We start from the raw sequence: 72,089 nt of genomic DNA on the forward strand, positions 1-72,089 counted from the left end.
TGGATGTCTAAAAAAGAAATTAAAGGACCTTGACCTTCAGTCACACCATCTACAGAAGTTAACTGGATCATATAATTAAATATAGAAGCTAAAATCGTAAAACTTACAAAGCACAAGGGAAAAGTTTTGTGACCTTAGGGAAGGCTGTCTTAGATAAGACACAAGAACACAGCAATAATAAAACAAAAAAATAGGTTAACTGGACTTCATTGAAATTATAAACATAAAATCTTCAAGAATAGAAGATGAGGTTTCTGGAATGGTAGTATGAGTCACTGACAGAAATGAAAGGAGAGATAAATAATTCAACAATGTAATTGGACACCTTAATACCCTACTTGCAATAATGGATAGAAGAGCTAGGCATAAAATCAAGAAGGATAGGAAGACATGAAAACCTCGGAAAACTATAAATCAAAGACACCTAACAGATATCTATTCAATACTTTACCCAACAACAGCAGAATACCCATTCTTCTCAAGCACACACAGAACATTCTGTAGGACAGACCATAGGGTAGGCCACAAGGAAAGTTTCAATGAATTGAAAAGGATTTAAATAATATAAAGTATGTCTTCTGATCAGAAATAACAGAAGAAAATTTAGGAAATTCATAAATATATGGAAATTAAAGAACACATTTCTAAATAACTAATGGGTCAAATAATAAATCACAAGGGAAATTAGGAAATGTTTTGAAATGAATAAACACAAAATACAGAATACTAACATTTATACGATACAACCAAAGCAATGTTTAGAGGAAAATTTATAACTAAATGCCTATGTTTAAAAAGAAAAAAATACTATATCAATAACCTAATGTTATACCTTAGGAAATTAGAAAAAGAAACTAGACACAAAGCAAGAAGAAGGAGAGAAATAATAAAAGTTAGCATGAAAATAAATGGAATAGGGAACAGAAAAACCATAGAGAAAATCTACAAAACCAAAAGTTGGTTCTTGAATCAACAAAATTGACAAGGTTTTATCCAGATTGACCACCACCACCAACAACAAAGAGAAGACTCAAATGACCAAAACTCAAGAATAAAAGAGGGGTTATAACTACCAATATTATTAGTCATTGGAGAAATACAAAGTAAAACTACCATGAGATACTACTATACATCTATTAGAATGGCTAAAATCAAAATTTAAAAAACCTGACAATACAATGTTGATGAGGCTATAGAGCAACTGGTGGGAATGCAAAAAGCCAAAGCCAGTTTTCATGGCAGTTGGCAGTTTCTTAAAAAGTTAAACATACACTTACAGAAATTGACAAGTTGATCCTAAAATTCATATGGAAATGTAAAGAACCTCAAATATCTAAAACAATCCTGAAAAATAATCACACAACTCAGTAATCCTACTCACAGGTATTCTCTCAAGAAAAATAGAAACATAAGTTCTCAAGAAGACTGTACATGAATGTCCTAGCAGCTGCTATAGTCTGAATATTTGTATCCCTCCTCAGATTCATATGCTGAAACCTATTCCCCAATGCAATAGTATTAAGAAGGGTAGCTTTTAGGAGGTCATTAGGTCATGAGGGTGGAGCACTCATGAATGGGATCAGTGCCTTTATAAAAGAGGATGGAGGGAGGCTGTTCACCCGTTTGTCATGTGAGGACACAAGAAGGTGCCATCTATGAGGCAGACAAGGAGCCCCCACTAGATGTTGAATCTACTGGTGCTTTGATTTTGAACTTCACAGTCACCAGAACTCTGAGCAATAAGTTGCTGTTTATAAATTACACAGTCTAAGGTATTTTATTATAGCAGCCTGAAAGGACTAAGACAGCAATTTTATTCATAGTAGCCCAAGCTGGAAGAGGACAGAAGTGTTCATCAACAGGTGAATGGACAAATTGCTCTATACCCATTGAGTGGAATCCTATTCAACAATAAAAACAAATAAACTATGGATGTACACAAGATTCATTATGAAATTCATTGACAAATTTCAAATGATTTATGCTAAGCGAAAGAAGACAAACACAAAAGACTACATACTCTATGAATCCACTTATGTGAAAATCTAGAGAGAGCAAAACTACAATGAAGAAAACCAGATCAGTAGATGATAATAGTGTTCACTGCTACTACCTATGTGCAATTAGGATACAATTATATATATGAAGTATATAAAATATATGAAATATATGTAATAATTGCAGTGTGGCAGCAGACTATAATGGCAATGGGTCCTTTAGGAAATCTTAACTGATTTTCCATTTCAGCTTTTGAAAAATTATCAAAATTCTACGCAAAATACTATTCCTCTCAAATAACTATGAGTGATTTATTTGGGCAACTCCTACATTCAAGGTTGCTAGGAAGATTCAGTGAAATGGAAGGAAATGATGTGGTAACTCTTCCAAGCCTCTACTATCCATACAATTTATTCTTCCCTTTAAAAAAAATAGTCTAATATTCACAGAGGAAACTAAAATCACTCCCTCTATAACAAAAAAGACAAGGCCAGAAAATTTAAGATGCTCAAGTTAGGAACACACAATAGCCACAGGGCCTCACAAACACAATGCCAAAGGCCAGTCCTATGGTTATAAGCGATTAGAAACAAACATTTAGCAAGCACAATGGAAGGAAGAGGGCACTTCCAGGAACTCCCTTGTGAAGACTGCCCTTCAGGTGACTTTGGAAGAAGAGAATAACCAAGAACTCAGGACCATCTTGCAACTGGAATAAGCGCTGTACGACCCAAGCAGGCCTGTGCCAATGGGTGATAACGTGGCAGAACTTCCACCGCGCAGAGAGAAAATATAGAATGGATATAATTTCTTAGCCACCCTTGGCTAAGGGTGTCATAAGGATAAATTTAACTCTTGACATAATGACTCTATGTGTATCTTTTGTCATCAGTTTTATTAGTCATACTCATGTTTAATAAATATTGAACTTTATGGTACATGTGCCCAATGTGCAGGTAAGTTACATATGTATACATGTGCCATGCTGGTGCACTGCACCCACCAACTCGTCATCTAGCATTAGGTATATCTCCCAATGTTATCCCTCCCCCCTCCCCCCAACCCACAACAGTCCCTGAAGTGTGATGTTCCCCTTCCTGTGTCCATGTGTTCTCATTGTTCAATTCCCACCTATGAGTGAGAATATGCATGTGCCCATAAAACCTAAAGTACAATAATAATAATAATAATAATAATTACAATAAAAGAAAAAAAAAATCGTTAAAAAAAAATAAATAAATAAATATTGAACTTATTCCAGAATGGGAAGTTTGGTTATTCTCAATTAAACTTTTGTGGTTTTTGTTAAGACTCTTAAAACTTTTTTTTGATGTATCCTAATGTTTTTCTGCTGAGACTCTACTGTTAAACCATCTATTTAAAAATATTATCTATACAATATTTAATTAATTTTAATAACAAATGAGTGATATTGATGACAAATAACACAGCTGTAATCTGTGAACTTAACCTTTTCTTTCTTTTTTATTTGAAAATTACCTGCTTTTTGAAACAAACTAATGAAAATTAAAGATGTACAGTTTAATACCTTAGATTTTCTGTCCTTTAATCCATGAAGTAATTAATTAAAGGATTCTCTGGCCCTCACATTTTTTCTCTTAATGCATCAGTGCTTTCAGAATTCTTTTAAAGATTATTTTTTCGAAGGCAGTATTAGGAGAAGGACTGCAAGAGCTTAGCTAAGACATTTGCATTTCGTGATTGGAGACTGTTCTAAGTGAAAAAGTCATTGCCCTCAGCTAGAGAGGGGTCTGTAGAAGCATAGGTAGAGCCTCTCTCTTGTTCTCTGGACCTGTGTAGGGTGTTTCATCAAAGCATAAAAATGACAAGTTGTTAATATTTACATATATCAAAGAGCCACATGGTTATGGCTAGTTCTTATTGCCATGAATTTTGTTCCTAATTTAGATAATTTTAGTTATCAGATCAAAACCACTATACACTTTGTTTAAATCAGAACATGCTGAATTGGTTTTCTGTACCCCTTCAAAAAGCTCCCTCCTGTTAAGCATATTACTGATGGGCTTTTAAAAAATGACTTTTAGCTTTACAAAGACAGGTTAGTAAAAAAATAAAAAAGGACTCAACCCCAGGAATCTCCTGCCTCATTTATCTAATGAGCACATGGAGTGGATTTTAAAAGAGAGTTATTGTCCTAAAATATAGGAACAGAGATGTACTAGAATTTATCTCTTAAAGTAGCACTTGAGTGACATCCACTGGCCAGACAGCTTTATTGGCTGTGTGAGAGAGATGTTACCTCTGGTAAGTGTCAAATAAGAGAACATTTGAAGACAGATACTCTTAATAGTTGTACATATCTGTCCAAAAAGCAAATGATTTCTACCTTTAAAAATTTATATCCACTACTGTAGACAGATCTTCATGCTATTTCTGGAAATCTGTGCCACATATCTCAGTTTAAATGGCAAAAATTCAAAAGCTTAACAATACAATTTCTTGGTCAGACTGTGGGAAAATAGGGGTTTTTTTTTTTTTGGTTTTTTTTTTTTTTTTTTTTTTGGCAGGGTGTCACTTTGTCATCCAGGCTAGAGTGAAGTGGTATGATCATGGTTCACTGTAGCTCCAACCTCCCAGGCTCAAGTGATCCTCCTGCCTCAGCCTCCCAAGTAGTTGGGACTACAGGCTTGTACCACCATGCCTGGCTAATTTTAAAATTTCATGTAGAGAAGGGATCTCCCTATGTTGCTCAGGCTGGTCTCGAATCCTGGGTTCAAGTGATCCTTCAGCCTTGGCCTCCCAAAGTGCTAGGATTACAGGCATGCGCCACTGTGCCTGGCCAAAAATAGGTATTTTCATAATGTGAAATGCTACAACCCTTTAAAAGGAAATTTGGCAATACTTAACAAAACCATATATACATTTATCCTTTGGTTCAGCAGTTCCACTTTAGCCTGAAGACACACTTCCACCAACATAAAAATACATATTTACAAGACTGCTTATTGCAACATGATTTGCAATCACAAAATATTGGTAACCTACTAAATATGCAAATATAGAAGGGTGGTTGAAGAAACTATAATATTAATACATACACACAATGCAGTACCATGCAGGTATAAGAAAAAGAACAAGGAAACCTGTATGAACTGATACGGTGAAATTCTCAGGATGTATTGTTGGGCAGACAGAGAGATAACTTTTAACAACTGACATCCATATCAGTGCTGTTTTTTGACCTAATCCAGTCATCATTTAAGTTTTTAGTACTAGAAATTTCAGGTGAATCAGGAATGGTAGAGGTGGGTGGGGAAGGTATTTTGAGCCAGGTACAACATCTATCTTTGGCTTCCACATGCCAGCCGTTCCTGCATATTAATGTAGTCTATTTGGGGACTCGGGGGTCAGGTCACTTATCTGATGTGTATATAGATAGATGGATAGATAAGAGACCCAAAGCAGATAATAAATACATGTGTTCGGGTTTAAGGTATATGAATTGAACCAGACACGGACTCTGCCATCTTGCAGTATTCACAGACAAGTCATGCTTGAGTCTGGTAATTTCATTCACTCCAAGATTTCACACTGATCTGTTCACATGGGTGTGTGTTGATTTACATTTCTGCCTTATTTTCAGTAGTCCCTCATTGGCCTGAAAGGCTGAGTTGGTATCATGTGGGAAAACCCTACTACTTTCCAAATTGTAAAATTTGTCCTGCTTCTGTAGAGTAATGCTCATGTTTCCCTTACAATTGCTTTTATCCCAATGGGCTTATTTTTATTTTTTTTTCTTATCTTGTTCTCTTTCCTCTTCTCACTTTGAATTTCAAAGTTATCTTTGTTGCATTTGTTTACTCTATTAAGATGTGGGGCTCATAAAAATTTCCATTGGAAAAAACAAACAAAAAAAACACAGCAGGCTGGCACAGAAGCAGCCACGTGTGCTGCATAACTGGAGGAAAACCATTTGTTCCTGAGATGTCTCTCTGACGCCATCTACTGACACAGCTGAATAACATGCCAACTGGCAAAGGAAAAATATTTTAAACACTCAGTCTGTGAAAAGAATGAACTTGGATCTGAGACAGTAAATTCATAACCTGCAAGGGAAGTGCTCATATATACTTCACACAGCAATTCCTTCAGCAGGTTAGTTAATTTTTTTCATAAAATATGTTCTCATCTTTTGTCTGTCTCCTTCTCAATATGTAATTCACAAGTATGTGCACATTATTTTTTATTATTTATTTATTTATTTGAGATGGATTTTCACTCTTGTTGCCCAGGCTGGAGTGCAATGGTGCAATCTCAGCTCACTGCAACCTCTGCCTCCTGGGTTCAAGAGATTCTCCTACCTCAGCAACCCAAGTAGCTGGTATTACAGGCATGCACTACCACACCTGGCTAATTTTGTTTTTTTTTTTTAGTAGAAATGGGGTTTCACCGTGTTGGCCAGGCTAGTCTCAAACTCTTGACTTCAGGTGATCCACCTGCCTCAGCCTCCCAAAGTGCTGGGATTGCAGGCGTGAGGCACAGTGCTCAGCTGCACGTTATTTTTTATTGCTTAATTTCTATATATTTTTTCTTGTACGAAGCTGGAGGGATCTTTCAACATTTTTTTCAATTAGAAGAATATACTATCACCTGTTCTTTCCTGACTCCCTTCACTTCTTCTGAGGAAGGAAAAATATGGCGAATATGTTTTTACAATTGAAGATAGATAAATGTATAGATAGGTAGACGTATGGATGAATACATAGTTGGATACATACACAAAGAGAAAGAAAATAGAAACAGATTAAGGGAAGAATGCATGAACAAATAAAACATAGAGAAAGGCATAGATTTATCAAAAATTGAATACTGTAGGACATACATGTATTCATTGGCATTCAAAATTTGGGGCATTTTAGGATCACATTTCATCCAAGGCGTGGTACCTGTCTTTGTTCCCAACCCTTGAATCCCTCTCCTCTTGATCCTAACATACCAGTTTAGTATCTTTGGGGGTAGATCATTTATCTCTATTTAATTAGTTTTCAAAACAGATGGTAAGAATGTGCCTGTCTGGAGGTCTGTATAAAAGGAAACTTTTTTTACTGTCTAATCTTTGTTCAGTCATTAATTTGTATTGTAATTCCAGGGAATTATTTATTCTGTTCCTTCAGAACTCAAGTTTGCTATAAACAAATGAGGAAAACAGCAAATTATTTCTTTGGAACTGAATAAAAATAAATTTAAATGATTCCTATGTGTTTCGATGTACAAAAGTAGTCCTACCTTATCCATGGTTTTGGTTATCTGCAGTCAACCTCAGTTCAGAAGAATGAAATGGAAAATTCCAGAAGCAAATAATTCATATCTTTTAAATTACATGCCATACCGAGTATCATCATGAAATCCACCCCAGCATGAAATCATTCCTTTGCCCAGTGCATCCACTGTGTCCACACTCCCCACCAGTGAGTCATTTGGTAACTGTCTCAGTTATCAGATCAACTGTTGCAGCATCATAGTGCTTGTGTTCAAGTAATCCTTATTTTACTAAAAATGCCTCCAAAGTGCAAGAGTAGAGATGCTGGCAATTCAGATATGCGAAAGAGAAGCCATAAAGTGTTTCCTTTAAGTGAAAAGGTGAAAAGTCTTCGACTTAATAAGGAAATAAAAAAAAGTATGCTGGGGTTGCTAAGATCTATGATAAGAATGAATCTTCTATTTGTGAAATTGTGAAGAAGGAAAAAGAAATTCATGCTAGTTTTGCTGTTGCACCTCAAACTGCAAAAATTATGGCCATGCAGTGTGTGCTAAGTGCTTAGTTAAATGGAAAAGGTATTACATTTACTGGTGGAAGACATGAAGAGAAAATGTGTTCTGATTGATGGCAATATGTTAGGCCAAAAAGCATTCAGCTACATGAAGACTTCAGCAAGGGATCCCCTAAAACTAGTGACATCAAGCCATTTACTGCAAGTAAGGGATGGTTAAACAGATTCAGGAGTACAGAAGGTCAATGGTAGCTTATCGCTGTCACAATGACTACATCATTCACCTCACTTCATGTCATCATGTAGGCAGTGTATCATCTTGCATCAACATAAGAAAATGAGTATGTACAATACAATATTTGGGAGAGAGGCCACATTCACATAACTCTTATTACAGTGTATCATTACAGTTGTTCTATGTTATTATTAGTTATTATTGTTAATCTCCTATGCTTAATATATAATAAATTAAACTTTATTATAGGTATGTATATATAGGAAAAAAATCATAGTTTACATAGGAGTTCAGTACACTCCATGGTTTCAGGCATCTACCTGGGGAGTCTTGGAAAGTATTCCCCCAGAATAAGGTGGGGGCTAGTGTACAATAAAAAGCAGTATTTATTAAGCACATAAACATTCTTTCAGACCCATTATTCACTTATGTAAATTTGTAAATATTTATAGGGTACAAGTGCAATTCTCTTACATGCATAGATCATGCAGTGGTCAAGTCAGGGCTTTTAAGGGTATTCATCACCCAAATGATGTACATTGTACCCATTAGGTAATTTCTCAGTACAGAATTTCTCACATCCACCCTCCTAACCCTTCACACTTCTGAGTCTCTACCATCTATCATTCCACTCTATGGCCATGTGTTCACATTTTTTAGCAGTCACTTAGGAGTGAGACCATGAACTCCCTAGACCTCTCAGTGGATACTTTCCTACTATCTTGGCCACTAGTTTTGTCAGTTCAGCTCTAAAATATAAGGACAGCCTTAGACTCCTAGAGTACATATTTTTCTTTTAAAATTGGTACTTCATTTACATAATAATACAAAACCTTTTCATTCCTGTGATTACATAAATCAGTATAAACGATTTTTCATGAGTCAATATATGGAAGTAAACCAATGTCTAATCCCATGATTCAAATCAATGCAGTTATTTTCACCAGACTTCAAAGGCTTTCTTTGCACATCTTCTATGTAGAGTTGGATGAAGCTAATATAGAAGTTGAGAGAGTCAGAATCCCTTTCTAAGGCCTTTGTATATGATGTTGTTTTTGCCTGAAACGCCCTTACTCTGCCCCTCCAACCCCCACTCCCAATTTTCTTCATTCTTCAAGATCAAGCTCATTTTTCACTGCTTCTGGGCTCCCAAGCAGAACCAGACACGCCTTCTCTCTTGTCCCATACTAGAAACCTGCACTGCTGGTGGGGAGAGGTGGGGTTAGGGGTAGATCAGGGAGACAAAAGAAGGCATTGAAGGGGTTTACATCTTGGCTTCCAATATGAAGGATGAAGATAAAGAGAATGTTTTGGCTCACATAGCACTCAGGAGTGGTAGGAAGTAAATTCACATGAAGACTGAATCCAGAACTTGGATTTTTAGGAGTTACCCTATTCTCTTTTCTGTCTGTGTGGCTAACTTTGCTCCAGAGGCTGCAACTACCCCCACACCTGTGAAACCAGGCTGGTCAATCTAGTGACCTTGTGTCCAAGATGATAAAGCCTATACTTACACCCCAAATTGCTCTCACTTTCCTATCACTTGATAATTATAAAATAAGTGCAATTTGTTTGGCTAATAATAGGTCAACGCAGTTAGAATGAGCAAGTTCATTGTGGACAGGAACAGGTTTTTCCACAGCAGTAAGCTTCCTTTGTTACACCACTAGGTGGTGCAACGTGCTCCTGATTTAAGGGATTCACTTATTAAGCAGTTTTCAAGCTGGGCTCTGTTCTAGATGTTTGAGATACAAAGATACACAAGACTCTTAGGAGGTCAAAGTGTGGTGGATATAGTTTCAGATTTACAGACAAGTTGTAATGCTAGTAAAAAGAGTTCCCACATACCCTCTACCCAGATGTCTGAAATGGCAACATTTTACCACGTTTGTTTTATTCTCTCTCTCTCTCCATATACATATATATCTACTGTATGTACATGTCCTTTGACTTCTAAATATCTCAGTATGTGTTTTCTAAAAACAAGTTCCTCCTCCTCCTCTTCTTCTTCTTCTCCTTCTTCTTCTTCGTCTTCTTCGTCTTCGTCTTCTTCTTTTCTGAATTTTGCTCTTGTTGCCCAGGCTGGGGTGCAATGGCGTGATCTCAGCTCACTGCAACCTCCGCCTCCTGGGTTGAAGCGATTCTCCTGCCTCAGCCTCCTGAGTAGCTGGGATTACAGGTATGCGCCTCCACACCCGGCTAATTTTGTATTTTTAGTAGAGATGGGGTTTCTCCATGTTGGTCAGGCCGGTCTTGAACTGCTGACCTCAGGTGATCCGCCCTCCTCGGCCTCCCAAAGTGCTGGGATTACAGGAGTGAGCCACCGCGCCCGGCCACAGGTACCTTCTTTTATAACCACAGTCCAGTAGTCAAAATCAGGAAATTAATGCTGACAGAATACAAACTACTTCCAGAACTTAGATTTTGTCAACTGTCCCAATAATGTTCCCTATAGCCAAAGAAATTCTGGATCATGTGTTGCATTCAGCTGTTATGTCTCTGCAATCTTTAATCAGGGCAGTTCCTTAGTCTTTTATGACACTGAGAAATACAGGCCAGTTATTTTGTATAATATCCTTCAATTTGGGTTTATTTGATGTTTCCTTATGCTGAGATTTAGGTATGATGAGCTTTTGTTAGGTAAACCACAGAGTTTTGTGTTTTCAGTTTCAGTGCACATCGGGGGGCACATAATGTCGCTTTGTTCCAATACTGGTAATATTAACTATGATCACTTGGTTCACGTATGTGGGCCAGGCTTCTGCACTATTTTTTCCTTTGTCATTAATAAATCTCTGGTGAGGAGCTACTTTGAGATTATGCATATATCCTTTACACTTCAAACTTTTATCCACTAATTTTAGTAACTACTGATTCTTGCCTGGATCAGATGTTATGATGATGCCTAGCAAATAGTGGTTTTATATTTCCATCATTCCTTCTACATGTATTGATTGACTTTCTACTGCAAGGAAGAGCATTCCTTTCTCTTCTGTTTGTTTAATATTTATCCCAGGTCTAAGGGAAGAATGTACACTATCTTCACTGCTATTTAACATTGAACTGGAGATACTCACTACTGCAGTTGGAAAAGAGAAATCAATTGAAGGCAGGAGAACCAGAAAAGAGTGAGTAAAACTCTTTGTCTTTGCAGATGGTATGATAGTACACCTGGAATATCACAGAAAATTAACAACAAAACTAAGTCAAACAAGAGAAGAATTCAGTAAGTTGGCAGGACATAAACTTAACATACATAAATCAACAGCCTTCACATACATAATCAGTAACATGACATAAAGGTAGAGAAAACTACATTTACAAAAGCAACAAAGAATAATAAATTTAACAAGAAATTTGTAAAATATATATGAAGAAAACTTTAAAACACTCTCAAAAGACACAAAATAGTTTGAAAAACTGGAACACCCCTTTTTTTTTGTATGTGATTACTTAACATTAAAAACTGAAGTCTCCTTAAGTTAATTTTTAAAGTTCATTAAAAAAATACCAAGTTTTCTTATGGAGCTAGGCAAGCTGATACTAATTTCAGGTGGAAAAATATGGAAGAATATCCAGGAAAACAAAAATAAAAGCTATGAGAGGGGACTACCTCTACCAGTCACTAAAACATATTCTAAGGCCTCTAAAATAAAAACTGTGGTCCTGGTGCATGACAAGAAAGAGCAGTACAACCGAAAAGAAAGTCCAGAAGTAAACCCAAATACATATGGGAATTTAGTATGCAATAAAGGTGGCATCTCAAATCACTTGGACAAAGATGGACTTAACAATTGGTTAGCCATTTAGAAAAAGATAAAAAGTTTGACCCATACCTCATACTAGGCAAAAGAATAAACTCCAAATGGGTCAGGAATCTAAATCTAAATAATGAAACCATACAAGTACTAGAAAAAAAAAATGGGTGAATTCTTCTTTAACCTAGGTACAAGGAAAGGATTTCTAATTATGTTTCAACATCCAGATGCAATAAAAGAAAAAACTGATAAATTTGACTATATTCTAAAAAAAACCCTTTCATGACAAAACAAATAAGCCAAAAACTTCATAAAGACAAAAGACAACTGTGAAACTGGAAGAAAAAGGGTAATATCCCATTAATGTACTGTTAAAATTGAGATGAAAGACTTCTTTTGTGCTTAGGATATGAAAAGCTGCAATGAACATCTTTCCTTTCTCAATAATGAGAAAAACTCAGATGAACTACAAAGTCACAACCTTAACTGAAACCATCAGATGCAGCTGGGTTGCAAGGTAACCAGGTAGCCTGAACTCCTGAGAAGGGCAAGCCCCCAAGGAGAAGTTCTCAGGCATGCACAGGGGAGTTGGCACTGACTAAAAAGCTCTTTCCTGTGTCCTTCTCTGGGTGCTCAGTTTGGTGGGTACATTACGTTTTTACCTTTTTTTTTTCCTGTAGGTTTCACATTTCTATAATAATTTTTTGAAGCCCTGAGAAGCAAGTTTCCACACTCCTAGAACAAGTTTTAAACCCATTCAATTAATCAACTGCCTCAGTAAAACTTGTTTTGAAAAACCCTTCCTTTCTCAAAGTCAGCCAATGACAGATTAACTCCAATAAATTCAGTGGAGAATTAATAACAGTCTTACCAGAATATCTACTCTTCTACAGGTGATGACAAACCCTTTTGCCTCTGAAATGCACCTATTCCTCAACTCTGTATTCCCCAAAGCTCCATAGAGCATCAGCAGCCGGCTCTGCTTGGGGAGACTGTGCCTACCCAGCATAGCTTTTCTTTATTAGAGTACACAGTAAATCCAGTTTTGTTGCTTTTTATTTTTATTTTTATTTTTTTTGAGGCAGGGTCTTGCTGTGTCACACAGGCTGGAGTGCAGTGGTGCAATCACGGCTCTCTGCAGCTTCTATTTCCTGGGCTCAAGTGATCCTCCCACCTCAGCTGGGACTACAGGTGCATGTCACCACACCTGGCTAATTTTTGTATTTTTGGAGAGATGAGGTTTCGCCATGTTGCCCAGGCTGGTCTCCAATTCCTGAGTGTAAGCAATATCCCCACCTCAGCCTCCCAGAGTGTTGGGTTTCCAGGCGTGAACCATGGTGCCTGGCCCAGTTTTGTTTCTTTTAATTCAGATATTGATGGTTGACTCATAATTCCTTGACAAACCAAAGCTCCAAACTAACTAAAAAGATCATTTTGATTATTGTGCGGGCAACATATCATAGAAATGCAACAACGGAAGTAGAGAGACCAATTGAGGCTGTTGAAAATCTTGTGTGAGAAGCAAACCCCTGGAGTTATAAAATAAAAAAAGAGAGAGTTTGGCATTAGAAACTATATGGAAACATTACCATAAACAGAGTCAAAATAAATATATGCAGCTCCTATCAGCAACAAAGAGCCTATTTAATCAATAAGAAAAAGCCTCAATAATTCATTTGGAAAAATAAGCAAAGGATATGAAGATTATTCCTAGAACAAATATAAGTGGCTGTTAATCACATAAAAGAGGTTCAATATTCCTCAATATAATAGAAATATAAATTGAGACTACACTATGATAGCAAATTTTCACTTATCATATTTGCAAAGACCAAAAATCTGGTAACAAGCTTGATTAGGATGGTGTGGCAAACAGGCTGTTTCCAAGATCGTCCTCAAGAATAAGAACAATTTCTAGGCTAAACTGCTGGACTGAAAGGAAGAAAAACAACTGTGTGTAGTAACTCTGGAAGGATGCAAAATAATCTGATAATGATGATTACTTCCCAAGAGTACTGGGTATAGGAAGGCAGGAAAGACTCGCTTTGAACTTTATTCTCTTTGGTACTGTTTGAATGATATACACCAGATGTATCTCTCATCAAAAATAAACAAAATAAAAAAATTTGAAGAGTCTGTTGCGATTGTCTGGGAGATATCATTCTGGTAAGAGGAGCAGTGATGGAGAACATCCACGATGAGGGCATATTTTGGAGGAGAGTTGACAAGACATGCTGAGGGAGTAGATGTGGGAGATGAAGTAAGCCATCAAGGATGACTGCTGGACTTGTGGATAGCAAATGGTAGAGAGATGTCCCATTTACTTTGCTAAGGAACACTTAGGGAGGAACAGGTATAGCATGGGTGAGAGAATTCAAGGATTCTGTTTTAGATGTGATAAGTTTGAGATGCTTATTAGTCATCCACATCATCCATGTGATGTCAAATAAACAGTTGGAAGGGTAGTCTTATGCTGAAGAAAGGAGTCTGGAATGAAGGTATTTTAGAGGCAACAGCATATAAATCCACACTGATACACAGAAATACAATGTAAGCCACATAAGTAATTTTACATTTTCTAGCAGTCACATAAAAAGTAAAAATTGGTGGAATTAGTTTACATATATATATAAACTAAAATAAGATTACATATATATATAATTTTTTTTTTGAGATGGAGTCTTCCTCTGTTGCCAGGCTGGAGTGCAGTGGCATGATCTCGGCTCACTGCAACCTCTGCCTCCCGGGTTCAAGTGATTCTCCTGTCTCAGCCTCCCGAGTAGCTGGGAGTACAGGCGCGCGCCACCATGCCCAGCTAAATTTTGCATTTTTAGTAGAGACGGAGTTTCACCATGCTGGCCAGGATGGTCTCGATCTCTTGACCTCAGGTGATCCACCCACCTTGGCCTCCCAAAGTGCTGGGATTACAGGCGTGAGGCACTGCGCCTGGCCAGTTTTAATATATACATTTTTAACCCAATATCTGCAAAATATTATTTCAACATGTAATCAGTATTAAAATTAGGAGGTTATTCTATTTTTCATGCAAGTCTTTGAAATCTGGTGTGTATTTTATACATATTGCATATCTCATTTCCAACTATCCGCATTACAAATGATCAACAGTCACACATGGCTACCTACTGGAGAGCAGAGGGAGGGTATTTAAAGCTATGGAAATGGATGAGTGGAGGAGAGCTGAGGAATGGGTCTTGCGTCATTGAACATCTAGATTTTGAATAGAGGAGGAGGAGCTGACAAATGAGACAGCAAATGAGACAGGCCAGCAAAGTGGGAGGAACACAAGGCAAGTATGGTGCCAAGGAGGCTAAAAAGGAGGGGCTGTCAACTGCATCAACTGATAGAAGTTGAGTAAGATGACAGAGAAGTGACTAATGTATTTGGAAAGATGGAGTTATTACTCATCTCGGCAAGACAGTTTTATTAGATTGGGAGCTCCTCCACTGGAGCTGAAGAGAGAATGGACGGTGAAAGTGGAGATATGTATAGACATCTCAAAGGCAGCACCTGATCCTTTACACTCTCTCCTATCTCCTTCTCTCCCTAAATTTTGATCTCTATTGGGGGCCCAAGCTAGAAATCTGGGAGACACTCTCAAGTCCTTCCTCTCTTTCAGATTGCATAGGCTATTATTTACAGTTATTCCCATTTTACCTTCTAAATAATTACGGATTATTTCTTCTGTGCCATTCCTGCTTTTTATTGCTAACAGGCCCTCGTCATCTCTAATCGTTACGACTGCAGCATCTTCCTAATAATCCTCACAGTTTTCAGCCTCCAGCTTTGACGCCCTCAAAATTCTGTTAGTAAAGCCTGAGGGCCCCCAGAAAGCGACAATGGTGATGTGCTGGCAGACCGAATGTTTTTTAAAACACAAAGCTTGCAGTCCTGCTGCTGTGCTCGAAATCCTTGCATGGCTCTTCTTGAAACAGATTTAGTGTTTCTACTCGAATTCCTTCTCTCTCGTTCAATACAAACACATACACACTCAGTTCTGTTTCACGCTTTTGTCTTTATTATCCCTCGTAACTGCCCGCCCTGCAACCAACCCGCTCAGACAAGCACCCTGACTGGCGCATTCTTAACTCATTCTAGCCTGGGTTTCAACTTCAAGGAGCTTCAGCGCCCCTCACTCCCTTGCCCCGAAAGCTGGCTAAACTATGCACATTTTCTCCCCTTTTGGAATGCCCTTTCCAGATATTTCTATGGAATTCAGTGCAGTTTTCTGCCGCTGTTCTCACCACATTCATTCATCATGTTGAGTTTTAAAAGTATTAGATTCTGTCGATTTCTTCAACTGAACTCTGTAATCTTTGAGGTCAGGGAGCTTGCCTCATTCCATTTTGTATTCCCAGTACGTGACACATGGCTGGACACACCAGAAGTTGTCCGACCAAGTCTGTGGGCATTAAGAGTGGTCAAAGACGCTGGGGAGGGCAGTGCTGGGAGACGGGCAGCGCGCGTCCTGGCGACCCCAGCGCAGGTCGAACTACTCCGGGGTCTGGTGTGGAGCCGAGAGGGAGGCCCGCACTTTTCTCCCCGCAGAGCTGCGCTGAGTCTGAAATAGGTGTACGCGTCAGCGGGGCAGGAAACGAAAAGACAGTGCGGTAATTGGTGGAAAGCTGGAAGTGGGCACCTCGAGGGCCTCAGCCCCATGAACACAGTCACCCAGGGAAAGCGAACCGCGCCAGGCCCTCTCATCGCCTGCCGGGTCCGTCCTCCTAGCGCTCGCGGCCGCTCACATGGGCGTGGCCCTGCGTGACGGGCCGGGGCGTCACGTGAGCGCCCGGAGTCATGTGACCGCCGTCTTGCCAGTGTTCCACGGGCGCTGCTTCCTGCCGGGGCTTGGAGTTGTCACCACTTTCCCCTCTCCGTCTCCTGCGGGCGCCATGGAGGAGGAGGATGAGGAAGCGCGGGCGCTCCTGGCAGGCGGCCCTGGCGAGGCCGACAGAGGTGCCCCGGCCACCCCCGGGGCCCTGCTGGCCCTCTGCGACCCCAGTCGCCTGGCGCACCGGCTTTTGGTGCTGTTACTGATGTGCTTCCTTGGCTTTGGTGAGCCGGCCGGGTGGGCTGGGGCTGATCTTTAAGGAATTCCCAACTTTCTCTTCGAGGCAGATCGTCATCGTGGTCACTGGTGCCACGGGGCCTCAGCGCAGCTTCTGTCTTAAGCTCCTGGGCCTCCTCATTTTCCCCTTTGCGATCGATTCCAGCCACACCTGTGGATGTTGCTAGTTACTCCGTATCCGGAACGTGGAGGTCGAGGGACTGAGCTGGACGAGTTTTGTCGCGCTCCTTTGCTCTTCAGTAAGTCCCAGGGGCTACCGACTCGCCCTTGAGGCGACAGATATGAAGGTAACTCCAGATTTTCAAGGTTCCTCTCTTGGCACACGTGGTCAGAGGAAATTCAGAAAGCTTTAACTGTTCCTAAACGACTTTTGTTTGTTTGGTTTTAAGTGAGACAGGGGCTTGCTCTGTCTCCCAGCCCGGAGTGCAGTGCTGTGAACGTGGCTTACTGCAGCCTCCGTCTCCTGGGCTCAAGCAATCCTCCCGCCTCAGCCTCCCAAGTAGCTGGGACCACAGATGGGGTGCCACCACACCAGGCTTTATTATTATTATTATTATTATTATTTTTAGACACAGGGTCTTACAATGTTGTCCAGCTTTTAAAAAACATGAATGATTTCGTTGGCAGTCTTTTATATATTTTTCACCGTCTTTGAGAAAATGTATGAGTGTGTCTTGCTGATAGCTTCAGTGAGTGGATATTGTTCTCTTAATCTTCCACTCTGCCACTGTGAAGCAATCATATTGGACTGGACTTGTGGTAATCTTGACAGTGGTTGGTTTCACTTATGAAATCTGATGTCTCCGAAAACAGTTTCTTGATAATTAGAAAAAAATTTTCCTTCCTATGTTATAGTTTTTAATTTATTAAGCAAAATTCTAATATTAATTTGGTATGAATGTGTTTTTCAGGAGGCTAGCTGGAGCCCGTGTAATCAGCAGGTTTAAGAACATTATGGTGGATATCTATGCTACTGCTGAACATATAAATAGACATGAAGGATGCTTTGGGCTTTGGTTTCCTTGCAACTCCTTTTTCCCCCCTCCCCTGTTTTTTAAAAGATGATGCCCATCCATTAGCTTTAAAGCAGGACGTTGAATCCTTAAAAGCGATTAAAGCAGGGTTTAGAAACAACAACAACAACAACAAAGAAAGAACAACAATAAAACATTAAAAAAAATGGTCCCTACTCAAGCAGACAGACAGTTTTTGGTAAATTCTGGTTATCTGCCTAGATTTCAGAAGCCAGATGCATTCCTTTCTAATGACAGTTTTTACTGTCATTAGAACCAATAGCCTCGTGTACTTGTAGAGTTAGTAGAGCTATGGAGGCAATATTTTCTTGTAGCCTACCAAGCAATCTCAATTATTTTATCTTTAAAATAAATCTGAGTGCATGGTCAGATCTCTCCCTACTTCTCTCTTTCCAGTTCCCCCAAAGACATGTTTTAATTTAATCCTTTAGAATTCTCAGTTTCATTTTTTTTTCATTCCTGGCCCTGTATTCACTAAATTATTTGATTTTGGGTAGTTTGTAGAATTGGAGAACTTGTTTCAAATATTGATTTTGTCAGAATGGTTACATTCCATTCCTTTGTCCTTAAGCTAACATTATTAGGAAACTGATGAGGTTGCTTGTAAAGTTTTTAGTGTATGTGTGTTTGTAAATAAGGAAATAAATAAAATGTAGATGCTTCATGCAGATGTTAATAAAATAGTATATGTGTGAAGCATGATGAAAGTAAAATAGAAAAACATTTAATTGTTGATTGTTGACTTTTTAATTCAGGTTCCCAATATTTGCTGTGTATGAACACTACTAATTTATGGAAGTTATTTCATATAACTTAGAAAATACTGGTTGATAAGAAAGTGGTTCAGAAATATTTCTGTAGTGTCAACCCATAGTATCAGCATTTAAAATTGTAATTTCAGTAGCAACTGCAACTTGAAACTTTTATATGGGAAGTATTGTTACTTATAAAGTATTTGCTCTTTTCTAGGCAGCTATTTTTGCTATGATAATCCTGCTGCCCTTCAGACTCAAGTTAAACGAGTAAGTTGATTTTTCACCCTTGTTTCTTTTGTTTTCTTTAGAGCAAGTGTAGTGGTGGAGGCATTATCAACCCTCAGGTGCCCTAGTCTCACATGTCCGCTGAATCTATTTTGACATCTGTAGTCACCAAATCCACAAGTTGCAAGGGGTGTTCTTAAGTTGAAATGCGTTACCACAAATAATTCATTTATAGCACATGTGTGACTTGAAATTGTTTCAGACCTTAGATAAATAATTATGTGGTATTTCCACAGTATTGTCAAAAATATGAGCAGGTTTTTGTTTGCATTTCACTCTCCCAGCGCTTAGTCACCCGAATGACAAATGATTTGTTAAGATAGCTTTTTGCCTTCTTAAATAGGTTTTAGTTGTTATTTTGTTTTTTAAATGTGGATACTGATTGCAGAGGATTGTCCATGTCAGGATTTTTAGTCTGGTTTTGTATTGTAAAAACATACTTGATATTTACAGTTTTTTGGGTATTTAGTCTCTTTTCTTTGTAGGTTCTTTTTAACCTTTGGACAGGGAAAATGCATAGGTTGGCCCTTTTCATTCTAGAATGAAAGAGAAAGGAAGTAGGAGGAGCATGCTTGAGGGGATGGAAAGGGTAGGGTAGGTAGGGATAGGCTAAGATTATCCTTGTATATGTGGGCAGAGTCCCCAATGCAGGTAGTATATAGAAGGTATAGTCAGACAGAAGTGGTCCCTGTAGCAGGTTGTCTGATCCTGGAATCCAGGAAGACCCTGAAATGGCATGTGAACTGAAGAAGTTCCCAGGTGTGACCATTTTTCTGGGCCAGGGGCCATAGCTTTCATGAGATTCTCAAGGAAGTTAGTGAGACTTACAAATGGTTAAAAAAAACTTGCCCTTTACAGAAAGAAGAATGTAACTACTTTCCACTTTAGATTGTCATATTTTGATTTGTTAGTTGCTAAACTTAACTGTTTGGAAAAAAATAGTTTTATTTTCTTTTCACATAGGATATGCAAGTGAATACCACGAAATTCATGCTGCTGTATGCCTGGTATTCTTGGCCCAATGTAGTTTTGTGTTTCTTTGGTGGCTTTTTGATAGACCGAGTATTTGGAATACGGTAAGCTTGAAAAGAAACTATGGGTAAATCTTACCTGATTGTTAGAAAAATACAGAGCTAGATTAAGGTATTTCTAGAAAGAGCTGAATAAACTTCTGTATTAACTAATAATTTGCTTGAGTTTTTTAAAAAATGATTTTTATATCTCTGGAATTGGTTTTTGAAACGTGGTATTTCAGTTAAGGTCAGGACTAGTAAATGCTGATGGTATAAGGTAACTCAGTCATCCATAGGAAAATTATACTCACCCTTGGGATCAGGTAAACCAGGTTCTGAATCTCATCGTTGCCACTTTCTCATCTTCCTGGCTGTTCTGAGCTGTTTGCAGCTTCCTGACTTCAGTTCTCTCATTGCCAAAATATAGATGATTCCTGCCTTGCAAGGTGGTTATGAGGATTAAGTGAGAGATGGATGGACAGTATTTGGCACATAGGTAGTATGTGCTTCCTCCAGCCCCAGTGAGATTTTCTATTTCTGCTTTTCTTGGGGGGTAAAACATTTTGTGACCACTTCTGTTAGAGGCTGAGCAGGGAATAACACTATAAGCTTTGCCACTGTTCATCCTTACTATTGTGTGTATGTCGTTAGTGGAACTAAAGAGGAATATAGACTGGGAATATTTTCAGAAGGCAGAGACCAAGATGATGAAAGATCTTCAAACCATGTCTGGTGGATAAAGATTAAAGAAACTTTAAGAGTTTACACCTGGGGACTAACCTTTAAAATTTTTGAAGAGTTAGAATATGAAGGAAGAATTAAATTTATTTTGTTTGGTCTCAAGAGAGAGAATTAGCTTGAAACTTCTGGGGAACAGATTCCTTTTAATATGAGGAGTTTGCTTGGTCAGATTGGCAGGAGATGACAAGAATTCTCTTGGGCTCATAGTAAGTTTTCCAGTGCTAGAGAACATTCAGTAGAAGATGGCATGGCCATTTCACAAGGATCTTGAGAGAGATTTAAGTTTAAGAAGTATGGTTTACCCTGATGGCCTTTAAGAACTCTTCTAATACTGGCATTTTATTATTCTAGGGCAACATTAATCAGATGTCCAGATTGTAGGATGTTAGATTTGTATAATATGGTTGGTATTTGTCCTTTTAAAAATTGGTTTTAGTTATCAAGAATTATAACCACTTAAAATTACTTACTGTAAAATTCCTTGGAATCAATCCTAAACTCTTAATAGAAATTTTATAAAGAATTTACATTTTTAAATAGTTTTGACCCTGGGAACTTCTTGAAGATTAGTTGATTTGTTTTATTTAAGAGATGATAATGATTTAAACTAATATATGCCATTGCTAAAGCCTCTGGAATCCCCTTAGAAGTCTAGACTTCTGTAGATTCACATTTAGCCTGAGAGTTGCTGGCTTCAGAGGGAGATGAGCCCTTTATTTTTCTTTCTTTGGAGGGAATACAGAGGGGGCAAGGAAAACCAAAGTGAATTATTACTAAACGACTTTGTGATTACTAATACTAATGTAAACAGAAATTAAGATTTTTTTTTCTTTTTCTTTTTCTCATTCTCATTCTCATTCTTTCTTTCCCAAACAGATGGGGCACAATCATTTTTAGCTGCTTTGTTTGCATTGGACAGGTAAGGAAGGCCAAAACGTTCATTGATTATTGACAGTGACTTCTGAATTCTTATCTAATTAATTCCATTGGCAAAGATGTGTTTAATTAATGCCTAGCTTAGTTAAGCAGAACCCATAATGCCCATGTGATATAATCCATAGTCTATTTTAAGCCTTGAAATAAATGAACGTTAATATTTTAATTTCACGGATTAAGGAGAAATATTAAAACTATCGTAGAAGTTGAGATTTATCATGTTCCTTTTGCTTCTCTTTAATACCTTGAATTTACTTTTTCATTGATTTGACATGAACTTCTACATTATAGGTTGTTTTTGCCCTGGGTGGGATATTTAATGTTTTTTGGCTGATGGAATTTGGAAGATTTGTATTTGGGTAAGTTATGCATAATTTAATTTATCCTAATGTATTATTGTTTTAGTGTTCATCTATGAAAGATCTTTAAAAAACATTGTCTCTTCTGGGGAATTACTTCAAATCCTTGAAACCTAGCTTCATTTGCATAAGAGTATTTCTTAGTTGTCTTAGTTTTCCTTTAAAATAAGCAACAATTTTGAGTGGTCCTAATCAACTCTGTGTGGGGTTTGAGTATTAAATAGTTCTCTAGAAATGATATTTTTCCCAGGCATTTCACCTCTTCTGTTGTATTAAAGACTATGATTTGAACCACATTTAGAAAAGTATAGACCGTCGATTTCTAGGTTGGTGACTGATGGACATTTCACTCTTTCTTAGCAAGTGATGTGAGGGTCCTTTCAACCCTGTCCAAGAGCTTTGCTTGAATGAGCACAATACGTGTAAGCTGACTATTCTGTGTGAATTCTTATAGACCAGTTGTTCTACCTGAATTGCATTGTCTGTTCAGTAAGCCTATTCTGAGACCAGCCTTGGGCTTGCTGCCCTGAGGGACCCAGATGACAGAACTGACTCAGTTTTAAAAGCATACCTTATTCAAGCTTTGCACAGGTGTCAGGAGCATGTAGACATAGGTGACATACCCCAAAAAGTACCGTAAGTGAGAGAGAAGGAAGAAGAATGTATGTAAAATTATGACAGGGATTCAGAAACAGAAATGTGGTCAGAAATGGCCTTACAGATGAAGTAGGCCTTGACAGAAGTACAGGATTTGGATTAGTAGAAGAGAGGGAAAATATTTTTGGGCTAGGACAGAGTCACAAGAAATAAGACTATTTCTTATTTGTCTTAAGACTGTTTCTTAGTCCTTAATACTGAGGTGGCCTTGGTGTAAGGATGTGGAGGAAGGAAGCTCCTAACTGAAGGCCCTTGGAGGAGAATCGTAAATATTGAAACTTACTGAAGGAAAATTAAGACCCAGGAAGTAGGAGAGTGTTGAATATGGAAAGTGAATGTGGGGATTGATTGATGGAGAGCTTTGCATATTGTTCTGAAAAATGTGAGTTTTTATGTTTTCACAAAGCATGGACCACTTTTCCCACATCTGCATTTTATATAATATCGATGGTAATGTAGTAACCAAGACAACTCCTTTTGTTGCCTGCCATGGTTATTATTGCAGTATATCATGTGACTCCAACACTTAGCAGTATAAAACTACCATTTCATTATGCTCGTGGACTTCATGGGCAGGAATTCGGACAAAGTGTAGCAAGGACAGCTTGTCTTTGCCTCTAGTGTCTGGGGCCTCAGCTGGTAAGATTCATGGAAGGGTGGGGGCTGGGATCATCTGAAAGCTTATTGACTCACATGTTTGGCACCTGGACTGGGATGCCTCAAAGACTTGGACTGCTGACTAGGGCACTTACATGTGGCCTCTCTTTGTGGGTTGCTGTCTCATAGCATGGGGGTAGTGGTTCAGGGCTCCGAGTGCGAGTGTCGGAGTGAAAAGGTGATGTCACCTTTTATAACTGAGCCTTGGGATCACACTGTCTCATTTCCACCATATTCTATTGGTTGAAGTAGTCACAAGCCCACCTGGATTCAAGGGGAGGGGACAGAGGCCCCATCTCTTGATAGGAGAAGTGCCAACATTTTAAACCTGCTGCATTGCTAACTGTAGTATTTCTTTAAAGTTGTGACTTCCGGTTTTTTTTTTTTTTTTCTATTTTTAGGATTGGTGGAGAGTCCTTAGCAGTTGCCCAGAATACATATGCTGTGAGCTGGTTTAAAGGCAAAGAGTTAAACCTGGTGTTTGGACTTCAACTTAGCATGGCTAGAATTGTAAGTATAATGAAAAGCCTGATGAAGCCAAATGGGAAGCAAAAGATTAAATCTTACAGTTCTCTTAAAAATCACAGGATGAAATGTATTTGTGTATGGTAAATTAGATATTAATTTTTATGGATTTCTCTAGAACACAGCATGGCATTTACCTTGAGTAAAGCATTTCTAACCTTATTTCATCTAGTAAACAGTCTAAAATGGCTGTGTACCTTCATTAGTTCAAAGAATCTGAGCATAGGGAGAGATCCTGTAAATTTTGTTGTCTAATTTCTTACCCATTTTTGGCATCCCTGCTAGAACCTCTCCACATATGGCTGTCCAGGTTCTGTTTGCAATATTTCCAGGGATTGCAAGCTTGCTCTGTGATGAAGCAGCCCACCTACTTCAATGAACTTTATGAAGCGTAACCTCACATAGCGATGAAACCTCCATTTACAAGTAGCTTTTACTGATGGCTCTGACTTTTGCTCTCTGTAGGTAAAGTTTACTTCCTCTGCTGTGCATCAGCGCTTTGCTGCTTTGTAGACAGCTCTTAAGTTCTTGGTTATGTGTGCTCATTTCCTGTGGTTGCCTGAGCCATATGACATGGATCTCAGCTCCCTTACTGTGGTGCTCATGCCTCTCTGAACTTATCTCAGTTAGCCAGTACTCCTGTTGGCATTTGGAACCTAGAAATGATCATGGTGTTTCAGGTTTGGTCTTAGAGGCTACCTAGGGGGAACAACATTATAGGTTTTGTTTGTTTGTTTGTTTGAGACAGGGTCTCACTTTGTTGCCCAAGCTGGAGTGCAACGGTGCAATCTTGGCTCATTGCAGCCTCGACCTCCCAGGCTTAAGTGATTTTCCCACCTCAGCCTGTAGAATAGTGGGACTACAGATGTGTACCACCATGTCCAGCTAATTTTGTGTAGTTTTTATAGAGACAACATTATGTTTTTATTAATGCAAACTATAAGGTGTGTTGGCAGTTCCAAATCCCATTAGGTTTTTTCTCTCATGAATTCCCATGAATAGAGTATTAAAAAAAATTTTTTTTTGCCACTAAAAATCAAGCTTTCAAGCTTTGATTTTTAGTATATGTGCTGCCAAGGTGAGCAGAAGCTTTGACTTTTAATAAGTGTCATGAAAATACAACATAGTCTCAGAGAATAAGAAATTCAATATAAAAATATTTTTATATAAATACTTCATCATATGAGTATTTCTGTATTTTTATACATGTAGGTTCTTTCTGATTTTTCACTATTATAAATAGTGCTATAGTCTAACACACTCACTATGAAAGTTCTATGCATCTCTTTTAGTCTCCTTAGGCTAAGTGGCTAGGAATGGAATTATTAAGTCAGAGTATTTGTTAGGTCATCTGAGGACTATTGAGAGGTATTTCTACATTATCATTCCAGAGACATTTACAATCACCATCTGTGGGATATGAGAGGATCCCTTTTATTGTAGCATTGATAGTACAGGCTATTATTACTTTTAGAAAATTACTTTATCACTTTGATAGGAAACAGCTAAATATTTGAATTTGTAATTCTTAGGTAAATAGTGTGGTTTTCCATATTTTCTAAATTTTACCTATAAGGATATTCCCAAAGCCTTCATTACGAGTCTTGTGCAAGTCAAGATATGTTTGTGGCAGTTTGTGAATCTAGTTGTCTAACAACTTTTTAAAGAAGGAAGTGAAATCAGTTGAGCAAGACTCAACTGACTTCATTCTGGTCACCAGGACATCAGGTTCTTTTCTGTGTCATTTTAAGTTAGCTGTAATTCATTAAGCTGCATTCTGAGGAGCCCTAAGTTTCTCTCTTTTTCTATGTATGTATATTCTTTTGATGATAGAGCAGATAGGATTGCTAACGGAAAATATGTAGAGTGTGGGGGAAAAACGACGGAGGCGCTCAGGATGACAGCACAGTTTTTGCTTAAGCAACTGTGAGCGCTGTAACCTAGCTCTTGATACTCTGCCCACCATCCCCCAAACCAGCTCCTACTGTAGTTTTCACATCCTCAGTTAAAGGCAACTGGGTTTTGGTCATGTTAGGTTAGACATGCCTGCCATTCATCCAAGTGGAAATGTTGAGTAGGCAGTTGCATACACAGGTATAGAATTCAGGGGAAAAATCTGGGCAAGTGATGTAAGTTCAGGAGCAAGGAAAATGCTATTTAAAATGGCAAAAGTTGGTAAGATCACCAAGACTCTGGAGGTTGAAAGAAAAGAGATGATGTCAATTGACCAAGCACTGGGGCACTTCCCACGTTTGCAGGTTGGGAAGATTGAGATGGAACCAACAAAAGGGCTCCATGGGGTGGGCAGAAAGGCAAGGGGGAAACTATAGGCTGTGGTATCCCGAAACCCAAGAAAAGAAATCAAGGTGGAGAGGATGTCAACTGTGTGAAATGCTATTGATAGGTCAGACACTACTGAAGACTGAGAAATGTACATGCCTTCAACAATATTCTCACAGCGAATACAGTAGCAAATTTCACATGGCTGTTTCTTATAAAATACTAGCTAATGACATTACTCAAATAAGCAACAAGGTAAACAGAGACCTACTGGAAGCTTTCTCTAATGCCATCAATAATATAAATTCCTCAAAGATAAGATGTTGCCTTAATAATCCTTTCATTCCAAAATACCTGTTAAATAACTATTTAAAATCTCTATTAACTATTTAAAATATCTATTAAATAAAATAACATGACCTGGCTTAGCAAGTACTCAATAAATGTTTGTTGAAATAATGAGTTTTCAAGTAACAATAGTGAAGGAAAATTGAAAGGGTGCTGGATCTCCAGTCCCGAGCTAAGACATGAATACTAAGAAAAATGAGAAGTCCACTGAAGGTATATGGTATATGCTAATAGTTCAAGTGTCTAAACACAATCAAACTCAAAAGCTCAGGCAATAGAAAAATCATGGAGAGGTAAACCCAGGACCTCTGTGGTCATTCTGGAGGCTGCACAGGGAACAAGAGAAGCGCAAAAAAGACGGAATTTATGTCACCCCCAGCAGCCCTATAATGGAATAGCTCTTGGCCATTTTGATCATAAAATCATCTTACATGGACGCTAAATACATAAATCAGATAAAAGTTGAGCAGCGTTGGCTGAAACTGAGGTGGCTGCCTGCGATCTGGCTCACTTCACCTCCTCAAGATCTCCCTACCACTCTCATAGTCCCTAAACTGCCTCTAAGAAGCCCCTGAGATTCCCTTCTAGAAACTCAGGGCAACTTATATGCAAATATATCTATGCTCTGACCACTTCCCACCATGCCCACTGCTAACCACCTAGGGCTAGGCCCAGTCATCTCTGTTCTGGATTATTGCTATAGCTCTCTAACTGGTGCCTTTGCTTTTGCCTTGTGGTCTGTTTTGAATATAGAGTGAGTCTGCCAGTATGAGTCTATCAAAGTATCATGCCGCTTCTCTACTCAAACCCCAATGGCTTCCCATCTCACACAGAATAAAAACTGAAAGTCCTTCTGTAGCTCTCCTTCCCACCATTTCCTCACTGGGACCTCATCTCATCCTCTCCCTTCTTCGTTTGCACTGTTCCAGCCTCTGCTCTCCTTGCCATTCCTTGAACTCTCCAGGCAAGCTCCTCTTGGGGCCTGTGCAGTGGCTGTTCCTTCTGCCTGGAGTGCTCCTGCCTCAGGTATCCCCACAGTTCGTTTCCTGCAAGTTTATACTCCAAAGTCACTTTCAGTCGGGAGGCCTCCACTCCCAATTTTATATTCTCCTTTCCAGCTTTACTATTTTTTTATTTTTTAAAAGTACTTGTCAATATTTAATATACTAGATATTTTACTTTTTTTTTTTTTTTTACCAAAATAAGTTGGATATTTTTATGCTTGCTTTTTTTTTAGACGAAGTTTTGCTCTGTTGCCCAGGCTAGAGTGCAGTGGCATGATATCAGCTCACTGCAACCTCTGCCACCTGGATTCAAGCGATTCTGCTGCCTCAGCCTCCTGAGTAGCTGGGATTACAGGTGCCCGTCACCATGTCTGGCTAATTTTTGTATTTTTAGTAGAGACAGGGTTTCACCATGTTGGCCAGGCTGGTCTCAAACTTCTGACCTTGTGATCCCCCCACCTCGGCCTCCCAATATGCTGGGATTACAGGCATGAGCCACTGTGCCTGGCCACTTTATTCTTTATTATATTCCCAATACCTGAAACAGTGACTGGCATGTAACAGGGGCTCAGTAATTGATGAGTGAATGAATAAATGAATGAAGAATCATCTATTATAACTTTTACTGTACTCTTTATGGACATTCAGAGGAAGATGTTTTTCCCCCAGATTTCAGTGCCAGGAAAAGTTGTGCTTTTTCTGTTATTGGTATATTTTTGTCTTAGATACTCTGGATTTTATAACTCATGTTTCACTTTTGCTTTGGCTGGTAGGAAATTCTACATGTATTATGTTTTTTTTATACTAGCAGTTTCTAATAAATTGTCTTTTTTTTTCTGCTGTCGTAACTATCTGTGGCTTTATCTTGGTTTGTCAATTTTTTCTTGTGGTGTCTTTTAAGGAAATTACCTCCTGTTCAATTTGGATCCTATTATACCTACTTCTGAGCCACCTCAAATCCCTTTTTTTGAACAAAGCAGAGGTATATATGATTGAAAATGCTGTTGATTTTTTTGCCTTCTCATTTAGGGAAGTACAGTAAACATGAACCTCATGGGATGGCTGTATTCTAAGATTGAAGCTTTGTTAGGTTCTGCTGGTCACACAACCCTCGGGATCACACTTATGATTGGTGAGTGAATCCCATGTCCCACATCTCCCCTCTCCTGAAAGCTTGTCATAGGAAGTATCGTAGAAGGGAGGAAGGAACACTGGAATTTGTGTCTACTTTGGTTATAGTTTCGTCTCCATGGTTCTAATGAACTCTTTGACACAACTAGAAATAGGCTATCATTTACCCCGTTTGTATATTAATTTCCACGTTCTGAAAATGGATTTAAAATTTCTTAAAATGGATAGCCTTATTCCTTGTTGTCTACTTTATTTTATTTTTATTTGTTTTTGAGACAGAGTCTTGCTCTGTCGCTCAGGCTGGAGTTCAGTGGCACGATCTCGGCTCACTGCTACCTCTGCCTCCCAGGGTCAAGCAATTCTTCTGCCTCAGCCTCCCGAGTAGCTGGGATTACAGGCTCCTGCCACCATGCCTGGCTAATTTTTGTATTTTTAGTAGAGACAGAGTTTCACCATGTTGGCCACGCTGGTCTCGAACTCCTAACCTCAGGGGATCTGCTCACTTCGGCCTCCCAGAGTGCTGGGATTACAGGCGTGAGCCACCGCACCTGACCTGTTGTCTGCTTTAATATTGTCATTTGCATCTCATATATACAAAGAGGTCATGTATGTAAAAACTTTTTGAGAACAACCTGAGAATTTATTCATACATACAAAGAGATGATGTATGGAAAAACTCTTTGAGAACAACCTGAGAATTTATTCAGGTAAGATGTTAATTAAAAGTTTATGGCAGCTGGGCGTGGTGGCTCACACCTATAATCCCAGAACTTTGGGAGGCCGAGGTGGGCGGATCACCTGAGGTTGGGAGTTCTAGACCAGCCTGACCAAAATGGAGAAACCCCGTCTCTACTAAAAATAGAAAAATTAGCTGGGCGTGGTGGCACATGCCTGTAATCCCAGCTACTTGGGAGGCTGAGGCAGGAGAATTGCTTGAACCTGGGAGGCAGAGGTTGAGGTGAGCTGAGATCACACCATTGCACTCCAGCCTGGGCAACAAGAGCAAAACTCTGTCTCAAAACAAACAAACAAACAAAAAAACAACCAACCAACCAAACAAACAAAACATCCATAGCATAAGGGATAATTGTTTCCTTTTAATCAAATACTGACCTTTTCAGTCAGTGTGCCTGGAAAGCTTAGATTTTATGGAAGTTTGATGTGATATGATATGGTTGAAAAACCACTAAGTTGGGAGTCAGGAGCCCTGGCTCTAATGCTAGCTCTAACTAGTTCTGTCATCTTGGATAAGAAAGTTAACCTTCTGTGCCTCAGTTTTCTTTTCTGTATAATTACAGTTGTTTCAACAAGACTATATAGGTCACTACTGTCCGTAAATTGTCTTAGCCATTGCTCCATGGTGCTAGTTGCTGAGTGGGTCACTGGGAAGGGCACGAGGCCTTCTGGGTTTACCACTTTTGCTTTTTCTCTGGGCAGGCAGTTTGTCTAACTGAACCCTGTGGTGTGCATTTGGCTGTTTGCAGGGCTCTAGAGAGACCTGTGTGATGATAGGGTGAAAGCTCTGTGCCCAAGATGTGCACATCTTTTATTCCCTTTTTCCCCAGTTTTTAAATTGACACATAATTATACATATTTATGGGTACAATTTGATGTTTCCATACATAGATACATTGTATAACAATCAAATCAGAGTATGTAGCATGTCCATCACCTCATGCATCTATCACTTTTTTGTAGTGACGACACTCAAAACCCTCCTTCTAGCTATTTTTTAATGTATAATCCCTTACTGTTAACCGTAGTCATCCTGCTGTGCAATAGAACACTAGAATTTACTCCTCCTAACTGTAACTTTGTACCCCTTGATTAATCTCTTCCTGTCCTCCTTTCTCCAATCTCCTCCCCAGTCTCTAGTTAAACCACTGATCTACTCACTACTTCTGTAAGATCAGGTTTTTTTTTAATATGTATATTTTTTTATTCCACATATGAATAGTACTTATCTTTCTGTGTTTTATTCCTTATAATTCCTTGATCCATAAAGCCTAGTAAAAACAAGACAGTGGAGTGGTAATCCTAAACAGGCAAGCATATTTAAAGATTCTTTCAAACTCTCCCTCTCAAATCCTTTGCCTTACTTAAAACCTCCTTTTTACTCTTAAATGCTTCTTAGCATTCCATCTAATTTCCTCCACAATGGGGAATTTTAGAGTAAGACTTAGAGCCAGAAAAGACCTGTGCCATCATCAGGTCAAATCCTCTTATTTAAAACTGGGGAAACTGAATCCAAGAGAGCTTATGTTCCATGTCCAAGGTGATTCAGCTCATTAGAGCTCATGTCTACTGATGCTCATTTCAGCGAATTTTCAACCGGGCTGTAGTAGGGCAGCCAGTTAAAGATTCATTTATTTTATTGAGCTTCTTTTGAAAATTCTTCCTGAGAAGTGTATTGTTATTCACTCTTTATCCTGATTTTCTGTAGTGATATGAGATTGGTATTAGAGAGAAATGCTGATCTCACAGGAAAGAGCTTGAGAGTATTGTGCTTTGGGAGGATGGGGCACTTGGTCTGCCAGAGGGCAGGAGCGAAGGCCGTGGACTCTGGGAAAACATCGGAAGGAAGAGAGGTAGTTAAAGAGCCTAACTTGGCTTCATCATTTTTTCCCTGGTTTCCATTGACAATTGGTGCTTAGGCTGAATGAAGAAATGAAGACTAAATCAGTAGCTGCTCATCAGTTTTCTTCAGTCTGTGTTCTGCATTACAGGACTAGACTAGTTTTTTCTAGTCTTTTCCTTTTAATCTTTAACTTTGAACTGTGAAATAATGCAATAAAAGCTACTACTGTTTGCTGAGTATTTGACTGTACTCTTCCTCTTTTGTCCCGATTTAGTAATTGCAGATTTTTCTCGTGTCTTTATGTGACATCCCTTTCAGTTGCTGTTTTCTGCTGTTATGTAACGTACTTCTCTTTAGGAACCTTCTGTTTGGTTCTCTTTTCAAAGTCTGTTTTTCTTTTTTTTTATTTAGGGGGTATAACGTGTATTCTTTCACTAATCTGTGCCTTGGCTCTTGCCTACTTGGATCAGAGAGCAGAGAGAATCCTTCATAAAGAACAAGGAAAAACAGGTAAGTCTAAATGAAAGAATGGGAGTTAGGGAAATTATGGCCTTTGTGAGATTTTACAATGAGATCTAAGTTCCTAATGAAGTGTTGTAAAACCTGGTGGAGCTTAAGACATGATTTTTATTTTTTATTTCCAAATTGATTTCCATTTTTCTAAATTTTTAGATGTATTTTCTTTTCCCCTTAAATCTTTTGGGAGAATTTACATTCTCGATTGTATATTTGCAAAATGGTTATTCTTGGAAAGGAGCAGGGAAGGTAGATGCCAGTCTTAGGTTTCGCTTTTTCTTATATCTTTGTAAGTTATCCCAGAAATGATGTTGTATAATTTACTAGAAAAGTATTTTTTTTAAATTGAATTGCAAAGATTAATCGCAAGATTTTAAAAAATAATCTTGACTATAGATGAAAGCTCCTTAGGTATGCAAAATTATGCTGATAGTGTCCTCCCTTTCTTTTCTAAGGTGAAGTTATTAAATTAACTGATGTGAAGGACTTCTCCTTACCCCTGTGGCTCCTATTTATCATCTGTGTCTGCTATTATGTTGCTGTGTTCCCTTTTATTGGACTTGGGAAGTGAGTATTCTCTATGTTTCCATTATTTCTTGTCTAAATTATCATGAGAGTTCAATCACATAAATGTAGTTTTTAAAGCAGTAAATCTTGCTTCTCTGGTTATAGTTTATATTTTCACAGGAATTACTTTAGATCCTGGGATATACATTTTCTTTTAGCTTAAGGTTTAGTATTGGTTTTGTACTTTTATTATTCTTTTGAAGAAATACCTGTATTACTCCACTCTCATGCTGCTAATAAAAAACTGCCCGAGATTGGGTAATGTACAAAGGAAAAAGGTTTAATTGACTCACAGTTCCATAGGGCTGGGAAGGCCTCAGGAAACTTATAACCATGGCAGAAAGGGAAGCAAACATATCCTTCTTCACATGATGGCAGGAGAGAGAAATGAGTGCCAGCAGGGGAAATGCCAGCTGCTTGTAAAATCATCAAATCTCGGGAGAACTCACTCACTATCACGAGAACAGCTTGGGGGAAACCACTCCCATGATTCAATTACCTTCTACAGGGTCGCTTCCATGACAGGTGGGGATTATAGGGATTACAATTCAAGATGAGCTTTGGATGGGGACACAGCCAAACCATTTCAATACTTAATAATTTTTGATTCATAATATTGATTTGTTTTAATAGTTGATTTTAGACTAGTATTCTTTTTCATTCCCTCTTTATTCCTTGGTTAGAAAGGCTCTTACTGAGAATGGAGACTGTTTATTGGTGCACTGTGCCTGGGAACATCTCCATTTATTAGGACTGTAATTCTGCCAGACTAAAATTCTGGGTTCAAAGCAAATTCTTTGCTTTATCTTCTACTTCTCTCTCCTTTTTCATCGGTAGCTGCTTAAGCAGCGCAATGTGAGTGTGTTTGTATAGGTGTATGGTTTCTACCCTTTCAGTTCAGCTGTCCTTTTAAATAATTTGAGACAAGAACCCTATTTATTATTTAGCAGAGAACCCATTCAGTACTGCTTTTAAGGAAAAGAAGCAGCCTTAGGTCCCTGTGGTAGTATATTTGATTTTCTGAAAATTTGTGTGTATTCCTTGCTGTGTACCAGAAAAGGAGAAAAATAAGCATCATATTTCATTTAGTCAGTAAACATTAATATAAATACTGAAGCTTTAGCAGATTGCCTGAAAGTGAATATAAATAAGGTGGGAGAATAATATCAAAGAAGCTAATTAAGCTTGCGTTATTTTTATTCAACTTTATTTTTTGAAAACAGAATAGTTCTCTCTAATATGCTAATTTCTCTGTCTTTTTAATTTTAGAGTTTTCTTTACAGAGAAATTTGGATTTTCTTCCCAGGCAGCAAGTGCAATTAACAGGTATTTTTAAATTAATTTTCTAAGTGCCTATTGCATGTGAAGTTGTGGGTCTTTATAATCAAGTGTTATAAGAAGCAAAAAAGATGTATGTGACCTAATATTTTTTAAGTGCGAAACTGGGACTACATTGGGACTTGAATCCTGAGTGGCCATATTTAAATTAGTGGAAAACCAAAGAAGTCTTGGACTGCTTTTTATATTTTTTTGATGAGCATTTTATAAGAATGTTAAATAAGTTAGCATTTGCTTTGCCTGATATTTTCAAGACTTTCTTGAAACTGATGTTTGACTGTGTTGCATTTCATGAAATGTCTTATGTGTTCTCTGGGCAGTGTTGTATATGTCATATCAGCTCCCATGTCCCCGGTGTTTGGGCTCCTGGTGGATAAAACAGGGAAGAACATCATCTGGGTTCTTTGCGCGGTAGCAGCCACTCTTGTGTCCCACATGATGCTGGCCTTTACAATGTGGAACCCTTGGATTGCTATGGTAACGTCTGTGTTAGCGCGTGGTGGGGTCAGGGCTTCAGCAAGGAGTCTGTCATGTTCATCTAAGTAGGCACGCTCAGCAAATTCAGATGACAAGGCCTATGATAGTGGGGAAACGACGACTTGATTCCAATTTCTATAAAATAATTATTTTTTAAAGTATAATTATGAATTATTAACATATAAGGTATCTTTTAATTTCATTTGGTTTATTTAACCAGTTAACTTCAGTGCTGAAAGAGAATTTGAAATAAAGTAGCATTAAAAAGCCAGAGTGCTTATTAGTCCCATTTGTTTTTCTAAAATAAGTGACTTAAAAGAAGGCATTCCATCATAGATGGCAAAAAAACAAAAATCTGTTGGACCAGTAACTCTTATTTTTCTTTGAGTATTTTGCTTAGTAGGTTAAAAAGTGATAATGAATTCAAGTTTTTGTTATTGTTCTTCAAAACGTCATTTTTAAGACCCGAGGCTCTAGTGCTGCATTTCCCACCTGTTAATAAAGGAGTATCTGGAACATAAATATTTGTGCAGTGAGTGGGAATTTCTGTAGAAGTGTTTCAACAGATACAGTACAGACTCCCAGAGGCAGAGATGCTACAGCAGTGGGTTTGCATATTTAACATCTTGGTCGAGATTGCGAAACTTTCTCCAATAACTTTCTACCCATTTATAACCTTAGTAATATACAAATGTGACTTTTTTTAGTATCCTTGCTAGTATTGGGCGTTGTCATTGTTTTAATCTTTGCCAATCTGATAGGTATAAGTGATACTCATTTAAATTGAAATCACAATATTTCTTTTTTAACTGAATTAAAAATCAGCATTAAATGAGGTTTACCAAGCATTCGTGGTGATTACTGGGTATTGGTGACTCAGGATGATGGACTGTTGGCATGATATTGCCTTGATTGCCTAATCTGTAACTCCTAATAAATACTGGAAAATTAGCTTGCCTGAAACATTGGTAAGAACTTTTTAAAAATTACCTTTATTTTCTTACTTGGTCCTTGACTGCATCTTAGGCCCCAGCCAGTTATATATGCATATGATATGATGACAAATGAAAATGGTTAAGACAGCGTGTATCTTGTTGCTAGAGGGATGCTCTTAGGGCAGAGACTTTTTTGTGTATTTTGAATATGAATTTTAGCCTAATCACAACAAAATTTGCTTGAATATGTATATATTAACTACTCTGTCACTTTTGCTAATCTGTATTAAAGGAAAATCACCTTTTGGTTAATGTAAGACCGTGACCTTTTTCTGCATTGCTTTCTATAGTGTCTTCTGGGACTCTCCTATTCATTGCTTGCCTGTGCATTGTGGCCAATGGTGGCATTTGTAGTTCCTGAACATCAGCTGGGAACTGCATATGGCTTGTAAGTATTTACGCTGTGGATCGTATATATCTCTCTCTGCTATGTCAATTTAATTATCATATAAAACTCCAGATCTGAATCTAGTCGTTGTCCAGCCTCTGGGATAATGCTGAACATGGAGATAACTGGAAAAGTCAGTAAATCTATTTAAGATACCGTTGTGGCCGCAAAAGAGCCTCCAGCAAGAGGGCTGGAGTAAGCTAACCCAGAAGAGGTCCTTGCTGACATTACAATCTCCCTGGCTGTTTATGTGGGGCTTCTCAGTGAGAAGCTGAGTCCAGTCCCTGGCACAGAAAGGCAGAAGGGGGAAACCGCACCTGTGGTTGGTATTCACATGGCCCGTCTTCCATTCAGCACAAAGGTATTGAATCCACATTGCACTTAATGAGACAAGCTCCCTTACCTTTGAGCAGTCTAGTAGTAGAAATAGTTATGGGATAAAAACCAATCCAAAATCTAATCAAGTCATCCCTGGTGGAAAACATCTCTGAACACAAATAGTATATGGTTCACAGATAGTAATATTTATAGCGAAGTGTTAGCCTATGTGTGAAGACTTTTGAAAATGAAATGTGTCTTTATATTTCTTCCACTGTAGCATGCAGTCCATTCAGAATCTTGGGCTGGCCATCATTTCCATCATTGCTGGTATGATACTGGATTCTCGGGGGTATTTGTTTTTAGAAGTGTTCTTCATTGCCTGCGTTTCTTGTGAGTATTCCGTTTGACATTTTGTTTCTTTTACTACATAACAGAATGTTCTTATTTTTACTTAGGCATATCTCCCAGATTTGCCTAATTCTTGCCTGTGTATTAGAATTTCATAGCTGGTGACTTTCTGGCCCTCTGAAGATTCACAGGCATTTTTCAGGAGATTCCTATCCTTAAAGGCAGTGATTGAGTTGGTTTCATATTCTAACTATTTACAGTTAAAAAAAAAAAGCATTTTCCCACTTAAAGTGGAACAATTTGAAGAATCCTGAGTATATCCCTAGTGTGACTATGTGGAAACGTTGGTGTGATTTAGGTGTGAGTACTCATGGTTATTCATTAGGCAGTTTTAACTAACTTTTATTTTTAGTCCGTAATTTAGTTTTTACCTGTAATTTCGTTGGTTTGAAATAGGAAGCATTAGGAAACTTGAAAAATATATAAAAATAATAGCATTTGTCCATAGATAATCTTTACCATACATATAAATTGTGCTTATCTGAAAAGAAAATTCTCCTTAACACATCAAGATGTCTTTTATACTTCAGTATTGTGCTTAAAATGACAAACCACAGTGATGATTTTATCAAACTTTGTTTTCATTGATAGGGAATAAAGGCTATCCATACCTGAAGTGTGGTATTTGCAGATAATTGCTTTTGAGTTGCCTTGAGTGCATTTTATTATCTCATAAATAAACGTGCTTGTTTTAGAAACAAGGACATCAAGTTTTAAAAATAAATGTTTTAAAAAGTGGGTCATATAAGAATTTCAGACATTAAATCATAAAATGTTTTTTGTCTATTTTTGATGCTGCAGCATGTGGTTAAATGTCAGTCCACAGTTCAACACATATTTGGGTCTCAAAGCAAACAGTGTGCCATTTGAATATATTTTTCTGTTATTTTATTTTATTATTATTACTTTTTTAGAGATAGGATTTGTTTCTGTCGCTCAGGCTGGAATGCAGTGGAGCAATCACAGGTCAATGTAACTTTGAGCTGTGGAGTTCAAGTGATCCTCCCACCTCAGCCTCCATAGTAGCTAAGACTACAGGTGTGCACACCATGCTTGGCTAATTTTTACATTTTTTGTGAAGATGCTGTCTCACTGTGTTGCCCAGGCTGGACTTGAACTCCTGGCCTCAAGCGCTCCTCCTGCCTTTGGGATTACAGGCATGAGCCAAAATAATAAAATAATAGGCCTGCCCTATTATTTTAAAGTAAATTAAACAGTGTTCTTCACTTATTAAAGGAAAAAGCCAAGGGAAAACTTGAGTTTTGAGGTCTTGATTGATTTGAGTCTAATGATCACATTTTAATGTTTGGTTACTTAAAATTTGTAAAATGGACATGGCATTTTCAGACTTAAACCCCCAAAAGCTACTGTTTGGCTTCCTCTGAAGTGATAAACAATCGGGGGCTGGCAGGAGGTTTTGGTAAGTCCTGGAAAGGACCAGCACTGAGAACGGGAGAGGAAAGGGGCAGGGCTGGGCTGTGGCTGGGTTGGCTCCCTTTTTTGTAGGGACCTCAACTTCTTTGTTTCTGGCCCTGCCACCCCTGGGCTGAGTAGCCCTTGGAGAAAATGGTGTGTAACTTATTTTTAGTGCTTTTGGAAAATAAAATAATGGGAATAATATTTTTATTTTAAATAGCAATTAATAAAGGTTTGATTGTGTCTAAGCTTTACTTTGTGATTATGATTACATAGGAATCATTGAGAAGAAATACGTATTTTAAGGGCCCTATGTTTTTTCACTCCTAGTGTCACTTTTATCTGTGGTCTTACTCTATTTGGTGAATCGTGCCCAGGGTAAGTAGAAGATCTGATATTTGCTTCTTAAACCGCAGTGGATCATCTTGTGGGGTCTCTGGGTCTGCCTATTTGGGGGCCAGTAGTTTAGTCCATGCAGTAATGACTTTCTGTTCATAATGATGGAAACACATTTGATCATGTAATACATAATTATGTTTTCTGGGCCTTCATATTTGTTAAAATTGCTGTCATTTTTTTAAATCTTCTAGCCAGATCAGTTTCTTATAATATAAAATCTTAGATGTTATTTTTATATTAACATAAAGAAATAGAGCATTTAAAAAGTAACCTAAAGCCCCCTGTGTTATTGTCCTACATTAAAAAAAATCAGAACTAAGCAAATTTATAGCTATAATTAACGTTTTAAGGTTCAAGATGTTTGGTTTAGAATTAGAAATTACAGATTTTTTGTTTCTTTTGCTAATTCATACTGTATGCATTAGTGCATTTTTTTGTTGTTGTTCTTGGTAAGATTTTGATGTTGTCCTTAGTAATTTTTCTAACTGCTTGCTCCTAAAGAGTATTATATATTTAGTAGAATATAATATACATGCTGTGTAAATAATTTTAGGTCATTTCCTTTTTTCTTATTTAAATAGTTTTTTTTTTCTTTTCTTTTTTTCTTTGACAGAGTCTCACTCTGTCACCCAGGCTGGAGTGCAGTGGTGCGATCACAGCTCACTGCAGCCTCAACCTCCCAGGCTCAAGTGATCCTCCCACTTTAGCCTCCCGAACAGCTGGGACTATAGGTGTATGCCACCACACCCAGCTAATTTTAAAATTTTTTGTAGATATGGGGTCCCCCTATGTTGCCCAGGCTGGTTTCAAACTCCTGAGCTCAAGCAATCCTCCTGCCTTAGCCTGGGATTTACAGGTGTGAGCTACCATACCTGTTCATTTCCTTTAATTTCTCTTAATTTTCACTATTACTGAATATTAATACAATGTCCTAATTAACAACACTTGAAGCAATACATAAGTCCAAACTTAAAAAAATGCTTAAATTAAGGGGTGATTATTTATATCACACAAGAAGTTCATTTTTTCCCTTTGGGAAGGTTCCAGTAGATTAAACCATTACTTTTTCATTGTTGATAGCTTTTTCTATTACTTAAAATACAGTATATCTATGCAAATGGTTGCATGTATGTGTGTATGGTTGAAATTTACTTACTGATAATACTTATATGGAAAAGATCTATGTTTATTTGTGTTTTAGGTGGGAACCTAAATTATTCTGCAAGACAAAGAGAAGAAATAAAATTTTCCCATACTGAGTAAGTATTAAAAGAGTGAAAAGTTGTCTTTAATTTCGAAATCTTAAATATGAGCATTTCATTTCAAGGTTTGGGCTTTGAAGTTTTTTTTTTTTTTGATTCTCATGCCTGTCGTCCAGGCTGGAGTGTAGTGGCATGGTCACAGCTCACTGAAGCCTCAACTTCCTCAGCTCAGGCAATCCTCCCATCTCAGCCTCCCAAGTAGCTGGGACTGCAGGTGTGTGCCACCATGTCTGGCTAATTTTTTGTATTTTTAGTAGAGATGGAGTTTTGCCATGTTGCCCAGGCTGGTCTAGAACTCCTGGGCTCAAGCGATCTGCCTACATCGGCCACCCAAAGTGCTGGGATTACAGATGTGAGCCACTGCGCCTGGCCTGGGCTTTGAACTTCTAAGAGATTAGTCTTCCTTGAGTTTTGAGAGCTAACTATTATGTTTGTGGAACTATTATAACAACATTCTTGTTTGCTTCAGAAAATTTAAAAATGGATATTAAGGCTTGAAACGAAGGAAAAAAAATAATTCGGTTTAAGTTGCTCTCTGTGAGACAGAGAGAGAGACAGAGAGAGAGAGAGAGAGAGAGAGATCAATCTATAGTACTTGTAATTTATTGGAGGAAAGGCCTTCGTCCTGAGGTCCTGGACTGGGCTTACCCTTCCATTCTTTCAGATATTTTCTTTTTCTTAAGTAGTTGATAATTTTTCATCTTCTGGTACCAATATGTGGTTCTGTGTTCTCTGATTCATTTGGAAGAGATTTAAGTATATAGTGTGGTGATTAAGTTAACTTATTTCTTTTTCTAAAAGTATCTACTGAAACATAATAGTGATTCTGTTTCCCGTTATTTCTAATATTTTTAGACATTGAAGTTTTTATGATTTTAAACATTTATTTGTAAATATATATACCATGTGATTGTAATTGTTGTGACTTTTGACTAGGTTAAAATCTGGTAGAATAGTCTGTTTTTTTGAGATGGGGGTGATTTTGGTCATATTAAATTCACCTTTAAGAAATACATCTTAAAATAATCAGAAGTATGAGGTTTGAATATCTTTATGATAGTCATATTATGTTAAAAGTTTGGAAACAACATAAATGTTTTAGAGTAGGGAAAATGGTTAAATATATCATGACACATCCATATGATATGTTGTTAAAACCATGTTTTAGAAGGATTTTTAATGTCATAGATGCTTAACATGCCGTATGCTAAGTAAACAAAAGATGAAAATGCAAATATAATATCCTAATTTTATTCAAGAAAAAGTATGCTGTCACGTGCTTGTTTTAAATCCAATTATTTATGTATAATAGAAAATATACCACTAGAAATAACCTCATATTAATTGAAACCTCAGAATATTAATTAAAAACTCAGAATATTTTTCAAATTTTCTACATTGATCTTTTGTGACTTTTAGAATCAAGAAGAGTTAAAAAATTACTCAGAAAAAAATGTGTAGCTTAGTATTTGCTATTACATGTCTTGTAATGCTTGGTTTTCATTTTATAAGGCAGGTGAGCTTCATGTTTTTTTCTTCCTCTTTGATAATTTATTGCATTATGTTTTGCAGATGAGAAGTTAAAATGAATGTGTCATGAGAATGGGCTTAACACATCGTTGGTTTGAAAACCTCCATTTTTAGAAATTTAGAGTTTAGTCATTAGAAAAAATAATGGACTGGAAAGTTATATTTATATCCAAATATACCTATTTCAAAGTGTATTTGTGAGGCCTGTTTTAGCCTGTGTCTTTTGTATTGTGTGCTGCTAAAGAATTCTACTTTTAGTAGGCTAATCAACAATGAAAGGGTTAGAAAATTTTTGTGGAACATCCAGGTGAACTTCAGGAAGGACAGTGAAAAATGGAAAACATTGGAGCTTCTGTTGAGATAATCTTCATTAGGTATATATCTTAGGGATACAGCCTTTTCTTTATCTTATAGCAGGAAAAAAAAAACTTTTGAGGGGAATAGAAGGACTGTGTTACACAAAATAAACAATAGCGTTGTCATAGGCCTTCCTTTTAGTAGTAGGGCATAATGCTAGGGAATATGTGAAGATGTTTTTATGAAGTCTCTTTCCGATCACGAGCAATAGCTTGCGCTCTACTCTGTAGTTATGTGGATTGCTGAGCAATGACCCTTTTCAATTTCTTATTTCTGTGTTACTGAGGACCCTAATTACTTAGGGATGTAATTTTATAGTATAAACTTTCTGTACAGTTTTTCTTATAGTCTAATAAGTAAAAAGTGTCCTTCAAATTATGATAATTGCCTATGTACATGGATAAATTAAAACACTGCACACGGAGTACTTGATGTCTTCTTTTGATTTTAAAAAATACAAAAACACTGATTTTAACTTTTATTCATGCAGAAGATTATCTAGAAGAAAACCCAAGTTAGAATAAAGAGAACTTGCCCAATTACAGTCATTGAAAGATTATGGGGGTAGCTTTTTCTCCAGAGTAGAACTTTAAGTAACATATGTGGTTTTTTTATATTAAATAAAATATGAGTATGAAGCTTCTCTGACAAACTTTAAATACTTTTTAATATTTTTCAGCCTTAACATATTATTTGTTAAAGTCAAGGAATGCAGATATTTTAGACAAGATATTAAATCAATGTATTTAGCTGATTATATTGTTTAAAGCACGTGGCATGATATTGTAAGTGTAAATGGGAACAGATTGAAAGTACGTTCCTTATGCAAGGTAGCTTGGCAGCTTTATTTACATCTGTTTTTCTGACTTACAGTTTATTGTGTTGATATGACTTGTCTCTGTGTCCCCACCCAAATCTCATCTCGAATTGTAATCCCTATGTGTTTGAGGGAGGGACCTGGTGGGAGGTGGTTGGATCATGGGGGCAGTTTCTCCCATGCTGTTCTCGTGATAGTGAGGGAATTCTCATGAGATCTCATGGTTTAAAAGTGTTGCACTTCCCCTTCACGCTCTCTCTCTCTATCCTACCACCATGTAAGATGTGCCTTGCTTCCCCTTTGCCTTCTTCCATGATTTTAAGTTTCCTGAGTCCTCCCAGCCATATGGAAGTGTGAGTCAGTTAAACCCCTCTAATTTACAAATTACCCAGTCTCAGGTAGTATCTTTATGGCAGTGTGAGAACTGACTAATACATGTGTCATTATTGAGTTGTTAGTTCTTTAGGCTCTGACTGCCATATGACTGTTTTAGCACATGGGTGTTGAATATTGACCTCACAAGTAGGGGAGAGTACAGGAAGTCCACACTACTTCTGCTGGAAGGCCCATGTGGCCTGGCCTCTTGCCTTGTCTCTCCACTGCCTCTGTGCCCCAGCCACAGTGAGCTGCTTACATGTTTTCAAATAGGTTGTGTTCCTTTCTCTCCCAGTGGCTTTGTCCACACTGTTCCCCTTGCTTAGAATGTTTTCTCCATGGCTCTCTAGAACCTGTTTTTACCTGATCTATACCAGAAAACCTTAGCCCCCAGCCCAGAACCATTCTTCCTCATGGAAGCTCTTCCAGATCCTTCAAGGTGTATTGGGTTCTTCTAAGTTGCTGTGATCTTGCAGTTTTCCTTTTTAGCTTACCTCAACGTAAAATAATGAAGAATCTGTGATAATGTGGGTATGGGTGTCTCTCTCTTCCTTAGATTGTAAGCTCCTTGAGGGCAGGGACTGTGTCCATTTTGTTATCGATGATTGTATTGATAGTGCCTAGCAAAAGTAGGCACAAAATAAATATTTTTTTGAATGATATATAAAAAGAGTAAATTAGAATAACCCTTTTGGAGGATGAATTGGCAATATGAATAAAAAGACCTAAAAGGTGGATGGTGGTGGGCTAAATGCCTTTTGGCTTAGCAATTCCATTTCTAATAACTTGTTCTAAAGAAACCATCAGATGAATATACATGTAAATATATTTTAAGAAAGTGTCTTCACTGCCAGATTTTATAATAGCCTAAAGTATAATAGAAAGCCACTGTAATTTACAATAATAGGGGATTTGTTAAGTACATCATATTACATACCTAAAGTGAAATATTAAGTAGTCATTAAATGGTTTTGTTAGAGAACATATTGACATGGAATAATGTTGATGGCATTTTTACACAGAAGATTCATAGTGGTGCCATTTTTATAAAAACAAATATATGTGCATGATATGTACACCAGTGTCTCTGAATGATGAGTTTCTATTGGCTTATTTAAGTTTCCTGATTTTTTTTCACAATAGCTCTTTATTGTGTAATGAAGGTTTTAAAAACCCCACAAAGAATATAATTCAATGCAAGTTTGAGTCTTGCTGTTTTAAAAAATTGATAATGTTCAGAAGGGAGGAAAGTAACAGGTAGTGTTTTTCAAAGAACTCTGGGGGTGAAGATGGGAGTTCAACAGTGCCATGAGTTAGAAATCAAATTTGCATTGCCAGGAATAAAATTGCATGTAAAGGGAATTTTCAGAGACAAAATGGAAAAGAATGGCATCAAGGATAAATGAAACAATGCCTTTATTTTTTAGTCCTAGTATTCACTGGTAGCAAACAACAGCTCCAACTTGTGTGCATGCTGCTCGTGATATCTGGAAGGCCTCAACTCCAGCCTCATATCCTTTGCCCTCTTCCATTTGAGTGTTCCTGAGTGCCCCAGTGGGGATTTGGTTGTAAGCCTTCAGCAGTGATTTGCTGCCAAAAAGTTCATGGAAGAAATCTTTGAGTTTTTGTAAGAAATACTAAAATGCCCTGACATCGTGTAGGCCAGACAGCCAAACTTAGTATAACTTATTAACATTTATTTGTCTCAAGTATATTAGTGTATATGGTCATGTATTCCTGTGCACATGTCTTTTCTTCAGTGGATCTTTATCAGTTCCAGGTTTTGGCAGCTGCCTGCTACAGTAATCTACTGTATTCCCTAAACTGATTTTCCCGTTGTAGATTTGGCAGATTTATTGTGTAATGAAAATCAGTGGACCTACAGGGCATTTCATTTCAGATTATCATGTACTTGTAGGCATTTGTCATTTTGTCTTTTTGAAGAGGATCACCTTCTGTGTGTGTCTCCCAAGTTTTACCACGTAGTAGCTTTTGTGTTTCCATTTTCTTATTAGCAAAATAGAAGATCACTAGAGTTCCTTCTATAGCACTCTCATTCTGAATTTATGAGACATAAGGATATGGCTAATATATGTTAGATGTGTATTGGTGGATGACCTAAAACATCTACAAATGTATCTCTCCATACCTTGTGTAGTTGATGGGTTGGGCAAGCTGGGCCTTCCAGGATTGCATTCACATTACTGTGGTAAGTAAATGAAGCACCCTGGAGGGGCAACAGAATGCCCTCTGGAATTTCTAAAAGTCAATGAGTTATCCCAAACAGCTGAAAGTGTGGGCTAACTTCTTGCAAGTCTTGCTCCCTCCTGCCAATATTGAGGCTTGTTCAGTTTTCCAAGAAAAATCTGATTATTGTGGGGGTTCTATGTCTTACCATTTTCAGATAGTTTTTAACCTTTGGAAGCCAACCGTGTCTGCCTTGGGGAAGAGGTAAAGAAAAATTTCACGACAAAAGGGAAACCCCCACCTCCAGCCCAGTAGAGCCCAGATTTCACAGGGTAAAGTGAACAAGAGATGGACAGTGGATAGAATGGGTGGGAGGAGGATGAGAGAGAGGCTGGGCTGGAGCTGGAAGCAACAGGGTTCAAGAACTGGGAAGAGAAAAGTGGCTGGAGGTAGTAGGAAGGTGGGCCTGGCAGCAGGTCATCCCAGGATTTTAGAGTCATGCCTGTGAGGTGGAGTGAGTGTTAGAGGGAAGGTAAGAGTCCTCTTCCGGCTCTGGCAGGGTCCCTGGAGGTAAAGGCCAGGCTTAATGGATGGGAAGGTACAGGGAATGGGCCTGAGGACAATCATATTATCTCTTAAAATGTTTTCCATGACTTCCATTTTTTTTTAGAATTCTGTGAATTTTAATAGAGATTTGTGCTATGACACCACAATTAGGATGCAGAACAAATAGTTCCTTAACGTTTCAAAGGAAAAATATTATAATTGCCTTTTAAGATAACGTGTGTATTCTTTTCATGTGGAAATATTTGGATTATCTTAGAAAGTTCTAGTTTATTTGTCAGCACTTAGATTTTTAAAATGCTTTTCGAGTCTAATGACTAAGTACGAAGGTTTTATGATCATGCTATTTAGTGTGCTTCGTAGACAATTTTTCACCTTTTAACATTTCTGAAATTGGGATGTGTCTTATCTTTGTTAGCATTTCATGATTCAAAGAAATACAGTAGTGGGGAAAACCAAGCATGATGCTTGTGGTGATGTCATGTTGCTTGCTGAGTAAGATGTTCACGGGCTTCTGGGTCTTATGTCTGGCATCATTGACTCCGAGGCTCTTTGCTAGACCTGGCAACTCAGAGATGTGGAAAGCATGGACCACCTTGCTCAAGGGTCTTATGAATGAATGGGGAAATGGACAGAGGATCAGTGATTCAGTGACTCTGATACAGCGTGATGAGTGAGGGCTGTCAGAGCAATGACAAGACTTAATAAGGTTCAGAGAACCTAGGACACCTGCATGATTTGAAGAGGAGGTGATCTTTGAGCTGCATTGTAAAGGGTGAGTAGGATAGCTCATCTAAAGCTGAGAAGGTGCAGGATGGGAGGGAGGAGGAGAAGACGTCCCAGAGCTAATCCTGAGAGAGGCTGCTGGTTAATGGAAATGAAATGAAAGTGGCATGTGGGGAATTTAGTTGTGCAAGGCAGATCACTGAAGTATGTTTCTTCGATGTTCAGGATTGTGATCGTAATCTTTTGAGCTTCTGGAAGATATTTATGCTGGTGATTCTCAAGGTAGGATTTGAATTTTAGAAAGATGACCCTTTAAGCAGTAGGAAGGGAATGGATTGGGGGTTGAGGGGAACAAATTTGGAGGCAGGAGAATGGTTAATAGGTTGGAGCATTGAAGCTGGAGACATGATGGGCCTTGAATTAAGGCAGTGGTAGTGAAGATGGAAAGGAGGGACAGGTAGTTATGGTGCTTGGGAGGTTGAACTGACAGGTGGTCATTGGCTGGATGTGAGGTGGGGGGTAGGCCAGAGTTAAGGACAACTCCCAGACTCCTGCCTAGGGTGGACAGTGGTGCCATTCGGCCATCAAGACCACAGGCGAGAAGGTGCAGGGTTGGGAGGAAAATGAGTTTAGTTTTGGCATTGCGGAGCTTGTGGTGCCCGACATTTGTATGAACAGGAACATGGGTTGAAAATGTGAGAGAGGATTGCTCTGGGGTGTGATTTGGGAGCCATCGGGGAGTCAAAGAGATTGCTCAGAAAGAATGTGGGATGAGATAAGAGGGCCAAGGACAGAGTCCTGGGTCACATCCACTCACCCGGTGGGAGCAGGGAGAGATGCAGTCTATGGAAGCTAAAGAGGTTTTAAGAGGGAGTGAGTGGGCTGGGCGTGGTGGCTCACGCCTGTAAACCCAGCACTTTGGGAGGCCTAGGCGGGTGGATCACCTGAGGTCAGGAGTTTGAGACCAGCCTGGCCAATATGGTGAAACCCCATCTCTACTAAAAATACAAAAATTAGCTGGGCGTGGTAGCGAGTGCCTGTCATCCCAGCTACTCGGGAGGCTGAGGCAGGAGAATTGCTTGAACCCGGGAGGCAGAGGTTGCAGTGAGCCAGGATCGTGCCATTGCACTCCAGCCTGGGTGACAAGAGTGAAACTCTGTCTCAAAAAAAAAAAGGAGTGAGTGACAGTGTCAAATGCCAAGAAAGGTAGAGAGGATAGGGGCTGACAGTGTCTGTTTAACTTGTAACTGGGAAGTCATTAGTTTGTTTTTGAGAGGAATTTCAGCGGACTGGGGTGGTGGGGTAGGCAGCAGCCAGGGTATAATGATTTGGAGTATGAATTCAAGGTAGAAATTACAGTAAAAATTGTAGCCTGCCCTTGCAAGAAACTAGGCTATAAAAGAAGAGAGTGTAAGAAGGTCTTCAGAGGCTGCTTCTTTGATTGTCAGGTTAATGCTTTATAAAGTCCTCTTTATTAATGTGTTTTTCTATTTGCAGAGTGGAACATTCGCAGACTCTGCGATTCTTTAATTTTCCTGAAGTGGCACTCTTTGCTTTTTGTTCGTGATTTAACCACTATAAAAATGCCCAGCTACAGCTTGCTGCAAGAACATAAGTTTGGCTTCTTATCATGGAATTCTTTTTGAGGCCATTAACTTTGAAGTTGTTTGATACGTTAAAAAAAAATCCTCAACAAAACAAAAAGTTGGGAAGTACAAATACTAAAGAGATTTAGCTTGTTTATAGGAAAGTAAAAGATAATGAGAATACGTAACTTTATAAGCTCAGGTTATGCTTAATTGCAAGCAATTAAAAACTGTCCCCTTTTTATTGCCTTTGAAATATGGGATAAAAAGAAAAAGTGAGAATGCTTGCAGGTTGTGTGTCCTGGGACTGCTTTGAATTGAAGTTGGTGGGTGTTAGAACAAATAAATCCCAAACAACTTGTGATTTAGTTTTATAGGCACACATTCATCAATTGGATTTTTCAGTAATTCCAGAAAAGCACACACAGGAGAAGCATTTGCTATGTATTCATTTATTCCTCAGTGTTTTAGTCAGCACCCATATGCTCAAGCCTCTGTTAGATCTGGGGGTGAGGGAGATAAGAGGATTTAAATAATGCCTCTCATACTTTGCAGAAGGGGAGATGTGCTAAGAGAGGTGTGGAGGATGTTCAGAGAAGAGAGGGCCTTCTGATGGGTGATCCAGGGAGGCTTCTTGGAAGAGGTGGCATTTGAGCTGTTTGCTGAGAGACAGACAACTGTTACAACTGTTCATTCTCTTTGACTAGTTTGTTTCATGTTAACACCCTTGACTTCTCTGTGTCTTGACCCCATTTACTTACTTGATTTTCTGATGCTCTGTTATCCGAGAGCAACTCCTGTCCTCTGCTCTGTCAAGCTTTCTGTGATTCCTGTGTATCCTAGGTCCTCTGTTCTTTTTCTTCACTTCTCTCTCAGGGATACCATTTTCTGATTCAGCTCTGAATATTTGCCCACCCAGTTGGCCCCAAACCCAGAGCTTGAGATTCGGTTGTCTCTCAACCTCCACCCTGCATTTCCAACTTGAGGTCTCACTAGCAGCTAACAGTAGCTTGTCTAAATCTGAGCTCTCCCTGACAGCACACAGTCCCCTCCCTCCCTTCCTCCCTTGCCCACACACTGAGTGCTAGGTGCTAGTTGATCATTCTTCTGATTCCCGTGGCTCAGAGTCTCAGAGTAGTTTTTGTTATGTCTCCCTACCAGCCGTGTTTAATCCTTTTATTTCTGTTTTTTCCAATACGTTTAAAAATTTTAGTTCTCCTTATGCCACCTTAGCCTGCCTGTTAAATGCATTCTTGGATCCCTGCAGTGGTCTTCTAAATATTGATCATCTTTCTTTTCATGATTGACATCACCCATGCCCACTGCCTACCACACTTGGAATGTTGCTGGGATACCGTGTTCTATGGGTTGAAAAATGGAGTTGTGAGGGAGATAAAACAGACCTGAAATGATAAAGGAGCCCATGTCATCTTCAAAGGAATAAGCCCCGTGGGAGAGTCAGCAGTGCAGAGGTCTGAGGCAATTGGAAGATGCCGAGCCCATGGCCTGTGGAAGTTGGGAACGGAGGCATTTGGAGAAGGCTTTGTCAGGGATTGTAAAGACAGGCCCGTGGCAAATGACAGGCCCGTGGCAAATGTGAGAGAGGTTGGAAGCCACAGGATGTGGTGGGAGAGCCATGAGTTGAAGAGTTCAGCTGGGACTAGACTGTGACAGGGCTAGCATGTCAGCGTGAGGGAGCTGGGCTTTATTCTGTGGAAGTGAAGATACAGGGGAGAGTGGACAATTGGGGAGGGTGGGATGTATGGAAAATACTGTTCTAAGGAAAATCTGGAGATGCTGTGAAGGGAAGGGAGGTCAATATGGAGACTTTGAAGGAGTCTAAGCTGTGACGTTTTCTTTAATTCATTCAAAACATGGGGGGGCTGCCAGATTAAGTTTCTAAATCATGACTTTGATCATACTGCACTTTTGCTGAAATGCCGTTGGTGATTCCTCCTGGCATGAGAAGTGGTTCTTTCACTGGCATTAGGGGGGCTTCATCATCACATGTCAGCCCACCCTTCCAGCATTGTCTCCAACTCCTCGCCTTCAGGAACCAACCAATGACTTTCACACAAATTAAATTTGCTCACAGTGATCTCTCTTTCCATTTTCTCCACTGCTTGGGACATTCTCCTGGTTGAAATTTCTCCCAGCCTTCAGTGTACTCATAGGCTCTTCATGGCCCTCTCAGCCTGAGTGCTCTCAGTTCCCTTTGAAACTCCTCTAACGCTTACTGCCTGTATTATTCATTTTGATAATCAACAACTGACATAGTTTCTTCTGTAGCTGCTTAAGCTGTTAATTAGTACCCATATTGTTGTTTGTATGTTTTTATATTTTGCTTCTCCAACAGTCTATAACTTCCTTAAGGGTTGGGATTGTGTTTGGCACTTTTGTAGCTTGCTATAGCCATCATATTTTCATCCAATATGAAAATACTAGCCCCAGTGACTGTATTTTGAACATCATAGTATTTGCTGACCTTCGGTTTTGTTTTAACCTGTCCAAACAATCAGGAAGATTATGGAAGATTCTAAGGGCCAGGGGGATAACAGATTTGAGGATCCCAGCTTTCCCCAGGGTGGAGGGCATTGAATGGGTAAAATCAGGAAGGACATTGTTTTTTTTTTTTGGTTTTCTTATCCCCTTCTATAGATGAGTTTTCTCTAATCACAAAGGAAGTGACGAATATTGTCTTGCCTCAGGTTCGACAGTGGATTCCTAATTCTACTTACAATGGGGTCCTTTTCCCGAAGGGAATAGCCTAGTTTGATCCTAGTCTCTTGAGATAATTGTCCCTGAAAACCCAGGATATGATGTCAGCTCGGTTAAACTTTTTTGATCCTAACTGTCCAGAAATAAGTTAAAAATGGATGTTTATACTTTGCTGTTAAGTAGGTCAAAAAACTGCAGAAGCAATTTAGCCTTATATGGATCAGAGAAATAATTGCAAGCACATAGGTTAACAAGAACTTAAAGGCAGGAAATCTTTGGCTAGGAGTGTAATGTACTTTCTTTTTAGAAAAGACAGTGCATCCTGAGGATTCTGCATTACTTTTCTTTCCACCTCCAGGGTTGAAAGGCTGATGGGCATAGAGCTAGTGGCTTTATGGCGTGTAGGCTGGCTCCAAGCCTTTCCTGGGGGAGCCTGGTGCACCGGTTTCTCCAGTAACGTGAAACCTTAGTAATTTGTAAGGGGTGATAATTGGGACTGTAACTCAGGTGAAACTTGCCTATGTGTTATGCAAAGAAAGGGCCAGAAATTAATGATATAAGCCAGAGAGCTGAGAGAATGTTCAAAAGAGCAAACATTTTAAGCTCTCTCAGCTCCTATAGAAACATTTATTTATGTGGAAACAGCTGACCTGCTAATTAGAAAACATCCTTGCCTATTCATTAAACCATTTATCCTGAGGAATTTTGCTAAGCAACACTTAGTCCAGTTCTAATTATTGTGTGTCCTTGAAAGCAATAAACTGTACTTTTAGAATAAAATGTTATAATGTAGGCATATACATGGTTTACTCAGACATTTCCCATAATTGGAGTGAGATAGTAATGAGGGGTTATGCTTGTTTCTTATAAAAAGAATTTAACCACCTTCTCTTCATAGGGAGATTAGTGAATTATTAGATATATTTTTTTAAGAGTTTTGCTCTTGTTGCCCAGGCTGGAGTGCAGTGACGTAGTTTTGACTCACTGCAACCTCCGCCTCCCGGGTTCAAGCAATTCTCCTGCCTCAGCCTCCCGAGTAGCTGGGATTATAGGCACCTGCCACCACGCCCAGCTAATTTTTGTATTTTTAGTAGAGATGGGGTTTCCCCATGTTGGCCAGGTTGGTCTCGAACTCCTGACCTCAGGTGATCCACCCGCCTTGGCCTCCCAAAGTGCTGGGATTACGGGCATGAGCCACTGTGCTCGGCCTAGATAATGTTATGTGTAGACCTGAGAAATCCTTGGAAATCATTATTATTAGAAATGAGAGGTTTTTTTAAGGTTGTCTTTTTGGATTACCTTGCATCTTAACTAAAAAAAGTCTTTTTAGGGAATAAACATCATTATGACTTAAGACATTGATGAAGATTTTTTTTCATAAACTCCGACGTCATGTTTAAATTTAAATAAAAATGAAGCGAATCAGTTTTCTTGAAGCCACTTTACTCTGTATCTCCCATTTTATCCTGCAGACTTTTCCTAACAAAAACACTGGTTAAGAAATGTAGTAAAAGAACACACAAGGTCTCCTCAGTGTTCTGCAGATAATAGCAACTGTGTCAACAAGTGAGCTGGCCTAAAATGACGAGCCAGTGCTGTCAAGAACTTGGGCCGGCTCTAGGCTGGTGTTCGGATGGGGGCATAGCTTTCACGCTTAGGAGCATGTGCTTCGGAGGCCACTGCCTGGTTTTGAAAGCTCCATTCAACCCTATGATCTGGGCATTCTCCCACTGGGTAAGCTTGGACAAGTTACTTCGAGCTGCGCGTGTCAGTTTCCTTCTCTATAAATGGAGGAAACAATGGCCTCCACCACAAGGAGCTATTGGGAGGGTTAAATGAGTTCCTCCATGCAAAGGTGCTCTTTCATAGTAAGGGTTTCATTTACAGGTCCATTTGCTCACTCATTCAGCCCCTATCTATTGTGCCCTTACTATGTGCCAGGCCCTGCTATGGAGGCTGGTATTGAGGGGTCAGCCATAAGAGGAGATCTCTGTCCTATTGGAGCCTATACTTCGGTGGAAAGAGATCATAAATAAGTAAATGAATCAACAAGTCCAGGTAATAAATGTTGCAAAGACAATATATAAGGAAATAGAGTGATTGGGTTATGAGGAGAGAGGTCAGCATTAGCTAGGGTGGGCAGGAGTGGCCTCTGAGAAGGTGACATTTGAGCTGAGACCTGAATGACAAGAGACCATTGTCAGCTCTCCTTAAAATAAGAAAGTTTTCCTTTGTTTTGGTGGCTCTCTCCATACTCTTATTTTAAACTCACTTAACATCAATATAAAAGTATCCTTTGCAGCAGGACACTTAGGAAGTCTTGAACCCCTCTCCCACCAGCACTCGTCTGTGTACAAACAAGTTGTTGCTAGTGGTGTTGGAGCTCGTTGTCCCCAAGCTTCACCTTGGCATTACCCAGATCTGTTCACCCCTGGGCATCTCTTCCTTCCCCCCAGCTGGATGCTCACCCAACTTGTTCTGCCTCAGTTTCTGGAGGAGCCTGACTCTATTTTTGCCCACCTGAAAGAAAGTACAGGACTGGGTTGAGGCAGCTGCTCACACTCACCAGAGGCCTTCATATCTTGTAGGCCACATTGGCTGCCATCAAGAGCTGGCAGTCCTGAGAAAGCAGAAAGCGGATGGTGAGGTAGAAGGAGCGAGTGATATGGAAGGGCACAAAACAGAGGGTGAAGAGGCCACACACCAGTAGGATGGTCGGGATGGACTTGGCTTGGGCTGTGTTGCCTGTCCTCATGAGGTTCTCCTCTGGCTTGATCAGGCTCCTTACCATCAGTGAATAGCACACCAAAATGACCAAGGAGGGAAAGACAAAGACAGACAATGTCAGAACTATGCCGTAGGCAAAAAACCAATCAAAATTCTCTTGGTTGGTCATGTCATACCAGATCATCTGGCCATTGATGTAGTCCGTGTGGGAGAAGGCCAGTGTGGGCAGCAGCTGGAGGACCACCAGGGCCCAGGTGGTGCTGGTGCCCAGCCAGGCATGCCTGCGGGTCCAGTAGGGCAGCAAACACAGTGGGTGGCACACACCTAGGAAGTGGTGCACAGAGATGCAGGTCAGCAGCAGGATGCTGCCGTAAAGGTTGATATAGAACAGGAAGTGCACCAGCTTGCAGAGCAGCTCCCTGAAGGGCCACCTGTCATCTAGTGAGTAGGTGATGATGGGAAGGGCAATGTCAGCACATAAAGTAGGTCGGCCACCATCAGGTTCACCAGATAGATGGTGGCACAGCTCCAGCGCTTGGTTTGGCACCAGGAGAGCCACAAGACAGTGCCATTTAGTGGCAGCCCTAGGATAAAGATGATACTGTAGGCCAGGGAGAGGTAGACTTGCTTGTACTTCTCTGAGAACTGGCAGAGACCTTGTTGCTGTGATGTGTTCGTGTCCAGCTTCTCCATGTCCCGGGAGGCTCCCTCCAGGAGCAGAGCTCCACAACAGCTCCTGCCTCTGCTTCTCCTGGAAGGAAGCAAAATGGACAGCATAGCATCATGACCTCAGCCTGGCATCAGCCTCTGCCTCAACCCGGCATTCAACTTTGTCTCCCAAAGTCTAGTCAGAGGCCTTGTTTAAAAGAGACCAACCCTAGGAAAATAGAGTATTCAACAAGGGCCAAATAATCATCCATAGCTGGGCGTCTAGACTTACCAGGTCCAAAGGGTTGGCCTTACATTGACTTGTATGCTGTCTACTCTAGGCTGGGTTGTGATAGAAATGGTGGTGGGATGACACTGTCATTTAAACAGGGTACTCAGAACCTCCAGCTCTGTGTCTCCTCCTGCTGGAATCCTTTGCATAGAGTCAGGAAATCTCCAAGGGGAGGTATTCTAGCCAGAGAAGCAGGTATATTCCCAGGGGCCGAAACTGCCCACAATTTGGTCCTAACCACACAGACCATAGTAGAGTAGCAAGTGACCCTTAGGGATTAGAGAGGATTAGGGAAAGCCCAGGTTTTGCCTGCAGGCTCTGCTGGAGGATTTTGATTTGTATCTCCTTCAGGATTTCTTTTTTTTTTTTTTTTTTTTGATTTCATTATTTTTCTTTTTTCTTTTTTCTTTTTTTTTGGTTTCTTTTTTTTATTTATTTTTATTTATTTTATTTATTTTATTTTTTATTTTTTATTATTATTACTATTATTATTATTATACTTTAGGCTCTATGGTACATGTGCGCAACGTGCAGGTAAGTTACATATGTATACATGTGCCATGCTGGTGCGCTGCACCCACCAACTCGTCATCTAGCATTAGGTATATCTCCCAATGCTATCCCTCCCCCCTCCCCCCACCCCACAACAGTCCCTGAAGTCTGATGTTCCCCTTCCTGTGTCCATGTGTTTTCATTGTTCAGTTCCCACCTATGAGTGAGAATATGCGGTGTTTGGTTTTTTGTTCTTGCGATAGTTTACTGAGAATGATGATTTCCAATTTCATCCATGTCCCTACAAAGGACACGAACTCATCATTTTTTATGGCTGCATAGTATTCCATGGTGTATATGTGCCACATTTTCTTAATCCAGTCTATCATTGTTGGACATTTGGGTTGGTTCCAAGTCTTTGCTATTGTGAATAATGCTGCAATAAACATACGTGTGCATGTGTCTTTATAGCAGCATGATTTATCATCCTTTGGGTATATACCCAGTAATGGGATGGCTGGGTCAAATGGAATTTCTAGTTCTAGATCCCTGAGGAATCGCCACACTGACTTCCACAAGGGTTGAACTAGTTTACAGTCCCACCAACAGTGTAAAAGTGTTCCTATTTCTCCACATCCTCTCCAGCACCTGTTGTTTCCTGACTTTTTAATGATTGCCATTCTAACTGGTGTGAGATGGTATCTCATTGTGGTTTTGATTTGCATTTCTCTGATGGCCAGTGATGTTGAGCATTTTTTCATGTGTTTTTTGGCTGCATAAATGTCTTCTTTTGAGAAGTGTCTGTTCATGTCCTTCGCCCACTTTTTGATGGGGTTGTTTGTTTTTTTCTTGTAAATTTGTTGGAGTTCATTGTAGATTCTGGATATTAGCCCTTTGTCAGACAAGTAGGTTGCGAAAATTTTCTCCCATTTTGTAGGTTGCCTGTTCACTCTGATGGTAGTTTCTTTTGCTGTGCAGAAGCTCTTGAGTTTAATTAGATCCCATTTGTCAATTTTGGCTTTTGTTGCCACTGCTTTTGGTGTTTTAGACATGAAGTCCTTGCCCATGCCTATGTCCTGAATGGTAATGCCTAGGTTTTCTTCTAGGGTTTTTATGGTTTTAGGTCTAACATTTAAGTCTTTAATCCATCTTGAATTGATTTTTGTATAAGGTGTAAGGAAGGGATCCAGTTTCAGCTTTCTACATATGGCTAGCCAGTTTTCCCAGCACCATTTATTAAATAGGGAATCCTTTCCCCATTTCTTGTTTTTGTCAGGTTTGTCAAAGATCAGATAGTTGTAGATATGTGGCATTATTTCTGACGGCTCTGTTCTGTTCCATTGATCTATATCTCTGTTTTGGTACCAGTACCATGCTGTTTTGGTTACTGTAGCCTTGTAGTATAGTTTGAAGTCAGGTAGTGTGATGCCTCCAGCTTTGTTCTTTTGGCTTAGGATTGACTTGGCGATGCGGGCTCTTTTTTGGTTCCATAGGAACTTTAAAGTAGTTTTTTCCAATTCTGTGAAGAAAGTCATTGGTAACTTGATGGGGATGGCATTGAATCTATAAATTACCTTGGGAAGGATGGCCATTTTCATGATATTGATTCTTCCTACCCATGAGCATGGAATGTTCTTCCATTTGTTTGTATCCTCTTTTATTTCCTTGAGCAGTGGTTTGTAGTTCTCCTTGAAGAGGTCCTTCACATCCCTTGTAAGTTGGATTCCTAGGTATTTTATTCTCTTTGAAGCAATTGTGAATGGGAGTTCACTCATGATTTGGCTCTCTGTTTGTCTGTTATTGATGTATAAGAATGCTTGTGATTTTTGCACATTGATTTTGTATCCTGAGACTTTGCTGAAGTTGCTTATCAGCTTAAGGAGATTTTGGGCTGAGACAATGGGGTTTTCTAGATATACTATCATGTCATCTGCAAACAGGGACAATTTGAATTCCTCTTTTCCTACTTGAATACCCTTGATTTCCTTCTCCTGCCTAATTGCCCTGGCCAGAACTTCCAACACTATGTTGAATAGAAGTGGTGAGAGAGGGCATCCCTGTCTTGTGCCAGTTTTCAAAGGGAATGCTTCCAGTGTTTGCCCATTCAGTATGATATTGGCTGTGGGTTTGTCATAAATAGCTCTTATTATTTTGAGATACGTCCCATCAATACCTAATTTATTGAGAGTTTTTAGCATGAAGGGTTGTTGAATTTTGTCAAAGGCCTTTTCTGCATCTATTGAGATAATCATGTGGTTTTTGTCTTTGGTTCTGTTTATATGCTGGATTACATTTATTGATTTGCGTATATTGAACCAGCCTTGCATCCCAGGGATGAAGCCCACTTGATCATGGTGGATAAGCTTTTTGATGTGCTGCTGGATTCTGTTTGCCAGTATTTTATTGAGGATTTTTGCATCAATGTTCATCAAGGATATTGGTCTAAAATTCTCTTTTTTTGTTGTGTCTCTGCCAGGCTTTGGTATCAGGATGATGTTGGCCTCATAAAATGAGTTAGGGAGGATTCCCTCTTTTTCTATTGATTGGAATAGTTTCAGAAGGAATGGTACGAGCTCCTCCTTGTACCTCTGGTAGAATTCGGCTGTGAACCCATCTGGTCCTGGACTTTTTTTTGTTGGTAAGCTATTGATTATTGCCACAATTTCAGCTCCTGTTATTGGTCTATTCAGAGATTCAACTTCTTCCTGGTTTAGTCTTGGGAGGGTGTATGTGTTGAGGAATTTATCCATTTCTTCTAGATTTTCTAGTTTATTTGCGTAGAGGTGCTTGTAATATTCTCTGATGGTAGTTTGTATTTCTGTGGGATTGGTGGTGATATCCCCTTTATCATTTTTTATTGCATCTATTTGATTCTTCTCTCTTTTTTTCTTTATTAGTCTTGCTAGCGGTCTATCAATTTTGTTGATCCTTTCAAAAAACCAGCTCCTGGATTCATTAATTTTTTGAAGGGTTTTATGTGTCTCTATTTCCTTCAGTTCTGCTCTGATTTTAGTTATTTCTTGCCTTCTGCTAGCTTTTGAATGTGTTTGCTCTTGCTTTTCTAGTTCTTTTAATTGTGATGTTAGGGTGTCAATTTTGGATCTTTCCTGCTTTCTCTTGTGGGCATTTAGTGCTATAAATTTCCCTCTACACACTGCTTTGAATGCATCCCAGAGATTCTGGTATGTTGTGTCTTGGTTCTCATTGGTTTCAAAGAACATCTTTATTTCTGCCTTCATTTCGTTATGTACCCAGTAGTCATTCAGGAGCAGGTTATTCAGTTTCCATGTAGTTGAGTGGTTTTGAGTGAGATTCTTAATCCTGAGTTCTAGCTTGATTGCACTGTGATCTGAGAGAGAGTTTGTTATAATTTCCGTTCTTTTACATTTATTGAGGAGAGCTTTATTTCCAAGTATATGGTCAATTTTGGAATAGGTGTGGTGTGGTGCTGAAAAAAATGTATATTCTGTTGATTTGGGGTGGAGAGTTCTGTAGATGTCTATTAGGTCCGCTTGGTGCAGAGCTGAGTTCAATTCCTGGGTATCCTTGTTGACTTTCTGTCTCGTTGATCTGTCTAATGTTGACAGTGGGGTGTTAAAGTCTCCCATTATTAATGTGTGGGAGTCTAAGTCTCTTTGTAGGTCACTCAGGACTTGCTTTATGAATCTGGGTGCTCCTGTATTGGGTGCATATATATTTAGGATAGTTAGCTCTTCCTGTTGAATTAATCCCTTTACCATTATGTAATGGCCTTCTTTGTCTCTTTTGATCTTTGTTGGTTTAAAGTCTGTTTTATCAGAGACTAGGATTGCAACCCCTGCCTTTTTCTGTTTTCCATTTGCTTGGTAGATCTTCCTCCATCCTTTTATTTTGAGCCTATGTGTGTCTCTGCATGTGAGATGGGTTTCCTGAATACAGCACACTGATAGGTCTTGAGTCTTTATCCAATTTGCCAGTCTATGTCTTTTAATTGGAGCATTTAGTCCATTTACATTTAAAGTTAATATTGTTATGTGTGAATCTGATCCTGTCATTATGATGTTAGCTGGTTATTTTGCTCATTAGTTGATGCAGTCTCTTCCTAGTCTCGATGGTCTTTACATTTCGGTATGATTTTGCAGTGGCTGGTACCGGTTGTGCCTTTCCATGTTTAGCGCTTCCTTCAGGAGCTCTTTTAGGGCAGGCCTGGTGGTGACAAAATCTCTCAGCATTTGCTTGTCTATAAAGTATTTTATTTCTCCTTCACTTATGAAGCTTAGTTTGGCAGGATATGAAATTCTGGGTTGAAAATTCTTTTCTTTAAGAATGTTGAATATTGGCCCCCACTCTCTTCTGGCTTGTAGGGTTTCTGCCGAGAGATCCGCTGTTAGTCTGATGGGCTTCCCTTTGATGGTAACCCGACCTTTCTCTCTGGCTGCCCTTAACATTTTTTCCTTCATTTCAACTTTGGTGAATCTGACAATTATGTGTCTTGGAGTTGCTCTTCTCGAGGAGTATCTTTGTGGCATTCTCTGTATTTCCTGAATCTGAATGTTGGCCTGCCTTGCTAGATTGGGGAAGTTCTCCTGGATTATATCCTGCAGAGTGTTTTCCAACTTGTTTCCATTCTCCCCGTCACTTTCAGGTACACCAATCAGACGTAGATTTGGTCTTTTCACATAGTCCCACAGTTCTTGGAGGCTTTGCTCGTTTCTTTTTATTCTTTTTTCTCTAAACTTCCCTTCTCGCTTCATTTCATTCATTTCATCTTCCAGGGCTGATACCCTTTCTTCCATTTGATCGCATCGGCTCCTGAGGCTTCTGCATTCTTCACGTAGTTCTCGAGCTTGGTTTTCAGCTCCATCAGCTCCTTTAAGCACTTCTCTGTATTGGTTATTCTAGTTATACATTCTTCTAAATTTTTTTCAAAGTTTTCAACTTCTTTGCCTTTGGTTTGAATATCCTCCCGTAGCTCGGAGTAATTTGATCGTCTGAAGCCTTCTTCTCTCAGCTCGTCAAAGTCATTCTCCGTCCAGCTTTGTTCCGTTGCTGGTGAGGAACTGCGTTCCTTTGGAGGAGGAGAGGTACTCTGCTTTTTAGAGTTTCCAGTTTTTCTGCTCTGTTTTTTCCCCATCTTTGTGGTTTTATGTACTTTTGGTCTTGATGATGGTGATGTACAGATGGGTTTTTGGTGTGGATGTCCTTTCTGTTAGTTTTCCTTCTAACAAAAAGGACCCTCAGCTGCAGGTCTGTTGGAGTACCTGGCCAGTCATGTGAGGTGTCTGTCTGCCCCTGCTGGGGGGTGCCTCCCAGTTAGGCTGCTCGGGGGTCAGGGGTCAGGGACCCACTTGAGGAGGCAGTCAGCCTGTTCTCAGATCTCCAGCTGCGTGCTGGGAGAACCACTGCTCTCCTCAAAGCTGTCAGACAGGGACATTTAAGTCTGCAGAGGTTACTGCTGTCTTTTTGTTTGTCTGTGTCGTGCCCCCAGAGGTGGAGCCTACAGAGGCAGGCAGGCCTCCTTGAGCTGTGGTGGGCTCCACCCAGTTCAAGCTTCCAGGCTGCTTTTTTTACCTAAGCGAGCCTGGGCAATGGCGGGCGCCCCTCCCCCAGGCTCGCTGCCGACTTGCTGTTTGATCTCAGACTGCTGTGCTAGCAATCAGCGAGACTCCGTGGGCGTAGGACCCTCTGAGCCAGGTGTGGGCTATACTCTCCTGGGGCACCGTTTCCTAAGCCCGTCAGAAAAGCACAGTATTCGGGTGGGAGTGTCCCGATTTTCCAGGTGCCATCTGTCACCCCTGGAAATGGAACTCCCTGACCCCTTGCGCTTCCCGAGTGAGGCAATGCCTCGCCCCTGCTTTGGCTGGCTCACGGTGCACTCACCCACTGACCTGCGCCCACTGTCTGGCACTCCCTAGTGAGATGAACACGGTACCTCAGATGGAAATGCAGAAATCACCTGTCTTCTGCGTCGCTTGCGCTGGGAGCTGTAGACTGGAGCTGTTCCTATTCGGCCATCTTGGCTCCTCCCCCAGGATTTCTTAACTGAGTATTTGAATACTGGGGCTGATTTGCTTATTAACAATCTTAGCATCTGAGCATCCAAGAAAACAAATCTGAGCCATGAAGCCAGGTGCAGCTCCTTCCTTATTCCTTCCTTGCTGACAAAGTAGATGCAGTAGGTGGGCCCAAGTAGCTAAGGAAGCCGTGTGCAGAGCATGAAGGGGAGCCAGCATGTGGGCCAGCCAATCAGAATGGAGCCCACGGGAACTGAAAGATGTTTAATTCTGGGGCTTCATACTAGAAGCTTAATATTTAGAAAGACAGGTTAAAACAAAGGAAGAGAGAAAAGCATAAGTTAGGTAATTTTGGGGATAAGTTGAATGTTGCCTGCAAACTATGATATAGACAGAACCAAAGAAACAGAGACTTCATTCACTCCATCAATCAACAAACATTTATTGAGCATTTGTTAGTCAGGCACTGGGAACATGAAGATGAATAAGACACAGCTCTTGCTTTCCAGGAACTCACAGTCTGGTGGGGGAAGACATAAATGGATACAGCTGATTGTAAAATGATGTGAAAAATGGTCAACAAAGTGCTGTGAAAATCAGCAGGATACAGCCAATTCTCCCCTGAGGGAATTGAGGGCAGGCTTCTTAGAATAGGCAGCATTTGAACTGCTTGGGAGAAGAAACATGAGCTTGCTGGCAGAGATGGGTGAGAGGCATTGGGTAGGGGGACTGCACACCCAAGGGAATGGAAGCTGAAAGGGCACAGTGTGTCCAGGGAGGGCAAGAGAGTCAGCCGCTGTAAGGAGGATGTCTTAGCAGGACAGTGATGGGATATGGCTACTGTGATGTTTCAGGTATCAACTTGACCGGGTTAAGGGATACCCAGGTAGCTGGTAAAGCATTATTTCTGGGTATGCCTTTGAAGGTGTTTCTGACAGGGATTAGCGTGTGAGTCAGTGGACTGAGTAAGGAAGAGCCACCCTCACCCAGTGTGAGTGGGCCGCATCCAATCAGGTTGAGGGCCTGGATAGAAAAAAAAAGGCAGAGGAAAAGCATATTCACTGTTTCTACTGGAGCTGGGACACTCTTCTCCTGCCCTTGGACATCAGAACTCCAGGTTCGCTGGCGTTTGGACTCTGGGACCTGCACCATCTGCCCTCTGGGTTCTCAGGCCTACAGCCTCAGAGTTACACCATTGGCTTCCCCGATTCTGAGGCCTTTTGACTCCGAATGTGCTACACCGCCGGCATCCCTGCTTCCCCGCTGGCAGATGGCAGCTGGCATATCGTCGGACTTCTCGGCCCCATAACTGCTCAAGCCAACTCCCATAGCAAATCCCCTCTCCTGTATCTGTATAGGAGATATAGATGGCAACATGGACCTGGGCCTGGAACACAGAGAGTGACTGGTCAGACCAGTGCGGGGCTGTTGAAGTGCATGCAGGTGAGAGATGACCAGTATCCCAAGCAAGGCCATGCAGGGTGGATGCAGAGCAGGAGACGCTGCTGAGGCAGGAGTGACGGGCCTCACTGGATGTGAGGCATGAGCCAGATGAGTTGAGGGTGTCTCTGAGCTCTACAGTGTTGAGGACTGTGTGGGTGGTGAGGGTCTGAGGTGAGCACGAGGCTGAGGACTGGCGTTCTGAGGTTGGTTGGGGGGACGGTGGCTCTCCATGCCTCAGCCTGCTGAGGGGCTCACCACCCTGCTCCCTGGCTTTAAAATCTGGAGAGCAAAGCTTTTATGGCTGGGCGAGTAAAAAAGCCGTTTTCATTCATTTTGTATCCTATAATTTGTTCATGCTGGGTGGCTGGAAAATGCTTAGTAATTTCTAGTGAAGCTGCCTTCCCATCTCAGTGTCGGCTCTTGGAAGCCGAGGCGGGAATCCACCATGATTTAGCACTGGCTTGGGTCTGGCAGTCCACGCATGTGATCTTACTTAATCCTCAGAACAACCTTGTGAGCAAAACATTATTACCCCTGTTTTATGATGAGGAAATTGAGAGTCAGAGAACCCTCTGGGGCCTATTAGGACCCTTAGTCTAGTAGGCAGTACTCTGATCTGGCCCATGGGCTAATGCCCTTCAAAGGACTGTTTTGGGCTAGTGAGAAGTGCTCAAATCCCACCTCTGCCAGGGACAAGTATGCCTTCTAAAGCACTTACCGTATCTCTGAGCCATGATTTCCTCAGCTGTTGTAAAATGAGACAATCCCTTTCTGGGGAGACTGCTGTGAGTATTACCTAGAAGAGAGGCAAGTGTCCCACAGGGCTGCCACGAGGGAGAGAACCAACACATTTTCTCTTCCCATCTCTTCCCTCTGCCTCTTTTAGAGACAGTGGTACCCTGGAGACCTGAGCTCTTTGGTTTATGTGGCTGCGTGGGAGGGCAGGTGTGGCTTTGCTACCCCAGGATGCACAGGGTCAATTTATTCCTGTCTGTTACCGTCTGTGGACCCAATTTTGTCCACCACCGGTTCATATGTTGAAGCCCTAACCCCAACGTGACTGTGTTTGGGGTAAGAAAGTAATTGCAGTTAAATGAGGTCATAAGAATGGGGCCTAATCTGATATGATTGGTGTTCTTATTAAAAGGGACACTGGCTGGGCACGGTGGCTCACGCCTGTAATCCCAGCACTTTGGGAGGCAGAGGTGGGAGGATCATTTCAGGTCTGGAGTTCGAGACCAGCCTGGCCAACATGATGAAACCCCATCGTTACTAGAAATACAAAAATTAGCAGGGTGTGTTGGCGAGCGCCTGTAATCCCAGCTACTCGGGAGGTTGAGGCAGGAGAATTGCTTGAACCCAGGAGGCAGAGGTTGCAGTGAGCCAAGATTGTGCCACTGGACTCCAGCCTGGGAGACAGAGTGAGACTCCATCTCAGGGAAAACAACAACAACAAAAACAAAAACAAAGGGACACCAAAAAGCTTGCTCTCGCTGCCATGTGAACACATGGATTTAAATCTGTGAATTGACTTTAGCATTTAATATTTTATCTCCATCTGGAGAACATCTTGAACAAATGAAACCATTTGATGGAGTCTCATAAATGCCTTCAGACAGTAAAAGTTTGTTTTTGCAAGTTTTTAAAAAAACTGTTGATTCATATGTACAATTCTTAATTTGCAAAGATGAAATAGGGACTTATTTACATCACAGCATAATTATTTGATTTTTTAACAGGTTTATATAAGGGGGACCCCCCCCTGGGTACAATTAATTAGGTGGTGGATTAAAGTAGCAGGCGGTTTATTTGGAATTAATTTTCTAATGTGCTTCTAGTCCACTGGATAACTTGATGTTATTTGGCCACCTGACCACTAGGTGGCAATAAAGACCGACAGGTTACAATCCCTCCTCCTCCCCGCTGCCCCGCCTCAACCCCAAAAATGGAAGCCAGAGTTAGGGTTGGGCTCTTGTTCAGGTATAGCAGCTGTGAAAGAGATATAATTCATTGAAGACATGTAAAAAAATCCCACCGATCAAAGAATCTTCTATTGGTCTGTTGTCTGCAGTTACTATGTTAGGTTCACACACAGGAATAGAGTGTAGCCAGTTGAAAGCTGCCTGTTGGGATGATTCTTCAGACCATCCGGTGAGATAGGCATGGCAGGCACCTTTCCCCCATTTTACAGCTGAGGAAACTGAGGTTCAGAGAGGTTAAGTAGAAGTCATGTCTATGGTGATTTGGGGAAAGCCTGGACTTTTTACAAAGCAGAGATTCAGCAAGTTCTCAGATTTCCGGGGAATGTTTTCTTACCTACTTGTCTCTGCAGTGCCTGTCACCACCACCTGGAAGAAGAAGGACATGGAAATCAAATAGCAGGTCATCTCTCAAGTCACTAGATATAGCCCTCTGTCATGGATGACAGAGCCCTGGCTCAAAAAGCATGATCTGGAGATAATAAAAAGAAAGATAATATATAATATTAAAATAAAAACTGACAAGAGTGAGACCCGTCTCCCATCCAAGTACTAACCAGGCCCAACCCTGCTTGGCTTCTGAGATCAGGCGCATTTAAGGTGGCATGGCTGTAGAAACATAGCAACCCTATACTCAGTTTAAGATATACCTTGAGTCTGATCATAAACAGCATTGATGTTAGCTTTTTAATGATTTTGTATTATATTTTTACAATGTAGGCTTACATTTTCTCTGTACCTGGGCCCCTCTTCCATGTTTGAATTGTCCTGAAATATGGGAATCCAAGGGCTTTTATTTTTTCACAATCAAAGCAAATTGGGTTCTTTAAATAATTTAGAAGACTTTCTAGAGACAGTGAGTACTTAATTTCAATAATTAATTTGTATAGCAGCTTGCACATTTTTGTTTTCTGTTTACAAGGATCTGACACAATTGACATCTTCAACTTTGTGTAAACAGGGGGAGTGATTGGGAAACTTTTATTGTCACAGCAGAGAAGGTGGCTGCTCTGAAATCAATGTGACTCTGGAAAAATAATTACTACCTTTCTCTTTTTAATCCATATGTACATTTGTGTGATACCTCAAATTGACTCTGAAATCAGAATTTTTAACCTCAATTAATGATGTGGTAAAAATAGCTATAGCTATATTGTCCTGTAGTTGTGAAAGCCCATCACTGCCTCTAGGCTCAGGACTCTGAAAGGGGATTTTGAAAAAATCTTTTTCCTTTTATTTTCATTTAGCATCAAAGATCTTTAAATGCATCATGACTGAGTCTTTCCTGTGTGCTGTGTATGAAGAAATGTAGAAAGCTGGTTTGGTTTGGGGCAAGATAAGGTATCAGTTGCGGAGCCTGGGGCTCCAGGAGTCGTGGCAAAGTTGCCTAAGGCATCTGCAGAGTAGGGGCTGTATCCCAGGACCCCTCCTTTGATCTGGTCTTACCCTCAGGCAGCATGTTCCCCAGACAGCCTGGCTGGAAAATGCTACTTACAGTGCTAACACACTGGTGTGCTGCCCACCATCAGAGCTTTCTTGTTGCTATAGGATTTCTGGGGCGGGAGGGTGGTGCTGGCAGGGGAAGAATCTACAGCAGCTCTGGACACTCAACATGTTGGGGAGGAGGGAGAACGATGCTGTCTTAGCCTGAGTCGCCCAGAAAGCAGAGCCAAGGCTGAATGGGCTACCGTTTTATTGGAGAGTGCAATCCCAGGGAGCAGGAGTGAAGAACAGGGGAATGACCTGTTGAAGGAGGGAGAACCAAATGTGAGGATTTGAAGATGCGTTATTGAGTTGGCCCACACCCAAGGCAATTGAGTGCGCAATCCCAAGGGACTGTCCTCTGAGAATCTGAAACCTGAATCTCCTGTGTCTCAGGAATTGATTGTGCCTCATACCCTCAGGCACAGGAGAGGGAAGCATTTAGCATCTCCTGTCTCCTTCTGGCCAGGCCCACACTCCCTGGATGAGCTTCAGGGCTGCTCTTCCTGCAGGGGCTTTGAGAAAGACAGTTCTCCTCCAAAGGGGGCTGTAACAGCGGGTGCATGGCATATCCTGTGAGAACAGAAGAGGATCAGAAAGAGAAGACACACTTAAAGAGAGAGGATTTCCTTTGTCACAGAACACTATTTTACTTTTGCCCTTTGAAGTATTAATCCCTCCCTCCCCACATACTCCTGGGTACCTCTTCATGGGAGATGAAGGGTTCATGCTGTATCTGGCCCTGGATACTTTCATGGGAAGTGATTTTTCCAGTTTCTTTTTACTATTTTTTTTTTCTATTGAGTTGTTTATCTTTTGGTTATTGATTTCTAGGAGTTTTAAAAATATATTTTGGGTAAAAGTCTTTACATTACACGTTACAATAATTTTTTTCCTACTCTTTGCCTTACCTTTTCTCTGGCATAATGGTATATATATATATATATTTTTTTTTTGAGGAATAGAAGTTCTTAATTTTAATATAGTCCAAATTATCAATTTTTCTTTTATGGTCCTACTTTTTGTATCTGGTTTAAGAATCTTTCTCTACCTTGGGGTTATAAAGATATTCTTTGTTACCATAGGAAAGCCTTTCCCCTTTAGATCAAATTGATTTGGCCCACTAAAGTGTTTAGTGTTTGTGTGTGTGTCTCACCAGCTGTGTGTGTGTGTGTAAGAAAAACAGAGAAACCTGCTCAAATTTGCATATTGAAAAAATATCACTCTGCTGTTTGGAGAGCAAGGAACACTGGGAGATGAATTAGGAAGCTATTGCTCTAGTCTGGAAGATAGATGAGGAATAGGTGGGTATGTAGGGGGCTAATGAATATGACTTGGTGATGAATTAAATATGTGGGTGAGGAGGGCTTAAGGACTATCCCTAGCAACTCTTCTGCTGCTACCAACCGATGACTTCCCCTTTCTTCTGTCTATTATTTCATTGTTTTTTTCTAAACACTTTGTTTCTTCCTTGCCTCTCCTGACTCTACCTTCTCTCTGAGCATCCTTTGGCTTCTGCTCCTGTTGCGAATTACTAACTCTGCAGGCAGAGCCAAAGAAATTTTCCCAAGACACTGATTGGCCCAGGTAGTCAGCATTATTTCTGTTTGGGTAGGACGGCACAGCCAGGCCTCTCACAGGCAGTAGGTCAGCACACATATTAGCTGGCTGGGGGGCCCCTTCACTATGGCCAGGGGCTGGTGTCATGGGGCTCATGGAGTTAATGAGCAGTGCACACTTGATGGAGATGAACATTTAGGGTTGCTCTGTCTTTAGGGTCTTTCAGAAACATAGTTCCCCTCAGAAGGGGCCTGTGAGTAACAGGTGCATGGCATGTCCTGTGAGTATGGAAGAGCAGCAGAAAGAGAAGATACACTCAAGAGGGCAAATTTTCTTTTTAACTTTATGTTTTTAAATAATGTCTAAATTATGAACTTGCTTTCTGAAACACATACTTAGAAATTTCTCATGACTCTCAAACAAATGTGAATAGCAAATATAATATTTGAAGCTGGCCTCCAACACAGAGAGTTACATTTATTAATAGTATGCCAGTCAGAGCTTTGGCTCTGAGATATTTTGTTCATGCATAAACCATATATTTGAATTGACAGTACTATTAATGATGGAATGCAGTTATGTATGTTTATGGTAAAAGAGCAAAGTGTGTATTTTTGAACCCGATTATATACAAGACAGATTAAAAACAGTAGTTTTAGAAAATGAATATAACCCTTGATTTCCTGTTCAGTAAAACATGTCAATGGGGAAGTCTCTGAAAGCCTTACAGTGAAATATGAGGGGAAGGTATGGAGTTGCAAGGGGTTCATTTAAACACAAGGCTCATGTATTAATATTTTCATTGATTTATTTTCCTGCCAATATGTTCTGACATAAATATGGTGATCTATAATGTATCGACCATAAAAGTCAACATTATTTTTAAAGCTGACTCAGGGAAATAAAACCTCATTGTTAGTGCTGATATATATGGTATGTTATCCTGTTGAAAAATTAACCCCTCTTGTCCTGCTCCCAACTGAACTAAATAAGAGGTAAGCACTTTGATGGTTGCTGATCTTTTGTGCATATTTTGCCCTATGGCCAGTGTCTGGTTTGCAACGGGATTGGCCCATGATGTGAAGTAAAGGGCAGCACATATTCAACACTCTTCAGAGAAGACTCTGCCAAGAGTGACAAGTGATCAGCAAAAATCTTTGCATTTTAGAGGATCGAAAGGCCCGTGAAACTTTTCTGGACACATATCATGGAGCCCATAACCTGTATCGTTGGTGAACAGTGAGAGCGATGACAAGAGAAGTGGCACAGAGGCCCCAGCTCAGAGGGGAGATGTGGAAAGCATCAGCCATGGATGCTCACAGAGAAAAGCCTGAGTCTGGGATGCCAGATGCAAGGGCTGCACACCCTGTCTTCTGCACAAACCAACCACAACAGTGATTTGGGCTTCAACAAAATAATCACTATGAAATGAAAATCGAGCCAAGGAGAATTTAATTTAGCGGCATAGGAAAGAATGCTAATGAGACCTGGGGGGTCCTGGATGACCTCTCCTTCTACTTGGTTTCAGGACAGTATAAGTTTGTTGAAAATAGCAAAATACTGAGAATTTTAAAGCAAAAGGGGCCCCCAGGTGCCAGGCAGCTGTAGTCACTTGATAGATGAAGAAACTGTTAAACCCAACAGGTTAAGTAAGTGATTTATCCATGGTCAAATAGCTGCTTAGTGGCTGAGCTGTGTCTGGAATCCAGATTTCTGGTTCTCTGTCTAGGGCTTTTTCTACTCCACGTTATCACTTAGAAGCCATGACTGTCCAGCCATGACTGTACACATACATGGAGGATATCCACAGGACCACTTGAATCTGGTTTCTAATCCACGCCTGTACCGCAACTGATCTTGTCAAGGCTCCCCATGGCCTCCATGTTGTCAAATTCTGCGGAAACTTTCCTGACTTATTTAAACCTCTAATCAGTGTATTCCACAGTTGAGCACTCCTTGAAGCAATCTCTTCTCTTGCCTTCTCCGTTAGTTAGGACTTTCTTGCTGATGAGAAAAACCCAGGCCAAATGCAGCCAGGCAAAATGATAATCCATTGGCTCATATACTCAAACTGTCCTGGTGAGGGTGGCTTTAGGTATGGTGTCATGCCAGAGCTCAGATGGTGCAGCCAGGACTGCTTGTTGTCTATTTCTTGGCTCCATTTTCTCCAGGTTGGTTCCATTCTGATGCGTGCTTGATTCTCCCCTCATGGTGACAAGATGGCTGCCATGGATTCTGCTCTCATTTACTTATGTGCCAACCCAGCAAGAAAAATTACACCTCAGCCAGCAAGTCCTGGGATTAGTACAGATTGGGTCTATTATCTTGTCTTAAGCTCCGTGTTCATCCCTGAAGCAACTGCCATGGCCAGAGTGATGGAATACATTGACTGGCCAAGTCCTTAGTCAAATTCTTCAACCCTAGACCTATAGGAGAATTAGTCTCACCCAAATCTCATGTATTTAGAGTGAGAGAAAGACATTTCCCCTAAAGAGTATTTGGGTTTCTGTTACCACAAGAAAGGGACTGAATGCTGGAAAGCAAAAACAACAAATACCCATAACTTCTCTTACATCACACTTTCCTATTATACCTCCTACCTCACGCTCTCAGTCTTGCTCATGGTATCACCCTCCTCAACTGGCTTCTGATGTTGGAATTCCTCCGGGTTCAATTTCAAGCCTTCTTCCTTCCCATATCTATACTTGCCCCCAAGGCGATTTCATCCAGTGCATTGTGAGAGGAGAAGACTCTTGTAGCCCAAGGCACTTTGAGTCAACCTTGGCTAAGGTTGTAGTTGAAATTGTAGGCCATATAATTTAATGATAAATAATTTAATGGGAAATCGGGAGAGGAAGAAAGACTGTTGACACAAGTGTATTTGAGAATGTGAAGCACTAAGCTACTCCTTATCCTTTGCTCTAAAGATAAGGAACGCAGTTGACGGATATTTACAAATAGTTACCATAAAGGCACAAAGAATGAAGTATATGAGCTAGATGGGCTAAAAGTCCTGTTAAGGTTAGATCTCTATGTACTTGCTCTTCTCATTGTGAAATTGAATTTCTGGCTGATTTATTTGCTGGAAGGTAAAGAGATTTCCTGGGATATTTCCCTTCTTTCTTACAGAGGTTTATTGTAATCATCTATGGAATATAATCTTTGACCATGAGGCTATGGTTACTGCAAACTTTCTTTTACATATTTGTTGTGAGGAATTGCATTTATTCACTTTGTGTGTGTTATAAGACATTGTATATATTAGAGTATGTCTAGGGTAGGAGATTGGATTCATGTACTTAGGCTGCCGTGTGCCCACCAACACTGCAAACGACATCACTGACTTTATTCCTTAACTCCTTTTCCACATAAATTCATAAACCCAATTTCTAGTCAGAAACCATCAAGCCACTTTGTCTTGGTTTCCTCATTATAGGTTTATTTGAGAAAAATAAGCTTGTGATTCTAGCAAAACAATTTCTTTTTTTTTTTTTTTTTATATTTTAAAACTCATTTTTATCGAATTGAAAAAAAATGTACTCTGGAATTGTGAAAAATAAATTGCATCTGAAAATGGGTTACCGTATATAATAGAACGTTCTGTTACAAAGAGTATGAGGATGCTTGCTCTGATTACAGTGACCCCTGTAACAACGTGGCAAATGAAAATACTGTATTATTTAGTAGTGAAGTCCTCCCCCTAGTGGAAATAGGTAGGAATTTTAAGAAAAAGGGTAAAAACTTTTTTTTTTTTTTTCTTTTATTATTATTATTATTATTATTATACTTTAGGTTTTATGGTACGTGTGCGCAATGTGCAGGTAAGTCACATATGTATACATGTGCCATGCTGGTGCGCTGCACCCACCAACTCGTCATCTCGCATTAGGTATATCTCCCAATGCTATCCCTCCCCCCTCCCCCCACCCCACAACAGTCCCCAGAGTATGATGTTCCCCTTCCTGTGTCCATGTGTTCTCATTGTTCAATTCCCACCTATGAGTGAGAATATGCGGTGTTTGGTTTTTTGTTCTTGCGACAGTTTACTGAGAATGATGATTTCCAATTTCATCCATGTCCCTACAAAGGACGTGAACTCATCATTTTTTATGGCTGCATAGTATTCCATGGTGTATATGTGCCACATTTTCTTAATCCAGTCTATCATTGTTGGACATTTGGGTTGGTTCCAAGTCTTTGCTATTGTGAATAATGCGGCAATAAACATACGTGTGCATGTGTCTTTATAACAGCATGATTTATAGTCCTTTGGGTATATACCCAGTAATGGGATGGCTGGGTCGAATGGAATTTGTAGTTCTAGATCCCTGAGGAATCGCCACACTGACTTCCACAAGGGTTGAACTAGTTTACAGTCCCACCAACAGTGTAAAAGTGTTCCTATTTCTCCACATCCTCTCCAGCACCTGTTGTTTCCTGACTTTTTAATGATTGCCATTCTAACTGGTGTGAGATGGTATCTCATTGTGGTTTTGATTTGCATTTCTCTGACGGCCAGTGATGGTGAGCATTTTTTCATGTGTCTTTTGGCTGCATAAATGTCTTCTTTTGAGAAGTGTCTGTTCATGTCCTTCGCCCACTTTTTGATGGGGTTGTTTGTTTTTTTCTTGTAAATTTGTTGGAGTTCATTGTAGATTCTGGATATTAGCCCTTTGTCAGATGAGTAGGTTGCAAAAATTTTCTCCCATTCTGTAGGTTGCCTGTTCACTCTGATGGTAGTTTCTTTTGCTGTGCAGAAGCTCTTGAGTTTAATTAGATCCCATTTGTCAATTTTGGCTTTTGTTGCCATTGCTTTTGGTGTTTTAGACATGAAGTCCTTGCCCATGCCTATGTCCTGAATGGTAATGCCTAGGTTTTCTTCTAGGGTTTTTATGGTTTTAGGTCTAACATTTAAGTCTTTAATCCATCTTGAATTGATTTTTGTATAAGGTGTAAGGAAGGGATCCAGTTTCAGCTTTCTACATATGGCTAGCCAGTTTTCCCAGCACCATTTATTAAATAGGGAATCCTTTCCCCATTTCTTGTTTTTGTCAGGTTTGTCAAAGATCAGATACTTGTAGATATGTGGCATTATTTCTGATGGCTCTGTTCTGTTCCATTGATCTATATCTCTGTTTTGGTACCAGTACCATGCTGTTTTAGTTACTGTAGCCTTGTAGTATAGTTTGAAGTCAGGTAGTGTGATGCCTCCAGCTTTGTTCTTTTGGCTTAGGATTGACTTGGTGATGCGGGCTCTTTTTTGGTTCCATATGAACTTTAGAGTAGTTTTTTCCAATTCTGTGAAGAAAGTCATTGGTAGCTTGATGGGGATGGCATTGAATCTGTAAATTACCTTGGGAAGGATGGCCATTTTCATGATATTGATTCTTCCT

The 72,089-nt window shown here is 39.9% G+C and overlaps 1 protein-coding gene and 1 pseudogene across 3 annotated transcripts; one reads left to right on the forward strand and one right to left on the reverse strand.

Moving 5' to 3' along the window:
* The first annotated feature begins 16,414 nt into the window (after positions 1-16,414).
* On the forward strand, positions 16,415-41,531 carry MFSD1 (major facilitator superfamily domain containing 1). Of its 3 annotated transcripts, none has more exons than XM_054482374.2 (16): positions 16,415-16,817; positions 18,834-18,886; positions 19,868-19,980; positions 21,535-21,577; positions 21,886-21,953; positions 23,669-23,777; positions 28,454-28,556; positions 31,545-31,643; positions 32,105-32,216; positions 33,486-33,542; positions 33,875-34,031; positions 35,317-35,414; positions 36,013-36,125; positions 37,890-37,937; positions 39,160-39,217; positions 40,793-41,531. In XM_054482374.2, the coding sequence occupies exons 1-16, from the start codon at positions 16,508-16,510 to the stop codon at positions 40,794-40,796; spliced, it is 1,545 nt and encodes a 514-aa protein (XP_054338349.2). In that variant the 5' UTR covers positions 16,415-16,507; the 3' UTR covers positions 40,797-41,531. The 3 variants fall into 3 exon arrangements, with proteins under 3 accessions (XP_054338349.2, XP_063518444.1, XP_063518445.1); XM_063662374.1 differs by lacking the exon at positions 16,415-16,817 and adding an exon at positions 16,981-17,069; XM_063662375.1 differs by lacking the exon at positions 16,415-16,817 and adding an exon at positions 17,025-17,117.
* Positions 41,532-52,491: 10,960 nt separating this feature from the next.
* LOC134739133 (P2Y purinoceptor 3-like) lies at positions 52,492-53,584 on the reverse strand (annotated as a pseudogene).
* Positions 53,585-72,089: the final 18,505 nt, after the last annotated feature.

This window comes from Pongo pygmaeus, chromosome 2 (assembly GCF_028885625.2).
Source record: "Pongo pygmaeus isolate AG05252 chromosome 2, NHGRI_mPonPyg2-v2.0_pri, whole genome shotgun sequence".
Lineage (NCBI taxonomy): Eukaryota > Metazoa > Chordata > Mammalia > Primates > Hominidae > Pongo > Pongo pygmaeus.

Bases quoted from the DNA above. Each gene is read 5' to 3' on its own strand.
- MFSD1 (XM_054482374.2), top strand. From the start codon at position 16,508: ATGGGCGTGGCCCTGCGTGACGGGCCGGGGCGTCACGTGAGCGCCCGG. The intron at 16,818-18,833 runs GTGAGCCGGCCG...GCTCTTTTCTAG, and splicing joins GATGTGCTTCCTTGGCTTTG to GCAGCTATTTTTGCTATGAT. The intron at 28,557-31,544 runs GTGAGTGAATCC...TTTTTTATTTAG, and splicing joins CGGGATCACACTTATGATTG to GGGGTATAACGTGTATTCTT.